The following is a 72,089-nucleotide window of genomic DNA, read 5'->3' on the forward strand; positions in this document are numbered from 1 at the left end:
GACAGGCTTACAAGATAGCTTTCACTTACTCTTATTTTAATCTACTTTACTACTTTGTCCATTTCTCAATTCTGAGTGGCATAAAATGAAAAATAATGGGAGAAATTCAGAAAAGTGTGATTTTCAAAAATGGGACTTTTCCAGTGATTAAGCTTAGTAATGAATTGTCTTTACATATATATATATATGTGTGTGTGTATATATATATATATATACATACATACATATATTTGTCAACCAGAAAACTTGGCAGAATAAGGTGTTGACAGGCACAGTAGCCTTTCCCTTCTCCAGCGGATCTTCCCAACCCAGGAATCAAACCAGGGTCTCCTGGATTGCAGGCAGATTCTTTACCAACTGAGCTATCAAGGAAGCCCACACACACACACACACACACACACACACACACACACACACACACACACATATTTGTCAACCAAAAAACTTGGCAGAATAAGGTGTTGACTGACACAGTAACCAACCAGTGAGACATTTAGGAAATAGTTGCAGCTATACCTCAAGGTTTTCTTTGTTTGTTTTAAATATTTACTTATTTATTAGGCTGCGCTGGGTCTTAGTTGTGGCACACAGGATCTCCAATCAATCTTTGTTGTGGTATGAGGGCTCTAGTTCCCTGATCAGACATGGAACCTAGGCCCCGAGCATAGGGAGCACGGAGTCTTAACCACTGGGCCACCAGGGAAGTCCTTCAAGGTGTAACTATCATCTTAAAGCTGATGATTCCAAAAATTATTCAAGTAGCTCCCTGATTCCTTATAGAAACGAATCCTGAAAATATATGCAAGAATCTAACATATAAGTCAAACAGTAGACTCTCATGTTATCCGCAACATGAGAGGGAGTTGATTCCCAGAGAGCTAAAACATAACATAAAAATCTTCAAGTATCCTTTACGTTCTAGAAACATTTTTCAGAAAGAGATGTTCATAGTTTTATTTATGTTCCAGAATTGTAAATTGAGGACATAATTGCCCTAAGTCCAATGAGAATCCAATTAAAGCTAAATATTTACCATGTTACAGTATATCCAATGATTTCCATCTTGTCTCAAATAAGTTTGAGATATTTCTTGTCATTAGTATTATTCCTTCTGCTTTTCTAAATTTCCATTTATTCTTATAATGAAAAATGTAATACAGTGTCCTAAAATGTCCCTAGTAGACAGTGCTGAACATAGAGGCCAAGCTCTTTGAAACCATTGTCCAGGTTAGCTCATAGTAAGCTTTCAACAAAATGTCTGATAAATTGAAGAGACTGAAAAATTATGAAGAATGCCAAAATACCTTTCAAGATCAACCAACAGTTCTTTATGTTAAGTAGACAAATCAACTAGGTGACAATTTTCACCGGCTCACATTTGTACTACCATATGGAAATTCATCATTAGTTGCCTTAATCAAAGCACATCAAATAGTTAAATGAAGCCACTCAAGGAAGGGGAGTAAGAAGTAATAGCAACTTGCCAATATCGCAGAAAAATGACCATACCTTATTCAGAGATAGATTGTCAGGTCAAGTAGACAAGCATTAATGGCATCAAACTCTCAGCACTGTGCTAGACTTGGATGGGGGGACAGAGAGCATGCTAAGTGCTAAGTCACTTCAGTTGTGTCTGACCCTTCAGACTGCAACCCGCCAGGCTCCTCTGTCCGTGGGACTCTTCAGGCAAGAATACTGGAGTGGGTTGCCTTTTCCTTCTCCAGGGGATCTTCCCAACCCAGGGATCAAACCTGCGTCTCTTTTGTCTCCTTCATTGGCAGGCAGGTTCTTTACCTCTAGCACCACCTGGGAAGCCAGAGAATATGGTGTGGTGGTGGTTTAGTCGCTAAGTCCTGTCAACTCTTGCGACCCGATGGACTGCAGCCTGCCAGGCTCCTCTGTCCATGGGATTCTCTAGGCAAGACTACTGGAGTGGATTGCCATAAATTACTTTATCTGCAAGTAATTGAACCATATTACCGAACAGACAAATCTCATACATATTAAACAATTAAACACTGATAGGATTAGGTTGCTATACCAGAGAGAAGAGAGATCAATGCCAAATTAGTCTCCACACATCAAATTTAGTGTTATAGCTCCCCAAAGTATGGTAGCCTACACTGTAGCCACTGTATTCCACTGTTCTATGGAATAACATTCCTGCAGTATGCCTAGGATATGTAGCTATGCGTTGAAACCCATCACAGCAAAGAAAAGTAAAGTGGCATTATCATTCTATAACTAAAAAGACTTTCAATCAAAAGGGATCTATTTTTTTCCTGCCAATTTCCAGCCATATTCATTTCAGAATTCTATTATGGCAATGTAAAACTAACCCAATGAGGCATCTTTGTTTTGGTTCTACTGGGATTTGCTTCCAAAATCAGTATCTGCAAGCCCAGCCTAGCCCTAGTAAAGTGTCTAACGCTGAAAGGTGACCAGGGGTCAGATATCTTGATGGATTTTAGTGCACTTGGATCACCTTGAAGCTGGCTGAGTGCCTTCTCTCATTTCCTTCTGAAAGTGACGTGAGAGGCTGCCTTTTCCTTTCTGTGCATAAATCGTGATCGTGCAACTATACTTGTCCTGACTGTCAGCAGATAATTTTGATTTTAGGGTTTGACAACCCTGGCAGGGTCTCATAGGACTACAGGATTGGATGGGGACAGGGCTGCATGTAAAAGATGAGGACAATCTGAGTTTTTCCCTGCCCTAGAGGCAGAGCAAACCAAACGGGCCAGTTCAAATCAGGGGCTAACTGGAAGCTGCCATCCCTGGTATGCAGCTCAAGCTAGACTTGTGTTGTTCAATACAGCGGCCCGTAGCCATGTGTAATGTGGCTAGTTGAATTGAGATGTGCTGTTTAAGGGTAAAACATACCCCCAATTTTGAAGAGTTGGTATAAAAAATGTAAATAATAATTTTATATGGATTTTATGTTGAACTTATACTTTTTTGGATATATATTACTTTTGGATATATTTTACGTTTATTTTTTACAAATAAAATATAGTATTAAAATTAATTTCAGCTGTTTCTTTTCACTTTTTAAAATGGGGCTACTGGGAAAATTAAAATTATGCATATGTCTTGCCTCATATTACCATGGGCAGTGGCAGATCTAGAATTTTGCAAGGCAGAGGCATAAAGTGAACCTCAGGACTCAAGTTACCTTTCTACTGTGAAATAGCTCAACCTTCATTTCCTATTCCATTTGTTTCTGGTAAGAGGGACCTGCATGAATGGCTGTTGTCATCGGATTTGTGATCCATGAGAAGCCATAGGGTCCACTCTTGTTCCAGGCACTGAGGCTTGGGTGACTGGGAGATATATTATCCACTCGCTGTTGCTGGTGGAAAACGCTATGTTGCCAAATAGTGCTCTCAGGAGGTGAAAAAAAAAAACCTTTGCATTCATCTTCAGATGCCCAAATAAATCTAGTCCCCCCTCCTCCCACTGCAACAAAAATATTACAATAATAAAGCATTTGTGTCAACCAAAAAGTATCCCAAAGTCTTTAGCGCCTGTAGGGAGACCTGCTGTCAATAAGGTATTAAATCTGAGGGAAACATTTCTGCAATTACTGATCAAATACAATACAGCTAAATTTCACCTCCAGCATATCATTTTGATAATAGGTATGGAAATTATCCATTCAATAGCTATTCAAAAATAACTCAGGAAGATTGGTTACTAGGTACTTCACAGACCTTCGGAATAATCCTTTCTAATCAGGCTGGTGAGAATTCAATAGGCAACATTGGCCTTGGACAAAATAACCTTTTGGGGATTTGGGGGCTCCGGGATTGCTCCTTCTCTCATTTGCTGTCCAGGAGGTGAAATCATAAACAGGCAAAAAGGCAGGGACTGTTTCTCTGTGGGCCGAGCTGCTGTCCAGTACCCACCAAAACTCCGGGCAGACAGCTGTGCCTGCAAGCTAAGTGAGGCGCCTCAGTACTTATCAATCAGGAATCAGCAGGGCTTCTAGAGTTGTCCTCATTAAATTTAAAGTATATTCTTTCCCCAGCAGCAAACGTCTCCATTGCCATCCATTTCTGCACAGCCAATTTTAGGCAATCAAAGAGTGTTGGCTTCATCACTGTCTCCGAACGGATTTCCAGCTTGACACAGCTCTTCCTAGCTTCCCTGATCTCTGACAACCAGTAGCTATCTCTCTCTGGTTGCCACCAACACATCTCTGTCTCTGAGGCTTTTCTGATTCTTTTATCTTCACACTGTCTTTCTCAGGTCAGGATGTTTTTGTCCATAAAATATACCACTCCTACCTGTTCTGGCAGAAATGCTTCTTCATTCTTATTCATTTCTGGGTCCCCCATATCTCAGTTCTCTGCACACAGTAGATGCTTAATGTTTGATATCCACTTGCTTACTTCCTCAAGAAAGCTATGTGGTGAAGTTGAAAAGAACAGTTACTTACTGAGATCAGGGAATATTGCTCTATACCTGATTAGCTGTGTGACAGCGGGGCAAGTCACTTAACCAATCTATGCCTCAGTTTCCTTTATGGTAACTTGGGAATAATTATCACTCCCTCCTTATAAGATTATTTTGAGACTCAAATAAAAGACTTAGAAAGTGTAAAGTGCTATAGACGTTTGTTGCTTCATCTGTCGAGTGTTTAATGAACCCCTATTTTGTTCAAGGCCAAAGGTGAGGAACCAGGCTTTTAGTGAGTGGTAAATAAGGTCCATTTTTCATCTTCAAGGAGCTCACAGCCTAGATTATTTACCACTGTGCCACCTAAGGTTCCTAGGTGGCGCAGTGGTGAAGAATCTGCCGGCCAATGCAGGAGACACAAGAGACCTGGGTTCGATTCCTGGGTTGGGAAGATCCCCTGGAGTAGGAAATGGCAACCCACTCTCCAGTATTCTTGCCTGGAAAATTCTATGGACAGAGGAGCCTGGCAGGCTACAGTCCATGGGATCACAGAATCGGACTCGACTGAGCGCGCGCGCACACACACACACACACACACATATTTTGTCCAAGGCCAAAGATGAGGAACCAGGCTTATCATGGCAAACAAGGTCCATCTCTCATCCTCAAGGAGCTCCAGCCTAGAATGGGGCACAAACATGCTGCTGCCTAATAGGTGGCAAAAAGAAAAGCTGTGGATGGTACTTAAACAGACACTGTGATGCTGAGAAGCAGAGGGATTCATGCTGACCTCAGGCTTGCAGAGCCTAAGAGAGGAGGGAAGAAGACTTCAAAAAGGAGATGGCATTTCTATCCGACCAGGAGGACGATCTGGGTTTCGGTAAGACCAAGGAGGAAGAAGTAAAACACAGAGAGAGTGTTGAAAGGCAAGAGACGGGTTGGGGAAATATTAGAGCACTTAGTGTGGCTGGAGATGAGATTTTTTTTTTTTTTTTTTCAGATTGTGTGCTCTTAGCACCATTTTTTTTTTTATACATTTATTTATTTTAGTTGGGGGCTAATTACTTTACAATATTGTAATAGTTTTTGCCATACATTGACATGAATCAGCCATGGGTTTACATGTGTTCCCCTTCCTGGACCCCCCACCCACCTCCCTCCCCATCCCATCCCTCTGGGTCATCCCATTGCCCCGGCCCTGAGCCCTTGTCTCATGCATCAAACATGGAATGGTGTTCTGTTTCACATATGATCATATACATGTTTCAATGCTATTCTCCCAGAACGTCCCACCCTCACCTTCTCCCTCAGAGTCCATAAGACTGTTCTATGCATCTGTGTCTCTTATTCTGTCTCGCATATAGGGTTATCGTTACCATCTTTCAAATTCCATATATATGCATTAGTATACTGTATTGTTGTTTTTCTTTCTGGCTTACTTCACTCTGTATAATGGGCTCCAGTTTCATCCATCTCAGTAGAACCGATTCAAATGTATTTTTTTTTAATGGCTGAGTAATATTCCATTGTGTATATGTACCACAGCTTCCTTATCCATTCGTCTGATGATGGACATCTAGGTTGCTTCCATGTCCTGGCTATTGTAAACAGTGCTGCGATGAACATTGGGGTACACGCGTCTCTTTCAATTCTGGTTTCCTCGGTGTATATGCCCAGCAGTGGGATTGCTGGGTCATATGGCAGTTCTATTCCCAGTTTTTTAAGGAATCTCCACACTGTTCTCCATAGTGGCTGTACTAGTTTGCATTCCCACCAACAGTGTAAGAGGGTTCCCTTTTCTCCACACCCTCTCCAGCATTTATTGCTTGTAGACTTTTGGATAGCAGCCATTCTGACTGGTGTGAAATGATACCTCATTGTGGTTTTGATTTGCATTTCTCTAATAATGAGTGATGTTGAGCATCTTTTCATGTGTTTGTTAGCCATCTGTATGTCTTCTTTGGAGAAATGTCTGTTTAGTTCTTTGGCCCATTTTTTGATTGGGTCGTTTATTTTTCGGGAATTCAGCTGCAGAAGTTGCTTGTATATTTTTGAGATTAATTGTTTGTCTGTTGCTTCGCTTGCTATTATTTTCTCCCATTCTGAAGGCTGTCTTTTCACCTTGCTTATAGTTTCCTTTGTTGTGCAAAAGCTTTTAATTAGGTCCCATTTGTTTATTTTTGCTTTTATTTCCAATATTCTGGGAGGTGGGTCATGGAGGATCCTGCTGTGATTTATGTCGGAGAGTGTTTTGCCTATGTTTTCCTCTAGGAGTTTTATAGTTTCTGGTCTTACGTTTAGATCTTTAATCCATTTTGAATTTATTTTTGTGTACGGTGTTAGGAAGTGTTCTAGTTTCATTCTTTTACAAGTGGTTGACCAGTTTTCCCAGCACCACTTGTTAAAGAGATTGTCTTTTCTCCATTGTATATTCTTGCCTCCTTTGTCGAAGATAAGGTGTCCATATGTGCGTGGGTTTATCTCTGGGCTTTCTATTTTGTTCCATTGATCTATATTTCTATCTTTGTGCCAGTACCATACTGTCTTGATGACTGTGGCTTTGTAGTAGAGCCTGAAGTCAGGCAGGTTGATTCCTCCAGTTCCATTCTTCTTCCTCAAGATTGCTTTGGCTATTCGAGGTTTCTTATATTTCCATACAAATTGTGAGATGATTTGTTCTAGTTCTGTGAAAAATACCATTGGTAGCTTGATAGGGATTGCATTGAATCTATAGATTGCTTTGGGTAGTATACTCATTTTCACTATATTAATTCTTCCAATCCATGAACACGAATCCATCTCCATCTGTTTGTGTCCTCTTTGATTTCTTTCATCAGTGTTTTATAGTTTTCTATATATAAGTCTTTTGTTTCTTTAGGTAGATATATTCCTAAGTATTTTATTCTTTTTGTTGCAATGGTGAATGGTATTGTTTCCTTAATTTCTCTTTCTGTTTTCTCATTATTGGAGTATAGAGAGGACCGCAGGGGAAGAAATGGCTATGGTTGAGAAGGTGAGCTGAAATGAGGTTGTGGTGGGCTTGGACTGCATGCTGAAGACTGTGAGTTCCAGTTCTGTAGTTCATCGCAGACTGAAGAAAGGTTTTGGAACATTTTTTAAAAAAATTATATTTAGGCTGCTCTGAGTCTTCATTGCAATGCAGAGGCTTCTCTAGTTGTTGCAGGTGGGATCTAGTTCCTTGACAGGGGATCGAACCCAGGCCCCCTACACTGCGAGCATGGAGTCTTAGCCACTGGACCACTAGGGAAGTCCTGGAGCAGTTTTGCAGTATGCAAAGTTCACTCTAGGAATTAACCGGAGAATGGAAGGAAGCTGTGCAGGACTAGAAGTAGGAAGAACAGGTAGGAGAGTCATGGAACACAAATCGTCTCAGCCAGACTCTCCCTAGCCTGGAGATCCCTAGCCTGGAGAGAGGCGCTGTTAGTAGTGGCCTCGCCTCTGTGGCCAAATGTTTGGGAAACGCTGCTTATTGCAGGCTCCTCTTGAATATTCATAAAACATATTAGCATATGTTTCTAGTGTCCGAGAAGTCTATTTTATTTAGCATTTTGTAAACTGTTTTTTTTTAGATTTATTTACTTATTTTTTTTTTTGCTACGGCGGGTCTTTGTTGCTGCATGTGGGCTTTCTCGAGTTGTGGTGCGGTGGCTTCTCTTGTTGTGGAGCACAGGCTCTATGTGCACAGGCTTCGGCAGTTGTAGTACACAGGGTCGGTGGTTGTGGCACATGGGCTCTGTTATTCCACAGCAGGTGGGATCTTCCTGGACTAGGGATCAAACCAGTGTTCCTTGCATTGCCAGGCAGATTCTTAACCACTGGACCACCAGGGAAGCCCTAGCATTTTGTAAACGTAATTGAGTATGAATTGTTTTCCCCACAGAAAATCCAGTTAAATGAGTGTTCATCTCTGTCAAGGTGGCAAGACATAATGAAAGACCTCGAAACTGTTACAGGTTGGAGAAGACCCAGGAACTTGATGAATCAAGGCAGTGTGGTATTCCGGACTGGAGCCTGAAACAGAAAAAGGTCATTTAGTGGAAAAACTGGGGAAATCTAAGTAAACTCTGGAGTTTCATTAATAGTATTATACTAATATTTATGTCTTCATTTTGACACATTGACCATGGTTATGTAAGATGCTCACCTCAGGGGAAGCTGAGGGAACAATATACGGAAGCTCTTTATACTCTTTGCAATTCTTCTGTAAGTCTAAAATTAATTCAAACTAAAAAGGCTTGCAAATACTCATGTTCATCAAAACAGACTCTGGGAAACTATGGGGTAAACTGACTTTAAGCACAATTTAGATTTAATAATATATTTCATTTTCTTAGCATTTAGAAGTAAACATTACCTTTTATTTTCACTAGACAAAGGAAACTTTCACTCAAAATTTTGCCACTCATATACGTAAAACATGTAGCTTATGATTGGAGTTCAAGTAATCCTAGTCCCCTTTTCCATGTCTTTCTTTAATTTCAAAAACATTGCCAAGTAGTTACTTAGAAACGCTATTTTATGGAACCAAAAAGTTAGGTTTAAAATTTGGAGAGCTATGTGACAGCTTGTTCTTTTTCTGCAGCAGACAGAGGAGATGGAAAAAGGCATTTAACACTAAGTTATCGAGTCTCCCTGGAGCACACAGGCACGGATACTGTGCAACTTCCCAAGTTCTGGTTTTCACTGTGTTAAATAATAGATGGGAAAGCCTAAGATAGTGTTATATTTCTAAGCACTTAAAATGACCTTAAAAACTGGCAGAATGTGGGACTTCCTTGGTGGCTCAGTGGATAGGAATCTGCCTACCAATGCAGGAGACTTGGGTTCGATCCCTGGTCCAAGAGGATCGCACAGGCCATGGGGCAACTAAGCCCATGTGCCATGACTGCTAAGCTCGAGCTCTAGAGCCCACACACTGCAACTACTAAAGCCTGCATGTCCTAGAGCCCGTGATCCACAAGAAGAGAAGCCACCACAGTGAGAAGCCTGTGCACCACAACTAGAGAGTAGCCCCCACTCGCTGCAAATAGAGAAAAGTCTGAGCAGCAACGAAGACCCAGTACAGCCAATACATAGATAAAATTTAAACAATACTAGTACAAAAATTGGCAGAATGTGAATTAAGTGATGTAACTAAGACAGTGATCAAGATAAATTAAGTTTTAAAGGAAATTTATAACATAAAATGTACAAGTGGTACATTCGTGGATCGGACACCCTCTACCCCCAACACACAGACAATACGTTGATGCTGGTTCTCCTCTCCTTCCTAGCCGTCTATGGACTTAAGGACTAGCTCGCGGTGATGGTAGACCATCACTGATGGGCTAAAGGCAAATCGAGCGCACTTAGGCCCCCTGAGGCGAAGAACCGACTCATTGGAAAAGACCCTGATGCTGGGAAAGATTGAAGGTGGGAGGAGAAGGGGACGACAGAGGATGAGGTAGTTGGATGGCATCACTGACACAATGGACATGAGTTTGAGCAAGCTCTGGGTGTTGGTGATGGACAGGGAGGCCTGGTGTGTTACAGTCCCTGGGGTCGCAAAGAGTTGGACACGACTGAGTGACTGAATTGAACTGAACTGAAATGAACTCAGCAGAGGTGTGAATCTGCCTGGGGAACATGGCACCTTGCTCAGTTGCCCTCCTTAGCACACCATTCCCTAGATGTGCACTTCAGAAGGTGTCTGCAGTCCCTCTAGTAGCATCTCTGACCATATCTTTGACTGACTGACTCTCTGTTTTAATCTGTGTTGAGGGAAATCAATGTCCTGACCTCTGATGGTTCATGAAGCTTAAATGATTCTGTCCAAACCTTGTGGGTGGAGGGAGGGGGAAGAGAGTGATACTGCTGTTCCTCACAACGTCTGGGCTTCCAGGCTCTCAACTGTCAGTATTTATAACCCCAAGCTGAATGAGGGTGGCCTATACTCCTGTGCTGTGCTGTGCTTAGTCGCTCAGTCATGTCCGACTCTTTGCGACCCCATGAACTGTAGCCCACCAGGCTCCTCTGTCCATGGGGATTCTCCAGGCAAGAATATTGGAGTGGGTTGCCAAGCCCTCCTCCAGGGGATCTTCCCAATCCAGGGATCGAACCTGGGTCTCCTGCATGGCAGACGGAGTCTTTACCATCTGAGCCACCAGGGAAGCCCTATTTAACTGAGTTCCCCTATACTCCCGAGGTTCCTTGATGGCTCAAACTGTAAAGAATCTGCCTGCCAAACAGGAAACCAGGGTTCGATCCCTGGGTTGGGAAGATCACCTGCAGGAGGGCATGGCAACCCATTCCAATATTCTTGCCTGGAGAATCCCATAGACAGAGGAGCCTGGCGGGCTACATACAGCCCATGGGGTCACAAAGAGTCGGACACAACTGAGCGACTTCACTTCCTTTCTTTTATACTGCTGCTGCTGCTGCTGCTAAGTCGCTTCAGTCGTGTCCAACTCTGTGTGACCCCACAGACGGCAGCCCGCCAGGCTCCACCGTCCCTGGGATTCTCCAGGCAAGAATACTGGAGTGGGTTGCCATTTCCTTCTCCAGTGCATGAAAGGGAAAAGTGAAAGTGAAGTCGCTCAGTTGTGTCCGACTCTTAGCGACCTCATGGACTGTAGCCTACCAGGCTCCTCCATCCATGGGATTTTCCAGGCAAGAGTACTGGAGTGGGGTGCCATCGCCTTCTCCGTTATACTCCTGAGAGGACCTCAATTATAGCCCAGTGTCAGGTCAAGTGAGGTGGATATTATGTACCCAAGTTGGACCTAGAGCCGTCAGGGAAAAGATTGGTGGAAAACTGCTCCTGGAGATGGGAGACAGCCAGGGGAGATGCCCTGGACAGTGGGCGTTCAGGTCCAAAATAAACTCAGGCCAAAGCCCAAGATCTCAGTCATCTCAAACAAGTGTCAGTGGAGATGTAGAGATATTGCACCCCTCCCTTTGGAAGGAACAGGACTTTTCTTAATGATGTTCAGGATATAAATGGCTTTATTTTGCTCTTTGCTGTTAGGTCCCCGGAGGAGGCAGAAGTAGGATCTAGATGAAGCTAGAAGGATAGAGATTTCAGACTGAAATAAGAAAGAAATTGTAAATAGAAGGAGTTTGCTAAAGATAAGTATAGTGGCCTTAGGGCACAGTGAGCTTTCTCTGGGAGTGTTCAAAGCAGAAGCTGCAATGCTATTTGGCAGGAAAGGTGTGGAGAGGAATCAAACATAGTCAAGAATGGGGAAGCTCAAAGTACTCTCCTTACAGCAAAGATCCACCTACTTGACCTTGGCAAAGACTCCAGTGAACACACACACACACAAAACACATAGCCCACCAAGCACACACAGACATGCTCACCTGGTGTGACACTTAAACTAACAATTCCAACTTAGCTTTCTATGAGGACCCTGAGCTGAGGGGAGAAGGGTGTGTGTGTGTATGTTTGTACGTGTATATGTGTGTGTGTGTGTGTGTGTGTGTTGGGTAGCAGGAGTCATCTAATGGAAGGGAGCAGAGGAGACTCTATTATGGAAAATCAACAATTGTTTAGAGAAGACAATCCTAGATCCTTAGGGTTTACTTTAAAAGTCTAAACTTTTCTAGTAATGATCACTTAATTCTTCCTTAATGCAGTTCCAAACTCTTATTTGACTGAAAAATAAGGGAGATGAATGTTTCCAGTTGATAATAACTGTGAAAATAGCTAGTATTTCAGTGTTCACTATGTTCCAGGCTAAGAACTTTGCCGGTATTTAATTATTCAATCCTTATCACAGCCCTTTGAGGGAGGCAGTATGTTCACTCCCATTTTACAGATGAATAAATTGAGGCTCAATGAAGTCTAAGGATTTGTCAAGGCCCCACAACTACAGATGCAGTCTTCCTGCAAAACCTGCACTATTAAAACTACTGGGCAATACCACCAAATTTCTTCTCCAACCAGGATTATTTGGGCCTACCTATTTGAGGGTCCCCAGTTTCAGGGGAGAAGAAAAAGAGTTGTGGCCCTGAAGCTCACTTGGCATGGCTCCTCCCCTGTCAAGCCCTTGGGTCCAGCATATAGTGACAGTCTCATTGGGAACAATCTGGATGTCCTCTGACCTAGAGTAGCCAAGGGACGGGAGTGGAGGAGATGGTTTGATTTTCCTCCTTCTTATTTTTCATCTGGAAAATGAAGATGAAAACCAGATCTTTTCAGGTAGTGGTCTTGTGCTTCTTTATGTCCCCTGTCTTGAAAACATTTCTGTCAAGGTCACGATCAAATCAAGGTGTTCATGGATCTTCCTGGAGCCTCCATTCCTGAAATTTCTATGAACTAAAGACCAATGATAGCTTCAGACACTCCCAGTTGACAGAGAATAGAATTCAACAGTGTAGAACAGATGTTTTGTGTCTGAATACCTCCGAACCTAAGCACATAAACTGAAAATGTAGGCAGTCATATGTAAAAGCTGTCTTGCAGTTTCCCTGGGCTGCTCTCTAAAAGCAGAGTGCTCGCAGAGCCTGCATGTATCATAGTATCCACTGTTCATTATTTGGCTGATTCTGCCCTAAAGGAAAGATTAATTAATGACCTCTATAGTTCAATGTATAACTATCCTTCAAATGTATTCACTCATCCTTTACTACATTTTCTTTGTTGCTTTCCAATAGAAGCAACAACAGGGTATATATTCCTGTAGAACAATAGATTATTATCCTAATTATAGTTGCCTGGTGTTTTCTACACTTTTACCATTTTATTAAAAACAATTATCTAAGAAGAACCAATCTTTTGTAATACCTACCCTATTGTTCTCATTTCTCTCGGATTCTGATGAGGTCTTTTCAAAGGGTATTTTATTCATAATTATAGACTATAGGGCAATTGCTCAGAAACTGAGTCCAGGAGATACTTTGTTGAGATTAATTTTTTCTTTCACTTCTTGATCCAATTATATCTTTAGGCTGTTTTTTTCTTTTATACTGGCCACTTTATGAACCTATGTCTTTTCTGTAAGCCAAATATTGTGTCTATTAGGAATAATCAACATTAAAGTCTGTTTTTAAAGAAAGAATATTTTAGGAAAGTAAAATATATCATAAGTATGATGCCGAAAGCTCAGTTTTCTGTACACTGGGTGGAATCGAATCTCGGAGACAGAGTAGGAAAGGATAGCTTTATTACTTTGCCAGGCAAAGGGGAAACACAGTGGGCTCCTGCCTCAGAAAACTATGTGTCCCCACCTGGAGAGGATAGTGAGAAGTTTTATAGTAATGAATCAAAGAGGGCAAAATCAGCTCGTGGACATTCTTCTTATGGGTTGGTGGTGATGTAAGTAGTACCAGCATCATCAACCTTCAGGTTTCAACTGGTCTGGGGTCTACATGCTTGTGGGCAGCATACCATTGTTAATTGTTAACTTTTCCCATCTGGAGGTGTTGCAGGGAGGAAGCCAATTTTGACTCCATGTTGGAAACTGTTTCTTTGACTTGCTTTTTGTTGCTTTTGTTACTATAATCATACAGAACGGTTTGCCTCTGAGAATCCTGTCCCTTGGCCTGACTGTTAAACCAAAGTGCCTTTGTTCAGAACCCTGTCCACCTGTGGATGGCAGGAAGGAAGAAATAACACATCCTCAGCCTGAGGCTTGCCATTCTAGATGTTTGCAAGAGTAATGGCCTTTTTACTTTGCTTCCTCACCTCCCCTCATCTCTGATCTATAAAAGAACCTGGCATCCAGACCCCAGTAAGATGTTTATTTTGAGGCACTAGCCTGCGATCTCTTTGGTCTGCTGGCCCCTCGATTAAAGTTTCTTCCTTGTCTCAACACCTCATCTCTCGGATTCATTGGCCTGTCCTGCGGCGAGCAGAGCAAGCTTGGACTTGGTAACAGGGGATTTCAGTATCTGTGAAACAGCTCAAAGATATTGTGTGTGTGTTTGATGGGGAAATAGGGCCTTGCCCTAAAGCCTGCCCTATTGTTTCTCTTGACCGTTTCTCCCTATAATTGCTTGAACCTGCCCATTGGGGAATGCAGGGAAGGACATGGAGGCTGAATGAAGCCTGTTTCCTGCAATCAACGAAATGGGGGACACAGAAAGGCTTTGCAGCCAGGAGTCCCATGGGGCCCTACTGGGTATCACCTGGGACTGAAATTGTCCAGGGACGTGCTGCCCACAGTGACAGGTGACAGGGTCCTTTGACTCCTTCTGGTCCTGGTTTGCTTGCAGTGGACACCTGGCATTCAGTCTAGATGGAACAGTCTCTGTTCTGAGGGCTTCCCTGGTGGCTCAGACAGTAAAGCATCTGCCTGAAATATGGGAGAACCAGGTTTGATCCCTGGGTCGGGAAGATCCCCTGGAGAAGGGAATGGCAACCCACTCCAGTACGCTTGCCTGGAAAATTCCATGGACAGAGGAGCCTGGTAGGCTATAGTCCATGGAGTTGCAAAGAGTCGGACACGACTGAGTGACTTCACTTTCATTTTCTGTTCTAAGAACACCGAGATCCTGGAGGAAAAGGCTTTTTCCTTTTGGAGACAGATGGAAATTGCCAAAAAGAGAATGGGCGAGTACTTGACCTAGGATTCTCTGGGGGGGCATTGTGCTATAAGGAAAGGACAGCGTTGAGTCCTGATTGGTGAGGCCTAGGGTTTATATTTTCCATGAGCCTCTCTTTTGATAGCTAGGTCTCAAATCAGGATTGACGTCTACCTGCTTAGTAGGCTTCTAGGAACTGGCAGGGAACTCAGTTACTATCTGTGGTGTTGTCTCTATTAGCAAGAAGCTTTTCAAGTCTGAGTCAATTTTCCTGGAAACTTTCAAATCCAGCCTTATTACAGTCCAGATTCCCAGCCCTAGAATTTTTGAATCAGAATCTCTAGGGTAGGACCCCTGTGTTTGCAACTGTAAGGATTGCCTCAGGTGATTTGAAGCACTTTTAAATTTGAGTAAGAGCTCTCTTAAACCTCTTCTTAATCTTTCACATAGTGCATGAGTCACCTTGGAATCAAGTTAAAATGCAGATTCTGATTCTGTAGGTCTGGGGTGGGGCCAGTGATTCTTCAATTTGGAACAAACTGTCTGCCTGTCTGAGGACCACACTTTTTGAGTAGCAAGGTCCTGAGTCATACTCTACTGCTAACTAGTTAAGAGTGCTTTTATCTTGGAGTGTGGGGTACACAAGGGACCAGAGAATGCACCACATTAGGCTTGAGGTTGAGCAGAGTGGGGGCTTCCCTGCTGGCTCAGCGATAAAGAATCTGCCTGCAATGCAGGAGACGTGGGTTCCATCCGTGAGTCGGGAAGATCCCCTGGAGAAGGGCATGGCAACCCACTCCAGTATTCTTGCCTGGAGAATCCCATGGACAGAAGAGCCTGGCGGGCTACAGTCCATGGGGTCGCAAAGAGTTGGACACGACTGAGCGACTAAACAGCAGCTGAGTAGAGTGGAGGAGAGATGGGAAATGATGTTTCTGAGAGGCTACCTGTTTTTATCAAATTGGTAACTTCCTCCTCCTTAGATGGAGAAGGAAATGGCAAACCACTCCAGTGTTCTTGCCTGGAGAATCCCATGGACGGAGGAGCCTGGCAGGCTACAGTCCACGGGGTCGCAAAGAGTCGGACACGACTGAGTGACTTTCCTTTCCTTTCCTTTCCTCCTTAGAGCCAATGTTTTCTATAGTTCTAAACTCCTGGAATGGAGAAGGCAATGGCACCCCACTCCAGTACTCTTGCCTGGAAAATCCCATGGACGGAGGTGCATGGTGGGCTGCAGTCCATGGGGTCGCTAAGAGTTGGATGCAACTGAGTGACTTCACTTTCACTTTTCCCTTTCATGCATTGGAGAAGGAAATGGCAACCCACTCCAGTGTTCTTGCCTGGAGAATCCCAGGGCCGGGGAGCCTGGTGAGCTGCCGTCTATGGGGTCGCACAGAGTCGGACATGACTGAAGCGACTTAGCAGTAGCAGCAAACTCCTGGAACTGAACCTTTAAATCATCTGGGCTGAACATTTTTTTTTAAATATCTAATTATTTGGCTGCACCAGGTCTCAGTTGCAGCATGAGGAATCTTCGATCCGCGTTGTGGCACCTGGGATCTTTAGTTACACCTCGTGAACTCTTGGTTGTGTCAGTAACCAGCTGTGTGGCCTTGGGCTTATTACCTAACCTCTCTGGAGCCGAAGAATGAGAAAAACAATAGCATCTACCTTCTGGTGATATTGCGGGGATGAAAGGAGATGATACATATAAAATAGGGGGCAGCAGGCCTGGCACAGTGTAAGTGCTCACTAACTGGCCTCTACACTCTTATTAAAGGTATTCCCCAGGTTACCTTTGGGGGTGCTGAGGCTTCTGAGATGTAAGACTGTGTGCTAAGGAGGCTGATGCTTGAATCCTTTCTCTGCTGGGTCTGTAATGATTCTTTCTGCTTTGGCACCTGTTCTCTTTGGGGCCTTGGACTGTGGCTGCTGGTGCAGAGAGATTCTCTTTCTGTCTGCTGGCCTGCTGGCCTGCCTGGCTCGAGATTCCCAGCTGTTTCCCAGAGAGCCCCGCGAGTGAAAGTTAGGCTTCAAGAATATCTTTCTCTGCTCTCCTTTGTCAAGTTCACTGTAGGAGTCCCATCCCTGGGGGGCCCAGAGCCCAGACAAAGGGCAGTGGAGCTGTCCCAAAAGCTCCCTGCAGCTGCTCAATCAGGAAACTCCTGGGACTTCCTGTGGGGTTTCTCATTTACCTAACCCAGCTTTTCATTATTTCTTCCTAAGAAAAATCTGGAGTCCTTTTTCCACCTGAATGTAAGTGACCGCTCAGGGACAGAGGCCCTGTTAGAGGTATTGAGAATTCTCCTTCCCTGCCACTTAAGTGATGAGCATCAGACAGGCACAAAATGCATTCTTAATCACTATGACTGAATTGCATTCTATCCTTCTTAACAGACAGAAAAGACCGCTCTGAGAGGTAGTGAGTTCCCCGTTCTTAGAGGTGTTTAAGCTAGACTACTACTGGTTGTGGTGGTGGTGGGTGTATGTGGGGGGTAATTTATAGGTAATTGTTTTATGGGTTGTTAGACTAAATGATTCTCTAAACCCATCTAGCTCTAAGAATCTGCGTTGTACTTATTTTTTTTTAATTTTTTTATTTTTTAATTTTTTTATCTATTTTTTTTTTACTTTACAATATTGTATTGGTTTTGCCATACGTTGACATGAGCTTCTTTACTCACCCAAACCAACCAGCCAATCTTTGCATTGTTCAGCCAACAACACTATCTTATATCACGTTTCCTATAGAGCCTGAACCCCTCTGGTTTATGAAGCTGTACTACATTACTCAAATCTTAATGATCCTTACAGAAAAATTGATGAGGCAAGTCCAAATCTGCTCTCCACTCATGAACTCTGCCATGTGCCCATCAGAGGGCCGCTGGTGGAGACAAGGGCCTTCTGCATATGGTGTGTGTCCAGAGGGCATGCCACAGAGCTGCTAAAGGGGCCTCTCCTACTGATGTCCATTCCCTGACTGAGCTCTGGACTGCTCTCAATACCAGCAGGAAAGGCTCAAGGAGGGAATAAGAAAGGACAGAGAAAGAGGCAGTAAGGCTTCAGCTCTGGGGCTACATTTCTCATGTTTAAAGCCTGACTCTACACCTTACTAGCTTCCCAGGTGGCGCAGTGGTAAAGAATCTGCCTGCCAGTGCAGGAGACACAAGAGACCGGGGTTCGATCCCTGGGTCGGGAAGATTCCCTGGAGTAGAGTAGGAAATGGCAACCCCCTCCAGTATTCTTGCCTGGAAAATTCCATGGACAGAGGAGCCCAGTGGGCTACAGTCCATGGGGCCACAGAGTCTGACTCAGCTGAACACACACACACATTCCTTACTGGCTGTATGACCTTGGGCAAATTATTTAATTTCTCTCAGCCTCAGTTTTCACATCTGGAAAAGGGATTAACAATTTACCTGTCTCATAGGGTTGATGTGAGGCAAACATTGTTTATGATGTATATTAGCTGTTTATATTGTTTATATATATTATGTATATTAACTGTTATTATTAGTGAGGTTTAATATTTATTTTATTAATTCACAAACTCAAAATAAATCCAAAGCACTTAGTTTCTTTAGGCTTTCTGGCCTCCTGCTCCTTTACCCTCTCTTCCATAGTCATTGTCAGAGAAACAGCTGAAGAACACTGTGTGGCTGCTCCTGCTGCTAAGTCACTTTAGTCGTCCGACTCTGTGCGACCCCATAGACAGCAGCCCACCAGGCTCCCCCGTCCCTGGGATTCTCCAGGCAAGAACGCTGGAATGGGTTGCATTTCCTTCTCCAATGCATGAAAGTGAAAAGTGAAAGTGAAGTCGTTCAGTCCGACTCTTAGCGACCTCATGGACTGTAGCCTACCAGGCTCCTCTGTCCATGGGATTTTCCAGGCAAGAGTACTGGAGTGGAGTGCCATTGCCTTCTCCACACTGTGTGGAGTTGTCATTAAAAAATCTAGGACTTATCTTTCCTTGAAGAAACTTCAGTTTAACAGGGAATAACGTTGTCAAGGCTTCCCTGGTGGCTCAGCAGTTAAGAATCTGCTTGTGATGCAGGAGGCGCAGGCTGGATCCCTGGGTCCGGAAGATCCTCTGGAGAAGGAAATGGAAACCCACTCCAGAATTCTTGCCTAGGGAATTCCATGGACAGAGGAGACTGGCAGGCTACAGTCCATGGGATCACAAGAGACGGACATGACTGAGTGACTAAACCACCACCAACATTACGTCAAAGGAGTGAATTGGCAATGACAGAAATCTCGGCCTGGACCAGAAGATAATGGAGAAGCTTGGGGAGATGAAGCGCTCGTCAGTCAGAAGAAATAAAGTTATAGGACAGCTCCAACAGCCCCCACTGTGTTTCCTCAACTCTAAGCTTCTCAAGCGTTGGGAAGAGTTCTGCCTGAAGCAAGGCCTTGGAAAGCAGGGCTTCATTTCCACACAAAGGGGCTTGGCAGGGTGGATATTGGTGCTAGGGAGGGGGAACAATGGGAGGGAGTTGGGTTAGGGGTCAAACTCTACTGGAGGTCTTAGAGGCTTCACTGGGGTCAAGTACAAAATTCCTTCACGGTGAGCCCTTCCAAGGGGGCATGACCAAGTCCAGAGGCAGTAGCTAAATATCCAACAAAAGAATGCAGCGGCAGCACTTGGCCTCTTGGTGAATGTCACTGAATAGCATGCCTGTTGCCTTGTTGACCATACTGAGAGGTGTGTGTGGTGCCTGAGAGTTAGTGGTCACAGAGGGGGACGGGAGAAAGAGAACTCTCAAGTTAGACTTAGGCTCTCTGATGAAATGAGTACAATGTAAACTTACCTATTGCCCTGAAATAGAAGGTGGGTAAATGACAAGATCTCTGCTCCTTTTTCTCCCCCTTAGCTCAATAATGTTCACCCTCATTATCACCAACCTATATGAGGAGTGTGAGGGCATGATTATCTGATTTGCAATGACACAAAGACGGTGGCTTCCCTGGTGGTGCTAGTGGTAAAGCATCTGCCTGCAATGCAGGAGACCTGGGTTCGATCCCTGGGTCAGGAAGATCCCCTGGAGAACAGAATGGCTACCCACTCCAGTATTCTTGCCTGGAGAATTCCATGGACAGAAGAGCCTGGCGGGTTATAGTCCATGGGGTTGCAAAGAGTCGGACACAACTGAAGTGACTTGGCATGCAAAGATGGTGGTGGTGGTGGTTTAGTCGCTAAGCCGTGTCCTACTCTTGGATTCTTTCGACCCCATTGACTGTAGCCTGCCAGGCTCCCCTGTCCATGGGATTCTCTAGATAAGACTACTGAAGTGGGTTGCCATTTCCTTCTCCAAGGGATCTTCCTGACCCAGGGATTGAACCTGGGTCTTCTGCATTGCAGGCAGATTCTTTACCAACTGAGTTATGAAGGAAGATGGTGGAGGAGAGTCTATATTCTGGATGATAGAATGAAGATTTCCAAAGCCTTCTTCAAATAATACCTTTTTTTAAAAAAAAAAAAGTATTTATTTATTTATTTATTTTGGTTCTGCTGGGTCTTTGTTGCTTCATGCAAGGCTTTCTGTAATTGCGATGAGTGGAGGTTACTCGCGAGTTGCGGTGCACTGGCCTCTCACTGCGGGGCCTTCTCTTGTTGTGGAGCACAGGCCTTAGGTGCACTGGCTTCAGCAGCTGCAGCATGCAGGCTCAGAAGTTTTGACACCTGGGCCTTATTGCTCTGCAGCATGTGGAATCCTCCCGGATCAGGGATCAAACCCATGTCTCCTGCACTGGCAGGCAGATTCTTCACCACTGAGCCACAAGGGAAGCCCTCATGTATATAGTATCTTAAATAAATGTAAAGTGATCACCTAGGGTCAAAAAAGCAACTGCATAATTTCAAGACTTGGAGAATGTGGATAAACAGCAAGCACAGAGCATAGCAAGTTGTTAAGTTTTAGTTGAATAAGCTCTATATTTGTCAACAGTATGATGTTGCTGCTAAAATAGATAATTTGATCTTAGGTTATATTAATGAAATAAAGTAGATTGACCAGTTGAAATTTGCTGACATCTGACTATTTTTGACCTACAAAATGGCAATTGTGTATGGTTAAACATAACACACAGCACAAGATAATGATCCTGGAGGACATTGCTGTTGTTTAGTGGCTCAGTCATGTCTGACTCTTTGTGACCCTGTGAACTGCAGCACACCAGGCTTTCTTGTCCTCCACTATCTCCCGGAGTTTGCCCAAACTCATGTCCACTGAATCGATGAGCCATCCAACCATCTCATCCTCTGTCGCCCCCTTCTCCTCCTGCCCTGGATCTTTCACAGCATCAGGATCTTTTCCAATGAGTCAGCTCTTTGTGTCAGGTGGCCAAAGTATTGGAGCTTCAGCTTCAGCATCAGTCCTTCCAATGAATATTCAGGCTTAATTTCCTTTAGGATTGACTGGTTTGATCTCCTTGCTGTCTAAGGGACTCTCAAGAGTCTTCTCCAGCACCACAACTCAAAAGCATTAATTCTTTGGCTCTCAGCCTTATTTATGGTCCAACTCTCACATCCGTACATAGCTACTGGGAAAACCATAACTTTGACTATAGACCTGTATAGACCTTTGTCGGCAATAATAATGCATCAGAATGGTAACTCCACTGGATTCTTCCAAGTGTTTAGCATGTTTTGTTTGACCAAATTTAACAGTGATCTTCCCAAGATGCCTTTTTAATCTACACTGGAGAATATGGTTGAGAAATCCCATTGCTTAAAACTCATACTGTGTTGGATTTTTTAACCTGCTTGACAACTAGTAGCTTAGAAGTACTGAACAGAACTCAAATTTGTTTGGGTCAGATATTATTTAATGTGTGTGCTTAGTCTCAGTTGTGCCGACTCTCTGCATCCCCATGGACTGTAGACCACCAGACTCCCCTGTCTATGGGATTCTCCAGGCAAGAATACTGGAGTGGGTTGCCATTCCCTCCTCCAGGGGGTTTTCCTGACCCAGAGATAGAATCCATGTCTCGAGTGTTCTGCATTGGCAGGTGGATTCTTGACCATTAGCATCACCTGGGAAGCCCCACTCTATTGCTCTAAGAAAAGTAAATAATAGAGAAGAACCAGAGGCTTCTTAAATATTGAATACTTTTTATGAGATAACATTTTGATAACTAAGATGAAACAACATATTTCACTTCTCACAAAGTGCAGAAGAGTTTAAAAACTAAGGCACTTTACACTTTAAATGGATGTATTTTATAGTATACACTTTATAGTACCTAAATCATACCTCAATAAAATTGTTTAAAATAGGCAGAGATATTTTATTTGGCAAAAATGTACTTTAGATTTTCAAGGTTAAAGCACTTGAAAGCATGCTCAAGAGCATAGTATTTGGCCAATATAAGAGTATTTGCCTTCAAGTCCAACTGTCTGCATTTGTTACCTGGCTCCTCCAACTTACTATGTAAACTTGGCCAGGTCATTTAACTTCCCCAAGTGTCAGTTTCTTCATGTCCCAAAGCAGCTTACCTAGAGGATTGACGGATAAGAAGTTTCATCAGGATAAAAGAGAGGAAAGCTATTCCAGACAGAGAAGCAGCACGATTAAAAGACTGAATTTTTATGTCCAAGGGACAGAGAGAACTGACCGGAGAGCAGTTGGAGCCAGAATTCCTGATGTATTCACACCTGGTGGATTCCTAAAAACACAAGTGGAACTTTGAGACTGTGGAAAACTCTCTTACATGATACGGGATAGGCTGGGGTGTCCCATTCCCAGAAAATGAAAAATAGTATTGAAAAACCCACATCAACCTGAAGAATACATTCACAGAAACGTACACATTCTCTGATTGTGTTCTTTTCCTTCACAATTGGGCCTCTAGTGTCCTAAGTGAAAAAACTGAATCCAAAGACCAAGAGTAATGAGTCTCCAACTTTGGACCATGTGATGATTTCCATATTTATCTCAATCATAATTTGTTTAAGAGACCCAAACTTCTTCTCATTAGTATCAAGACTTGTTATTCCTGTTTCCATTCATATCTGTATATCACTTTCTTATTATTTCAATTGAAATATAGTTGATGTACAATATTATGTTAGTCTCTGTTTTACAGCATAGGCATCCAACAATCAAACACATGATGAAGTGATCACCATGACAATTCTATCAATCATCTGTCCTCATACAAAATTATTACAGTATTATTGACTATATTTCTTATGCTGTACATTACATTCCTGTGGCTTATTTTATAACTGGAAGATTATATCCCTTAATCCCCTTCACCTGTTTCATCCCACCCCTCTACACCCCCAGCCTGCCCTGGCAACCACCAGTTTGCTCTCTGTATCCATTCACTTTTATATAGACTGGATGCAAAATGAGAAATTGCCTGAACCACTGTATCCAAACAATTAACACCACTGAAATAAATGGAATCTTCATGAGAGACCTCAAAATGCCTGGTTCAGTGACTGCTCAGCAGTCCACGGTGGGTATAGAGGTGGCAGTTTTAGGAGACCAAAGAAGAATGGCTGAAGTGCTGAATGTGTGAAGGTATGGAAGGATGACGCTCATGCGTGGAAAGACATGGGCTTTGAGGGTGAAGTGTATTCTGGAACGTAGGACCGCAGGACAACAGAGCCAGCCATTTTCAAGAAAGCCTTACTAAGGTCTGTGAATAAAACTTTCCCAAGCAGGTCTACCATTTCATTTCGATTGTGAATGGAGTCACTAAGCTTTGGAGAGCTGATACTCCTTAACAACTCAGTAGCAACCACTTGAGGTCATGATCTTAATTACAAACTGCCTTAGTTCCACGGGCAGCCCAGCACTTTCCGAAGACTATTTTAAACAAGATTTTGGAATAAAGATTTATACTTATCTAATTACCTTTTGCCAAAGAAAATGGTATCCAGGCATATTTTTCCAGAAAGAACTGGTGATGAAAGAGCCCATTTCCGCTCCCTCCTATCCATGCTGTTGTCCATTCCTCCCCTTTGCCTAAGCTGATCTGGGAGCTCCCTTGGTCATTTTTTTCCCCACCTTGGAAGCACGGAACTATACCAAAGCTTCAAGAGTGACCAACCTGGGAACAACGTGAGAACTTGTGTAAAGGACTAACATTACTAAAACTTTGGTTAAATTCATTGCAAAACTAACTTTCAGTACAGAACTACAAAAATGTAGAAATTAGCTAGTTCAACCCTTTACCTGTAGCATAAATACTATCAAGATCTCAAAGGAAGAGACGGCCGTCACAATTACTTTCCATGACAATGTGCATTTAATTGTTTTTCAAAGCACTCTCACATCCTTGATCTCATTTTATCCTCATAAGAACCCTATGCGGTGAAATAGAACAAGAAGTATTATCTCCATTTTATAGCTAAGGAAACTTAACTATCGCGCGCGCGCGCGCGCACACACACACACACACACACACACACACATACGATCCATGCCTGTGAAAAGGCAAAGATGATGAACTTCTTTAGAATCTGAGAGGGTATGGGAGGAGGCAGAGACAAAGGCTAGAGAATAAAAACCAGCGCTTTGTTTAGGGTCAGGGGACTGATTGGTGTCTACTTCTTTATTCCCTCATCTTAAAAAAAATCACAAAATAGAATCACTGCTTGTTCAACAACTAAGAGGATCACACTATATGAACCTCCAACGGTGGCTAACAGAGGAAAAGCAAGACCTAGTCACATGTCTTTAAATAGATCTCATGCTCACAAATACAGTCAAAGCACTTAGCCTCCTTAGAGCTCTAGGTTTCTTGTAGCACCAGAATTCTTTCTATTCCCCAGGGGGCAATGGGGGAGGGAAGAGAGGGAGATGCAAAGAAAAGGGATGTGCTGTTTAATTAAACTGGTAAATCTTTTTCCTTTGAGAAAAATATAGCTTCTTAATATTTGATTTTGCAACCTTAATATCAGCACAGATGCCAGAGAGCCAGTCTGTGTGTCGGCAAGGGCACAGCTTTTAAGGCTGAGGCAGCATATTAACCACTTCACAGGGGGTGGCTGTTTTACATACATCGTTTCACAGAAACAGGGTATAGGCAGCCACCATTTTGCTGTCATGCCTTTGCAGCAATAAAATGGTGGCAGAAATGAAAACTTTCAGATCAAACACATTTCGGCTCTCTGTCATCATCTTTGGCTCCTTCCCAACTTGCATGTTGATACTGGATGTCGTGATACCTAAAATAATTTTATGGAATTCTCCCCCTGGATTTGGTCCTGTATTATTTAAAATGCTACAACAGACATGTGATGCTCTTTTCTCCAAAACACATGGTATCTCCACTTCTCAATTATAATTGCATTTGTAAGAAATACTGAGAAAAAAATCAGCAACAATGAAGGCTGACTTTAACATGGGCAAAAGATTTTAAAACACCTTTGAAGATGTCCTAGAGTGAACATTTAGGACTAAGTCTTAAGGCAATGATTTTACTTATTTTCCAAGACCCTCCCCCCTTTAATGGCAGGGGTCATGCTGCAAATACGATCCCAAACCAATGCTTTCTAATTTTCATTAATGATTAATTTAAGACCCAGAATCCAAAAGGTATGCTGTAAATGCACAGAAATCAACTCTAAAGGTTTTGGTACACTGTTTTCTACTGGGTGATGGTGAATTCTGCAAATGCTGATTTTTTTTTCTTTAATGGTGACATCATCACTTGAAAAGAGGTTTGCTAAAGAACGCTGCTGGCTGTGGGAAGTTGTCTTTCCCTGTAGGAGTCTGGACACAACTTGGTCATTATGGCTTCCAATTGTTGATCCAAAGCTGCAAGGCATTCAGAAGGGATCTTGTTCCAAATGAATTTCGACTTTCTATTAGGCGTACAGACTAGATTTAGATGTTCCCGGATCTTTCTGATTTCTTACTGGTATTTCTCTCTGATGTTTCTTAATCTATGAATATCTCTCAATAAAAGACTGTTTTAAATAGCAGCCCCTCCTTTGCAGTCAGTTTTTTTTTCTCTCCTCTCCATCCCTCCTCCCTCCCTCCCTTCTTTCTTTCCTTCCTTCCTTCCTCCCTGTGTGTTACACATTTAACCATACACAAGGCGGAAAAGGAATTCAGTGAACTTACAGTTCTGTTTATGTCACTCTTGATAAATTTCTGACCCTTTTCAAAATACTAGGTATAGTTTTTTGCAAAGTTTTAATCACTGGGCACCTGATGTTTTGTATTCTGCTTTTTCTAATTATCATTATTTCATGCAGACATTGCCACACATTGAAACTAACCACCTGCTCAGTGCTCTAATGGCTGCGTGGTGAACCACTGAGTTGATATGCTATTCTTGGCTTAGCCAGTGCCCTTACTGTTGGGCATTTGGGTTCCTTCCAATTTTCCTCTATTATAAGTTGCTTTGCTATAAATATCTTTATAAAATTAGGTTTTGCCTTTTGGCTCATTTCTATGGGCTATACTCTCATATGTGAGATTACCAGGTCAAAGGGTATATGGAGAGGCATAGTTCCAGAGGTCTCCTATAAACCTTTGCACCATTCAGTAGCTCCTGCCTGAATCCTTCATCCACAAGGCCATCCACTAGCTCTAGTTGAGTCGATCTGTCTTCCTGCTTTTCCTAAACAAAATGTTGTTATTTATGGTTTTAGAGATTTTTTTTTTTTTTTTTTGGTCGCACCGGGTGGCATGTGAGATCTTAGTTCCCTGACCAGGGCTCTAACCTGTGCCCCCAGCAGTGGAAGTCCCTAGAGAATTTTTTAACAAAGATTTTTACTTTTTTGTTATCTTATCCAGAATTCTAAATATGAATTTGTGAGTGCTAGGGAGACGACCAGATCTTTCGAGAAAATGCGCATTAAAAACATTTGAAATGAATCAACCAATATGCTTTGCTCATTGTACAAAAGATTGAGCTCAGTTAGAGACCCCGGAGCGGCCAGCCTCCAGCCTGCTCATCTGGGGGTGACCTCATTTAGTTTTGCTTTTTCTATTTTTGGTGAGAAATAAACATTTGTTGTGCTAAGGTTGATTTCTTTTTGTCCCCATTCACTCATTCATTTATTCATTCTACAGACTTCTGTTGACTAATCCCCATTTGCCAAGCATGGTGCTGAGTGCCAGTTGACTTACACAGTAGCTCCAGGTTACACATGGCTGCTTAAAGGCTCTGGGGCCAAACAGTGGCTGAGCTGCACCTTTGGCCACAGCTGGCCAAGTGCTGGCAAGCCCAGCCTCCATCTCAAACAGTGCACCGTTTATAGGAAATTTTTAAATTGCAGACACAATTATTTACACGCTGAGTTCCATACCTTCGTGAGGGCTCAAGCTGTCAGCATAATATATCTCATTACAACCATCGCTGGGCATGGAAAGGATTATTTTTCAAGGCTGTGAGTGCAAAACATCAATTAGTCATAGGAGAGAACAGTTAGCTGGCATGTGTTCGAGATTTTGCACCTTTGGGAGGGAGGGGGAATTCATTTACTTAATCTTTTATAGTTGAATCAAATGAAAAAGGAGACAACAAAACCACTCAATTTGGGTTAGTTGATTCTTTAATCAGCCTCTCAATTAACTGCAGATGCACACAGTGAACAGAGAACAGAGACAGCTAGGAAGGTGGCCTTTTCAATATGCCTGCAATATTCACTCGGAGAATTACTGCACTTGGGGAGAAGGCTACAGAAATCAATAGCAGCTTTCTCGGGCTTCAATTCCGGGAGCTGCAGCTGCCCTGGAAAAACTACCTTTCCTTGTGTCACTTTTGATTTCTTTCCTCAAACAGGAGAAAGGCCAGATTCAACAAACACTCACTGAGCCCCCACCAAGTGTGGAGCCCTGGGGTGTAGACTAGAAGGGTTGTTCAGTATAGAAAACTTGGTAAGGAGCTCTAACCCAGTGCTCTTCCTTGCTTCCATAGAGGAATGATTACATGGAGTGGTTTGGATTTGGAGGCAATCTGAGAAATGTGAGTATGAATTGGGTATTACACGATGACAAAAGATTGTCATTAATTATATTGGCTATATTTTCAAAATGGCGTTCTGGTTATCTATTTTTAAAAGGTATCCCAAAGTCACAGAGGTGAAATGACACACTTCTGGAATTTGCTTTAACATTATGCAGCCCAAACACAGTCGGAGGTAAGGACATGAAGCAAGTGTGGCAAAAATCAGTTTCTGCTCAGCGTGGGTCAACGGGGCCTCCCTATGCTATTTTCTTTACTTGTATAGTTTGGAAATTTTCCTATTAGAAAGAGTTTGAAATGAGTGGCTTAATTTGAACCCAGGTATATTTTTCTTATTGCATCGATAGGATTTTGGAGGCAGAGTCTTTGGGATGGCTAGTTTTTAAAAACTAAGAGTGGCATTGTTAGATGTTATATGACTTATTAAAATATTTATTTATTTGTCTGCACCAAGTCTCAGTTGTGGCATGTAGGATCTTTAGTTGTGGCATGTGAGATCTAGTTCCCTGACCAGCTATCGAACCCGGGCCCCCTGCATTGAGAGCTCAGAGTCTTAGTCACTGGACCACTAAGGAAGACCCTATCTTATGTGACTTTATGTTACTGTTTTAAGCAAATTCATAGTTCTAGGAACTCATTCCTGCAGCCAGCCACTTAAGAAATGCAGCCTTACTAGAGATATACAGGTGCAATAAATGCATGAATCACAGTATACCATTGCAAAATTGGTGGGGGTGGAATGGAAATAGGAAATGACAAGTTTCCTTTTGACAAAAAGCTTCCTTTTTGACATTTTTGCTAAATAAAGGGTAACACTGAGCCCAATCAGTAGTAGGGGCAAAGATGAGCTGTGACTACACCTTTGCATACAGTGGCAGTGCCATAGCAATGGTTAGATCACAGGGTAATTAATCTAAAAGATCTCCTGGTTTAACAAGCGTGTTTGTAAACATAACATGGTAGTTCTTCGCTTAGGCAAGAAATTGGCATAAGAGTGAAAAAGTGAAAAATGCCTGTAGGTGACATGGAAGACGTTCCTCAGGGTCCTTTATAGTGCTGTTTCCCCTTGGATTTGAAAGAGTGTTTATTGTTGTTTAAGGAAATGACAGAGCAGCTTCGTTTATCCAGCTGCAGCCTTCGGGAGTCTACAGCCGGATTATGAGGTGAGCTTTCTGGCACCTGAGTAACTAACACTGTGTCCTACAGGACCCTTTTTATCTCTGAGATGATCTCTCCCCAATACAATGTCTTCCTCAACTGGGAAAGGTCTCTCCTGCGTGAAGATAGTGCCCCCGATCGGCCAGATGAACCCTGACCAATGGGCATCTGTAAAGTAGGCATGCGTCCTTAAAAATGAAATTCACCACCGCTAGGACCTGGAGTTGGGTTGTAAACTACTTTTTGCCTGGGCCAATCTGGCAGGATATGCAAATGAAGTTTTTCTTTCACAAACTCCTGACTGTGCTGGTGGAGGGGGAAAGTGGGTCCCGGTGAGCGCCCATGATATTAAGGATCATTTGTAAAACTACAAGCTGAGAAGCCTCCAAGTTTGATACGGAACTTAGGAGCAGTAAACATTTTTCTTAGGTTCGTTAAAGAAAGCTTGCATCTACATCTACATTTGAATATGATATTTAAGTTTTGAGAAATCATTGTCAAGCTTGCCAACTGATAAAAATGATAGATCTGGCATTGACTGCGTTGAACAGAGAGGTGGCCCCGGTAGGTGGCTGTGGCGAGCTGGGACCTAGCCTGTTAGGCACAGATGTGCTTGTGTTTACTGAGCTGATGTCTTCCAGAAACATGGACTCCGATGTCTGGTTTTGTAAATTATACCATGTTGCCCTCATCAACCTCTGTCATAAAGTTAGAGCTGTTTTCATGAAGGTTCTCTGGCCATTAAGAAGTTACACAAATCATATTTTAGAATGGGAAAAGGTGCTTGCTTGTTTTGTTTTGTTTTTTGTTTTTTTAGCCACAATAAAAAGTGTGGCGAGGCTTTCAAAATTCCCATAATTTAAGATAAATTGTCCTTTTATAGCAAACGATTAGAAACGCTGCTCTGATTACATCTGAACAAGGAAGCATGTCCTGTGTGTTACCTTAGTGTTAGATGTATTCCATTGCTCACCTCTCCCTAGATAAATATTTTCTTTGAAAACTCAAAGTATTTAGCTGCCCCTTCTGTAGAAGGGTTTGTCTTATAGGAAATCCCTTCACTGTTTGTTTATTTAATCATCCTGTTCAAGGCTGCCAGGAGTTGCAATGTTTGCTCAATACCCTTTAAAGTTCAGTAGGGAGAAGACACCATATCTTTTTGAATAGTGAGACATCAGATGCTGGCTGAAGGATTATTACTACATTTTGTTACTTCTGTAAGTATATTCCTAAGGAGTCATGTTTAAATAAGATCCACCTATATTCGGAAGATATCCAAGACCATTCTGACAATGAAAATGCTATTTTTTTAATAAAAAAATATTTTTATTTTTGCCTATTTTTTGGCCACACCGAGCAGCTTGTGGGATCTTAATTCCCTGACCAGGGATTGATCCCATGCCCCCTGCATTGGAAACATGGAGTCTTAACCACTGGACCACTGGGGAAGTTCTGAAAATTTTCTTACTATTATTTTTTCTCCTTAACTTGTCCCCTCATTTGTGGAGTTAAAGGCACCCCACTCCAGTACTCTTTTGCCTGGAAAATCCCATGGATGGAGGAGCCTGGAGGGGTGCAGTCCATGGGGTCGCTAAGAGTCGGACACGACTGAGCGACTTCACTTTACCTTTTCACTTGCGTGCATTGGAGAAGGAAATGGCAGCCCACTCCAGTGTTCTTGCTTGGAGAATCCCAGGGATGGGGGAGCCTGGTGGGCTGCCGTCTATGGGGTCATACAGAGTCAGACACGACTGAAGCGACTTAGCAGCAGCAGCAGCATCTTACTACTAGTAGGCACCTTTTTCTTACAGCTATTTCTGAAAACTAATGGAATTTAAGTCTTTAGACACTTCTCCTTAGGATAAAATAATGTTTAAGTTGTATGTCATGGAAAGAACCATGTAAAATTCTTCAGGGTTAGTTCTCTTTATTAGTGTTAACCCTCATCCTCTCAGCCTCAGGAGATGCAGGAGATACCAGTTCAGTCCTTGGGTCTGGAAGATCCCCTGGAGGAAGAAACGGCAAACCACTCCAGTATTCTTGCCTGGAGAATCCCATAGACAGAGGAGCCTTGTGGGCTACAGTCCATGGGATCGCAAAGAGTTGGACACGACTGAAGCAACTGAGTACTCCAAGTGAAGTCGCTCAGCTGTGTCCGACTCTTTGTGACCCCATGGACTATACAGTCTGTGGGATTCTCCAGGCTAGAATACTAGAGTGGGTAGCCTTTCCCTTCTTCAGGGGATCTTCCAACCCAGGGATCAAACCCAGGTCTCCCACATTGCAGGTGGATTCTTTAGCAGCTGAATCACCAGGGAAGCCCAAGAATACTGGAGTGGGTAGCCTATCCCTTCTCCAGCAGATCTTCCTGACCCAGGAATCGAACCAGGGTCTCCTGCGTTGCAGGTGGATTCTTTACCAACTTAACTACCAGGGAAGCCAACCCCTGCCCCAAAGTTGTATTTTCCTGGAAGTTTCCAACCTACCTGAAAATAGCGTTAATAGCTGGTTTCTTTTTTTAATTTGCAACTATATTTCAGCTAAAAAAATACTAACAAAATGGAAATGAAGGTACCACTGTAATAGTATCCATTCTCCAAAGGGTGTATTGTCCTGAGTGTCATATGGAGACTAGTCAACAATTCTCTGAATTCAGCTTCTTGTATTTTTCTTGAAAGTTTGAACTCTGGAAAAAATCACATAAAATGAGTCAATGAAAAATAATAATCACAGTCTAAGAAAAATTCTCAAAGAAAAATTTAACAATGCAAATAGGACTCATTCATAGGAAACTTCTCTTTATTCCTAAAAGGTGACATTTTTCAAATCCTGATGTTTGAAAAACCTAACATGAGTCTTTATCTGTGTCTACATCACATTATGCATCCTGACTTAAATGGAAAAATACGTATTTCTTAGCTACACAAGGACAAACATTTGCAAATATCCATAGCATTGACAGTTCCAGTCAATTGAGGTTATGTAGAAAGAGCCAGTGTCACGTGCACCAATATGCCAGCTATTCAATAACAACCCAGATTTAATTTCCTTCTGAATTAACATGATATTCATTAATTTGACAGTGTATCTATTGCTGCTTCCAATGAAAACACATATACAAAAGACTCCTGGCTGCATTTTAAATGAAAACCTGCAGCATGTTAGAATCAATCATTTCCCTAATGTTGGTAAATTCATTGTTTTTCTTTTATTTCAAAAATTTTACCCCACTTATAGCATGGCCTTTCCCTGCGAGTCTGCAGGCACATTGTTAATAAATGCTTTTGCAAATATGATTATGCAAAGAACAAATGAATATTGATTAAACTGAATAATGCATTATTTTCTAGGATAAGTATATTAAATTAACTCTCAGTGAACAAACAGCATGAATTAAACTAGTTAATTTTTTGAAGCTGTAACTAGCTTCTTTTGCACTGCAATGAACATTCAGATTGAAGTTTAAGACAGCATTTGCACTGCTTTTTCTCCTCTTTTTCCTTATAATTTAAAAGATGTGCATAAGTAATATAAGTTCCTTAAAGGAAAAAGAAGATACAGATTTGTTGAAAAAAGAAGAGAATACCTACAGCTTCATCACTGAGACACAACCATTGTTAGTGTTTGTGCTTTCTGGTTTCCTTGTGAATGGCACTGGGTTTTTCTTTTTAAATGTTTACACCTTTTTGGCATTATGATCCAAACTTTAAAATTTGGTCTTCTTTTTTTTTTTCTCTACGTTTTCGTGTTTCCTTAGATTGTAGGATACTTAATACTGAGCAGAATCAATCACAGAAAACAAATCACTTCTTTCGTAGCTTCAAACGTTGTGTTTTAGGCTAATCTTGTTTGAGACTCTTTATTCCAGAGAATTTAAGGAAATCTCTAAAAGGGTTTGTTTGTTGCATAAGAAGTAAGATAATAGATATTGGGGCTGGGGGTGGGGAAGGAGTTTGAATTTGCCAAATGGTTTGGTGACAGATAATAGTAAGTATTCAATACCTATTATTAACGTGATGTCAGATACTTGGCATGTGCCATCCTATTTCACCCTCACAACAATCTTTTGAGGTTGGTAATATTAGCTTCCTGATTTTCCAGCGGGTAAACAGAGGCTGACAGAAGTTGTTTTAACCCATGTCGCCCAGCTAAGTAGCAGTCTCATGTTTTGCATTTAGGCAGTCTGACTCTTGAGCCTGTGTTCAAAACTTATACCATGCATAGGGTAGAAGGATGTGATCCCATAAAGTATTTCCAAGGCCCTGAGCACGTTCGGGACAGGGCCTCCAATCTTTGGACATGAAGAAGGCTTAAAGCACAGGCAACTGCAGAAGGATATATATATTTTTTTAATTTAAAAAGTGTATTTTATTTAATTCAATATATCCAAAATACAATTTCAGTACAAAATCAGCATTTAAAAGATTTTAAAGAAATAATTTACTTTTCGTTTTTCATACTGAGGTTTTTTTTTTTTTTAATTTATTTGTTTTAGTTGGGGGCTAATTACTTTACAATATTGTAGTGGTTTTTGCCATACACTGACATGAATCAGCCATGGGTTTACATGTGTTCCCCATCCTGAACCCCCCTCCCACCTCCCTGCCCATCCCATCCCTCTGGGTCATCCCATTGCCCCAGCCCTGAGCATCTGTCTCATGCATTGAACCTGGAATGGTGTTCTGTTTCACATATGATAATATACATGTTTCAATGCTATTGTCCCAGAACGTCCCACCCTCACCTTCTCCCTCAGAGTCCATAAGACTGTTCTATGCCTCTGTGTCTCTTATTCTGTCTCACATATAGGGTTATCGTTACCATCTTTCAAATTCCATATATGTGCATTAGTGTACTGTATTGTTGTTTTTCTTTCTGGCTTACTTCTCTCTGTATAATGGGCTCCAGTTTCATCCATCTCAATAGAACAGATTCAAATGTATTTTTTTTAATGGCTGAGTAATATTCCATTGTGTATATGTACCACAGCTTCCTTATCCATTCGTCTGATGATGGATATTGAAAGCATTGTTGTCTCCAAAATCTACCCCTATAACTACTCCACCAGTTAATTATAAACCAGTATCAAATGCTACATTCTTCCTATACCTCCCAGTCTTGAGACAAATCCCTTGTGTCCACTTGAGATGATCCAAGCTCTCTCTCTCTCTCTGTGGCCCGCTCAACATTCCCCCTACCCCAGAAACATCACATTTGTCTTCCTCCTGCCAGGCTGATGAAAATGTGGCCTGAGAATGCCCTATTGGGACTTGCCAGTCCTACCACTCATCACTCGAAGCAGTAAGTGCTGCCAAGCTATTTGGAATGTCAGGCTTAGGGGGTTCTGAAGAGAGGTGTGGTCTAAACACATCTTCTTTTCTGCCAAGCACAGACATATTTCTATCAGATGCCCAAAGGGCTATGGGCAAGAATCTTGGCCTCCTGGCAGAGGAATGATAATCTAGTTTCTATTGGTAGAAATGATTGTGGTTTCAACATGGGCTTAAGGTGGAAAAGGGAGAAAGGAAGAGACAGGTTGCTTCTCCTGCATGCCCATCTATCCCTGGGGTGGTTACAGCAGGAACAGGGCCGCCTGCTCTCCTCTGGACCCCTACCCCATCCATGCTGCACTCCACAGTCAGTGCTCGTTCCCCAGCACCAATCTGATCACGTCCTGTCCCACTCAAAACCTCTCACTGTCTTCCCCACGAAGCTTCACTTGACACACGAGGCCCTCTTCCCAGTATTTCCCCTTATGCTCCACATCCTCTCACCCTAGGCCTTTAGACTAGCTGTCTCCTTGCCAGACACACTCTTTTCTTCCCTGTCCTCCTGCCTGCCTGCCCCAAGCCTTTTCTACTTTCAGTTCTTATTGTCAGGATTACTGCTTCCAGGAGCTCTCCTGTGATGGACTCCACCATCAGAACCCATGACTAGATTTCTCTGTCCCCCAGCACCCTGCGCTTCTCCTTCACGGCACTCGCCCCACTTTATAGTCGTTTCTTATTTGGTGTCTGTATTCCCTGGTGCTAGATCATCAGTTCAAGGAGGGCCTGGACTGGGTGTGTATTTCTCATTCATGGAAAAAAGCACAGAGATAAGAATGATCTGAAGTTAGTTAAGACTTTAGCTTTATGATCAGAAGTTAGTTAAGCCCCAGGGCATGAGATGAAAAGAAGTCCTTCTGGCTGGCTGGGACTTGATGAACAAAGGCATGGAGGTGAGAAATCGCTGGATGGAGGCAGGGCTCTGCATAGAGTTCAATAGCCTCATGATATAAGCCTTACAGTAGGGAGGATAAGCTCTACTGTGTAAGTGTGTGTGTCTCCTTTTTTCCTGAAGAAATCCATAATTTTGATCACAATCCCAAAAGGAATCAGGTGGAGGGACATTTAGGGACAGAATTTCAGGAGGTGCACAGACTCCCCTCAAACATATCCATGGACCCCAGTTAAGACCCTCCTTTTGGAGACTTGTGTTGCTACTAGCAGCTATAGACCACAGCTGAAATGAGGGCAAGGGCTGTGTGTACCCTTCTCCCTCAATGAACCTCCAGTGCCTAGAATAGATATCTTAAATTTAACGTGGCCTACTCCAACTCATGGGTCCCACAGCACACCCCTACCTGCCCCACCAACCTATTTCTTCATCAGATTTCTCCTCCCCCGCCCCCAGTTCTTCCAAACTTTGATTCCTCACTTTTCACTACTCCCTCCTCAATACATCAGTGAATCCTGAATCTACCCACCTTGCTCCACCTCCAGGGTTGTCAGCTCCAATCAGGGCACAGTCTCCTCCTGTGAGAGGTACTTCTTTCTCCTAACTGAAAGAAAAGTTATTTATTTTTTTATGAACTTTCTGTTTTGAAAACATTTTACTGGCAAATGTATAAATGGATGGGCAATATTTTATTTTTATCCTTGAGTTAAACTTGGTGCCTCTAGGTGAAAGAATATTAGACAGCAATCTCAGAAGAGTACTTTTCTGCCCATACCACACCATCTTGGTACTGTCGCCTTTTTTAAAACAAATTTTTTTACATGCTTTTTCATATTCATTTCCATGATGGTTTGTCACAGGACATTGAATATAGTTCCCTGTGCTACATAGTAGGACCTTGTTGTTTATCCATCCTGTATCTTGTAACTTGCATCTGCTAATCCCAAACTCCCAATCCGCCCATCTGCCAACCTACCCTCCCACTTGGCAACCACAAGTCAATTCTCTTTGTCTGTAGAAACTGTTTCTCTTCTCCCTCTGCCTGGAAACTCTTCTCATCTATCTGGTGGTTTCAGCTCAACAACCTTCTCCTCCACCTCCACCTGCTTCTCCTCAAAAAGATCTTCCCTCTTTTATAGTCTTTCTAACATCTACTTCTATGGGAAATTAGCTTGCCTAATACATTTCTTTGTAAGTTAATTTGTTTTCTCCCCTCTTTAGGATATACATATTCTCTAAGGGCAGGAATCTTGGTGGCTTTTGTTGTTGTTATTCATCTATGCATCCCCTTCCCCCAGAATAAGTCTAGCTATTTGTAGGTGTTCCATAAATATGTGTTGAGTGAATAAATACATTTTGAAAACATCGTTGGGATACTGGAGTAAAGACCATTGACTGACTTTTAGCATGTCCTCAAACCTCTCTAGGCTCTACTTCATCTGTAAAATGGGGTTAATCATAATTGCTCTTCCCTACAGGACTTCCTGGTGGCTCAGATGGTAAAGAATCGCCTGCAGTGTGGGAGATCTGGGTTCGATCCCTGGGTTGGGAAGATCCCCTGGAGGAGGGCATGGCAACCCACTCCAGCATTCTTGCCTGGAGAATCCCCATGGACAGAGAAGCCTGGTGGGCTACAGTCCATGGGGCTTCAAAGTGTCGACACGACTAACCGACTAAGCACAGCACAGGAATGGCATGAGTTGAAAGTTGATACCAATCTTGACTGTATGTTGCATTCTTGGAGAAAAGCAATCCTGAGTACTGAGCACAGTGGGGTGATTCCAGGTACTAGATCCCATGCACACCTGCACACTCTCAGAGGGCAGCCTGGGAGAATCAGGCTACCCTCATAAGGTCACCAGGAGACTGTGGTTCTGAAGTTAGCTTGGCCAACTGCCAGTTCTGCCAGGCAAGCCTGTTCTCTGCCCAGACCCCTGGCATCCTGTCTCTCTCTCCAGCCATTCCTGCTGCCAATCTGCCTGCGTAGGTAACCAGTTGGGTCTCTCAGGTCTTTCCTTTGGGCAGAGAGAAAAATGAAAACAGAAATACATATATTTCCCAATTTCCAGAGGGCTTTTACATCAATCTTGTTTAACATTTCCCAAAGCCTTCAAAATTGGCTTCATCTCATTTTACTAGAGAGAAAGCTGAGGTCGGCGAGCTCGAGTGACACACCCAAGGTCGCAAAGGTGGAAAGCAATGAAGCCAAGATCTATCAGGTCTGCCGATGGACTTGAGGTCACACAGTGCTGGATTTCCTATGCGCTGCAGGGTTGGGCTCTTAAGGTGATCCCACCTCCCTCTGCAGACCCCTCCTTCCATAGCTCCCAGGGTGACAGGGCCACAGAGTGCCGGAGCCCTCAGGACAGTCACCGGGAAAGACAGACCGAGGCTGGCCACAGCAAGCTTGTGGACCCAGAGGCTGAAGTTAGGTCACAGCAGGCTTGAAGGACTATTTCCTCAGAGGCCTCTTAATATCTTTTAAATGAAATAAACTGAGTCAGTATTTCTAGTAGACTGCCCTAAGCCATGAATTTTGTGGTTTCTACTTTGGGGCTGACTGCCAAGGCCATGAAAAAGGTGGTCACCAGTCAGAGGCCTGGCCAGTAGCTGCCCCTGGAAAGTTGCACAGGTCTGTGCAAACAATGGGAAGAGAGATAAGTAAGGTGAGCAAAAAGTGTGTGTGTGCACGCATGCGCATGTGTGTGCATGTGTTCACAATCTCCCCTTTAGGACTCCACTGAGCTGGAACAGGAGCTGTTACATTTTTTCCAGTTGTGTAAGGGGAATCTGGTGAAAACTTGAAGTAATTAGAACCACATTTTGATTCCTCACAGGTTACTCAATGCCCCTTTGAGGTGGTTAGCTGGCCAGGAAACCTAGGGTCTAGATTGGCCCTCGGCAATGACAGTTTGGGGTCCTCTCCCTTTTCCTTGCTTTTCCAGATGTGTCCTCAAGAGTCTCCCTTCCTTGAGTGGCAGCACAGTCTCCATCAGCTGGGCTGCACCTGTGTGCTCTGGGGCCCCATCTTCCCTGAGCCCCACAGCTCCAGCCCTCATCTTGCCTGCTGTCTTGCTCTCCAGACCTCCTGAGTCTCATGAAAACCCAATTCCCCTTTGATCTGGTGGCTGGTGGACTTCCCCTCACAACTTCCAAGCCACTTCTGGGAAGTCTTCAGAGCCTCCTTTACCCTCCCGAAGTCTCATCCAGACTAGGTGGGGGTTCCTGCTCTCTGCTTCCTGAAGGCTATGGACCTCCCACCAGGGACTGTCATTGTCCCATCACTTGACCATTTCCTGGGCAAGACAGAGAGTTCTCGAAGGGCTGCGGTCCTTCTCCCTGCTTCTGGGGCCTAGCACAGAGCGGATTGTCAGTAAATAGTCCTTCACCAAATCCAGGAATGCATGCAGGAACACATATCGCTGTGGGACATTTGGGAAGTGTAGTGTTTTGAGACTAGCTGTCGAACAAGGGGTGGTATTTGTATTCCCTTGAGTGCATGCTAAGTTGCTTCAGTCATGTCCAGCTCTTAGTGATCCCATGGACTGTAGCCTGCCAGGCTCCTCTGTCCATGGGATTCTCCAGGTAAGAATATTGGAGTGGGTTGTCATGCCCTCCTCCAGGGCATCTTCCTGACCCAGGCATCGAACCTGCATCTCTTAAGTGTCCTGCGTTGGCAGGTGGGTTCTTTACCACTAGAGCCACCTGGGAAGCGCTTGTATTTCCTTAGCACTGATCATCCTTCTGTAATCCCACTTGCTTGTCTCGCTCCTCCAAGAGATGACTCTGAATTCTGTGATGGAGGATTTTCTTCACCTTGTACTACACCACCAGAACAATGATGCTTAATAAATATTTGATGAATGAATGAATGAACAGGAGTAGGAATTGAACAAAGAGGGCCCCACACAGCAGTGCCACAATCACACTCAGTGAAGGCTTGCTGTGTGTTCACCTCAATGCCTCAGACTTTTAGCATTAATTGCAAACTGTCCAATCTCTGGGGCTTAACCCCGAGCAGCTTGAAGTCTCAAAGCTCAGCAAAGGCACTGGTAGGGAAGGGAATATCACCACACAGCCCACCTCATTGCCCATGCCCCACTCTGACTGGAACATTTGCTGGGAAATTTAAATCTAAGCGCCAAAATCTTAGGTCTTAAAGCTAACATTGGAAGTGAGAGAGGGGATTGGATTTTTTTGTTCATTTTATTTATATTTGTTTATTTATATTTATTTATCATTTATTTTTATTTCATCATCAAATTCCGTGTCTCTGAAGCCTGCTGACTTTTCACACCTGGAATTTGACAATCTCTGTTTTTATCTAGCAAACTGGCTTAATTTCAGTCCCCATGGAGGATTTAAGAAAGTCATACTCCAAGGACAGATTGCCGAAGAGGCTGGGAGTTTGGCACAGAGAACAAATAAAAATGAGGAGCAAATGGAAAGTTATAACTCAGGCAGGTCTCAGGGACTTCTGTGTTTGCAGAAGGTAAATTGGGGACAGGAGAGCAAAGTGGTTAGTGGCAAAGCTTTAGGATTTATACACATCGAGGTCCTTTGACATGTACAGTCTGTGTGTCTTTGGGCAAGTAAAAAAACTTCTCAGATTCCTTTATATGTAAATTGTAGATGATGATAAAACCTGCTTCACAGAGTTGTATTATTGGTGAATTCAAATAGTGCATGTAAACCACTTAGCACATGGTCTAAGTGCATAATAAAGCTAGCTATCATTATCTTATAATGAAAATCCTTATGTTACAGTGAGGTCAGCCTTGTGCAATCAGGCTCTGTGGCTTGGAGAGGCTGACAAGGTCTCTTAGAACCGCCTTAATTTTTCAGTTGCTGTCTATTCCACATTCTGCCAAAGGGAGAAGTGTAAGATTACATAATAGATTTGAGAATAGCCAGGGAAGAAAGATTTGTAAAATCCTACTAAAACATAGAAACCTATAGGTCCATCTTTAAATAAATAAGTAAACAAGGAGAAGGAAAAGCTTCTCATTGCATAAAAAATCAGCTAATAAATGTTTAAGGGATGACTGAATTAGAAAAAAAAATCACCGTTTGGCAACCGTCATAGTAATAATTAATTTAGCAAGAAACATCAATGGACGCTAAAATTAGTGGGTGAAAGTTGATGAGGAGTGGGATATAGACATAGTCTCAGAGTACCTCCCCTCCCTACAGAATACTTATTAATTACAAAGGGAATAATTTTACTGTGCAGAAGGCTGGCAAATCCTGCTACCTTAATGAAGTGATCAAAGTGAACAGCCTTAGTAATGGGACAAATTGAAATCATGGGCCACCTGATAGGAGGCAATGAGAACATAGCATCGCTTCTGTGCTATGCCTGCCAAAGACGCAGAACTGGAATCTAATCGTGAGGAAACCTCAGATAAACTGAAACTAGGGGACACTCTATAAAAGAAAAGGTGTGTAGTCTTCAAAATGTCAAGATCATGAAAAACAAGGAAGGACTGAGGAACCATTCCAGACTGAAGGAGACTAAAAAGACAAGAAAATTAAATGCTACTCATGATCCCGGATTGGATCCCTTTGCTATAAAGGACATTCATTGTTGGTGACTATGGAGAAACTTGGGGTTTGGGGATTAGATGGTAGTGATGCATCAGCGTTAACCTCTTGAGTTGAATGGTTGTATTGTGATTATATATGAGAATGTCCCTCTTTGTAGGAAAATACACCAAAGCATTCAGGGATGATAAACATCAGGTTGACAGCTGACTATCAAATTAATGATAAGTATGTGTATGTTTATTTGCTCATAAGATTAGTATGTTTTGATACATTTAGAGTTGAGAGTTGTTGGAATAAAATAGAAAAATTCAGAACAAAACCACAAAAGCAGGAATTTTGCTCCTTTTTGTTTGCAGGGCTGAAAGAGTGCTTTGTGCAAAGTGGGCACTCCCTGAAGAGTTGTTGAATGAATGAATGTGGTTCTAAATTTTTAGGGCAAAAAAGTAAACACTCAGGGAAATTATTTCCTTTTTTCTCCCCTCAAAGCCTCAGTTTGTTTTTCTCCCTACAGGAGACCATGCTTATAACCCTAGGCCAACCTGATCATGGAGACGGCTCTGTGGGAAGCTGCAAAATGCCTTGCAACCATGACAGATGGTTCTGCCCAGAGGCCTATGTTACAGGAGATTCTCGAGCTTTCCTTCTAATAGTTGCCTTAGCTTTTTGCATGGATCTGGCTTTGCCACACAGGTAGTATCCTGGGGTGGTGAAGTGTGTGGTAACTGGAGCCAAACTGCCCATGTTGGTTTGAACCATGGCTCTACCACTCACCAGATGTGTGACCTTGGACAAGTTACTTAACCTCTGACTCTTGGTTTCCTCATTTATAAAATAGAAATAAGAAAAATACATATATCACAAGGTTGTTGTGAGGATTAAGTCAGTATATATACAGACAGAGAGAGCGCACGCTCTAGAAATGTTTGCAATTACTCCACTTCACTGGGAGCTTGTTAAAGCTCAGCCTTGGGCATAATTTAGGACTTCCCTGGTGGCTCAGATGGTAAAGCATCTGCCTGCAATGTGGGAGATCCGGGCTCGATCCCTGGGTGAGGAAGATCCTCTGGAGAAGGAAATGGCAACCACTCCAGTACTCTTGCCTGGAAAAACCCATGGACAGAGGAGCATGGTAGGCTACAGTCCAGGGGTCGCAAAGAGTCGGATACGACTGAGCGATTTCACTTTCATTTTGGGCATAATTTACCTCAGAGTGTTCTCTCAGACTGCCTCGGCTCTTCCATCATCAATGTGTTCTGCTTGCCTGGATTTCAAGGGCTATGTCCAAAGGAAGGGACATTTGAACTACATCTTGAAGGACAAGTAAAAATTCACTAGATGGAAAAAGAAGGCATTGGAACACCCTTCAGAGTTCCCAAGGATCCCAAGTCTCACAGGCAAACTATCCTGGGCCCCTGGAGGCCCAACCTTCGGCTGAAAGTCATTTGCCAAGAATGGACTATGTTGTCATCATTTCTACTTACTCAGTGCTCTGGCACAGTGTTTGGTTGGCAGTTTGATGTGACTTAAAATAGCCCTTTGAAAGCCTTCAGAAGCCAAACTAATAAAGTGACTCATAGAGGCTGCAGAGTGAGGTAGGCATGAACAGGGACTGCCTGCGACAGATCTCGGACCCACCATTTCCGGCTGTGGAACTGCTCGCAAATTCCTCACCTCTCTGTGCTCTGGTGTCTTCGTCTCTGAAATAGGGATAAGATGGGATTAGTATCTGCCTCATGGGGTTGTTGTGTGGTCACGCCAGGGAGGTTGGTAGGTGGCAGGGGGAGAGGAAGAAGAAACACTTCCCTGACCAGGAATCAGACCTGGACCATGGTGGTGAGAGCGCCGAATCCTAACCACTAGACCAAGAGGTTGTTAGGAAGAGGAAATGTGTCCATATTTGTAAAGTGCTTAGAACAGTGACTGGTACAGAGCATGTGCTATGTAAGTGTCTGTTAAGTAGTACATAAATAAATGATGACAACACTCAGTATGGAAACAGAAGATGAGAGACACTATCCATGTAAACAAACATAATAGTGATAAATTAGTAATACCCTGTAGACGAAACCCCAGATGTCTTCACTGTCTTCCCCCTGCTTGGTGCATAGTCTGGGGGTGGGGATGGGAGATAAAACCTCTCTCATTACCAAGAAGACACAACTATTTTTAAGGAAATTATTAGTTACATATTACAGTTCTAAGAAAGCTAAATCAGAGGGAGAAACATGTCTTTATTGCCACTATTATTGCTTGCAAAATGACAATGCATCTGTGCGAATAGGTTTTGGTGACTAATCCACTCGTTTTTGCCTCTTTGTAAGCAGCAGTTTGGAAACCCTAGCACGGCAAAGAGAAAAATTACTTTTTTTTTTTTTTTTAAAAACGAAAAGATCAAAATGAAAGGAATGAAAAAATAAATAAAAGCACTAAGTGTATTTTTACCACCACCATTACATTTTACGAGGAGGAAAAATGTTCTCCAGTAATCGTTAGGGCATGAATAAGCACCCAATTCATTTGTTCACCTACTCCAGAGTCAAGATGCTGTGAATTCCAGCACGTGCATGAGTGTGGTGTTGGCCTTCTTAAGCCACTCGACGAGACCCTGCATTTTGGTTTGGGCCCTGCCAAGTCGAAGCAGACTGGGAGTCACCGTAGGAAGCACAGCAGGGTGGGCTGGGACAGATGAGCTGACTGGCAGCTTTGGCACCGCTTTCCTGGAACACTGGGTTGCCTGAGGAGTTCCATGCGGAGTAACTGGGGCAAACAGGAAGACTCTGAAAGTCAAGCTTCGTGGGCACATGCCAAAGCGCACCCACGAACGGGTGATCTCTGCTTGTAGCCTTTTGCAGATGACACCGAAAAGCAGAACTCTTGGGAGAGCTTTCTTTCCAAAGCTGGCAGAGATATGGCTGGTATCAAGTGTTCTGCCCATAAAAATGATAAAGTGTCAGTTACTGTCAGTCCTTTGCTAAGAGCAACAGCTGGGGCCTCTGTGCTGGCAGAGGGGGGTGAATTGTATAATCAAGCTGAGCCTAACTCTCAGGAGCATGACGATAAGCAGCTCTCAATACTCTGGTTTGTAAGGATGTGTTCCCGCCACCCTGGGACATCCCTCCCCGCCCACCCCCCCATTAGGACTCCACACCCCACATGGATACCTTTGGCATCCACAACGCTTGTGGAACCAACTTTGTACTTTATGGACACATCCGTCTAGCTCAGTTTTTATTGTGCCAACAGTGAGTACTGTGTCACAAGAACCAAGTTCACCCAGTTACAAGTAAGCGAGTGGCTCTCGCTTCGGTAGTTTCTGCTTCACAGGCAGTGAACATTCACAGCTCTCACATGAGAAGGCTGTGACCAAGAGTACATTGAAAGCCAAGTATGAAGGGTGATGGTCGTTATTACTTAGTAGGTCCGCAGTAAGAACTAACCAGTAAAGACTCATGAATCTCAGCATGTTGAAGTAATGTCCCCTCAAATAGTCCTGAGGCTATGCTAAGTCCGTGTCATCTTAGCAGTCCCAAATAATATTTAATTGATTCTATCCATTTGACAGTCAGCTTGTAGTAACTATCACTTTCTTCCTTCCCTTCACCATCGCCCCTTTAAGAAGACTTGTCTGTATCTCCTTCCTGCATTTCTTAACCCTGCTCCTTAATCCCTTGTGATTTGGCTCCTGCCCTCAGCACTCTACTGAAAGTGCAGTGTGGTAGTTCTCAATCACTGCATCACAAATTAGCAGTAAGTTTAATGACTTAAGACAACATGCATTTATTCTCTCACAGTTTCTGTGGGTTGGGAAATTAGCATGGTATAACCGGAGCCTCTGGCTCAGGGTCTCCGGAGCTGCACTCTTCTGGGAGCTTGACTGGGGAAGGATTCAATTTCAAGTTCAGTCATGTGATCGTTGGCAGGATGCAATTCTTCATGGACTCGGAATTAAAGAGGGCCTCAGATTTTGCTGGCTGTTGGCTGGAGGCCACCCCCAGTTCCCTGCCCCGTGGGCCACTCCACAGAGCTGCTCGTAACATGGCAGTTGGATACATCAGCCTGAGCAAGTGAGAGAGCAAGAGAGAGAAAGAATGTCAGTAAGATGAAAGTCAGTCTTTTTAAACTTAATCTTAGAAGTCATATCCCATTGTGTGTGCATGCTAAGTCACTTTACTCTTTGCAGCCCAATGGACTGTAGCCCTCCAGGCTCCTCTCTCCATGGGATTATCCAGGCAAGAATACTGGAGTGGGTTGCCCTGCCCTTCTCCAGGGAATCTTCCTGACCCAGGCATCAAACCCCCATCTCTTAAGTCTCCTGCATTGGCAGGTGGGTTCTTTACCACTAGCACCACCTGGGAAGCTGCATATCCCATCACTTTCACTGTATTTTGTTCATTCAAAGGTATTCTCTTTGCTAGAAGCAAGTCACTAGGTCCAACCCATAGAAAAAGGGAAGGGCTTACACAAGGGCATGAAATCCTGCAGGCAGAGATCACTGGGGTCATCTTAGAAGTCTGTCTACTATATGGAGATCACTTGAGACCTCATTGGCAAACCCAGTGAATTCTTTGTAGGCTTCATCCTCTCCAGCCTTTCTGGAGCCACTCATTCTTGCAATAACCCCAGCTTGAAATGCTCTCTTCACCGCAACTGCATGGCACTTTATTTTCCCACCTCTCTATCACTCCTTTCTTGTCTCCGTCTCTCTTCCTCTCCCTCCTGCCCACTAAATACGGGGCCTAACTCAAAGTAAGGACACTAACAAAACTTTGCAGACTGACATGCTAAGTACGGAGTCTCTCAAGGGTCACTCCTTGACTCATACCTACCTCTTCCCTTTCTTGCCACGACAGTCCTCTCTCATCTCCCACCTCGGTTATCATCTTTATAGACATACTTCTGAAATCTTGATCTATCGGGTTGGTGAAAAAGTTCATTCAGGTTTTTCTGTTACATTATTGTATGGAAAAAGTTGAACGAATTTATTGGCCAACCCAATACAACTTTGGTGATTTTTCTGAGCCTCACTTCTGACTGACTGCCGTGAGACAACCCAAAGGATGGTGGGCTGGGACCTCAAAATCGGCTTACCTTTTCCAACCAAAGCCTGCTAGCACCGCCACAATTTCTGGTGCTGCCATTTACCCAATCACCCAGACCTAAAAGGTCAGCATTATATATGATTCCTCTTTTCCCTCCACCTGTCACATCCAATGAATTACTAGATTTTGTCTATTCTTAACCTTGCACCATCTGTCCTCTCTGCTTTGTCCCTGGAGATTGTAATTGGTCTCCCTGCCACCGGACTCTATCCTTTTTCATCTCTCCTATGCATTCCCTTCAAATGAATCTTCCTGGAGTACATCTCTGATCATTCCACTCCTTGCTCACCCACCATCAATGGTTGCCCATTGTTTGCAGAATAAACTTCAACTTCCTTAGCTTGTCTGTCATTGAAGGCCTGATGTGATCTGGTCCTATCCTTGGTCCCTACTCATTTCATGTGCTGTATCCTCAATCACGTGGAGCCCCTATCTTCTCCTCCTAGAGCTCTCATGCTTTCCTGCCTCAGTGGCTTTGTTACTACTCTTTGTTCCCTCAGCCTGAAATTCTCTTTTCCCACTCTTTACCCCGATTCTTCACAGACAGCTCCTACTCCTCCTCCATGGCCTGCCTCACAGGACACTGTCTGCCTGGAAGTTTCCCTGAGTGTTCCACACTCTCCAAAGTCTAGCCTGAAGTTTATACTTTTGTTCTGAGACCTCCCAGCCTCCTTCACTTCTCTGTCTTATGGCACTTTCCCTGGATATTTCTGTTCAAATGTACCTTTTCCTACTACACTGGGAGCTTCTTGATGCTTGATTGTTTTTTGTCCTTTGCATCCCATAGCCTTATATATCTGTATCACCAACAGATTTTAAATATTTTTGTAAAAATCGCCATTGTATATGTATGCCCATTTGCCACATGGTCACAGAAAAAGAGGGCAGATTCAGTTAATGCACTGCTATTGCTTAAAGTGTAATTTTAGATTTGGATGACATCTTATAGCTCATTATTTCATGTTCTTGATTATATCTGAATTTGTCTCAAAAGGGTAAACAATACATACTTCAACCCTAAGAAATGATGTCCAGGTTTTCCTGTTGGAAATAATAAATTAATAAGTGTATTAGTCAAACTTTTTCATTGGAAGACAATTGTGGTATTAAGTTCAATACAAATAGTCATCGGGCATCTTCAATAGATGATAGAGAGGTAAGCCCTAACTCTTTAGAAAAACCTTTCAGTGGGGGAATGGGAATATAATACAAGACAACAAGTAATATAAATGCTGAGCCTTTTCCTTGCAGTGTCCAAAGAGTGTCACCATCAATTAAGTGCATAAACTCATTTGCTACAGTGTGGGAGAATCTCTAGGCAAGACTCGGTCATTTATAGAGGTAAGGGCATGGACTCCTAAGTTTCAGGTGGTTTACCTTAGAGCAGTGGTTCTCAGTGTGGTGCCTGGACTAGTGGCAGCATCACCAGGAACTTATGAGTGATGCAAATTCTCGTGCCCCAACCTAGACCTACTGAGTTGGAAACTCCACTGGCGAGTCTCAACAATCTGTGTCTCAATAAGCCTTCCCACCCAGGTGATTCTGATGCACATTACAGGTTATGAAGCACTGACTTAAAACATTACTCAGTCTCTCCAAGTTCTTCCAGTTACACTTATTCCTACTTTAAAGAGATTCCATTGGTCTTCCACTTGGGACTTGTATTTTTCTGGGAGTACATGAAGATTCTACATGAAGTGATTTTTTTTTTTTAATATTTCTTTATTTGGCTGTCTCAGGTCTTAGTTGCCACACATGGGATTTTTGTTCCATCATGTGAGATCTTTTCATGCACTGCATGGACTCTCTAGTTGAGGCAAGTAGGCTCAGTAGTTGCAGTGCTCAGTATGGTCCCTCTGCATGTGTGATCTTAGTTTCCCAACCAGGGACTGAACCCATGTCCCCTGCATTGCAAGGCAGATTCTTTAACCACTGGACCACCAGGGAAGGTCCTTCCATGAAATTTTAAGGAAACCAAGTTCCAGATCCTCAATTTCACTCTGTACTTTTCCTGAAAACTTAGCTGCTTGAGGAAGTGTCCGTGGTGGGGGCAGCAAACCAGTTTTACTTTCTACCTCTCTTTTTACCATAAACCTTCTCTCCGTTCACCAAAGAAAAGCTAACTTTTACCCATCATAACTCTCACTATGGTGCATTCACCCAGGAATGTAAACACCTCGGGGGAAAACAGTCAATTTGAAATACTGTGCCAGTGTTAAAAAAGCTGATGACTCTAATCAATACCAGGTAACAAGTCTCTTTTCAAGTAGGTGGTATCCAGTTCTTTGCTTTCAACAAAATTGCAGAAGGGCCTACTTGTATTGTCACCTGACTGATTCTTAAACAAATTTTTCAATGGCACTCTTGTATATTTCTGGTGGGAATGTAAAATGTACAGCCACTGTGGAAGACAGTAAGACATTTCCTCGAAAAATTAAAAATAGAACTACCATATGATCCAACAATTCCTATTCTGGGTTTAAACTAAAAAGAACTAGAAGCAGGACTCAGATATGTGTACACTCATTATTCACCATAGCCAAAAGATTTCCCTGGTGGCTCAGATGTTAAAAAATCTGCCTGCAATGCAGGAGACCCGGATTCCATCCCTAGGTTGGGAAGATCCCCTGGTGAAGGGAATGGCAACCCACTCCAGTATTATTGCCTGGGAAATAACATAGACAGAGGAGCCTGGCAGGCTACAGTCTATAAGGTTGCAAAGAGTCAGACACGACTGAGCGACTAACACTTTTCAAAGATAGGAGCACCTCAGATGTTCACTGATGAAAAATGGATAAACAAATGTGGTCTCTTTATACAATGGAATATCATTCAGCCTTAAAAAGGAAAGAAGTTCTGACACATGCAATAACATGGATGAAACTTGAAGACATTATGCTAAGTGAAATAAGCCAGATACAAAATGAAAAATGTCATGTGGTTCCACTTACCTGAGGTGCCTATGGTATTCAAATTCATAGAGACAGAAACTAGAATGGTGGTTGCCAGGGGCAGGGGGGAGCTGGAGATGTAGTGCTTAGTGTGTACAGAGTTTCAGCTGGGGAAGATGGAAAAGTTCTGGAAATGGATGGTGGTGATGGTCACTCAACAGTGTAAATAAACTTAATGTCACTTAACTGTACACCTTAAGTGGTTGCAATGGTAAATTTTGTGATGTATATTTTGCCACAATTTTTAAAGTTTTTAATGATAATCATTATGTAATTTGGGGGCATGTAACATGAAAAGAGTTTTAAAAAATCAGGTGACATTGCTTGAACAAAACTTCACTCCTCCTTCTAATCTAATATACTTATAGGAATAAGGTTTCTTCGAACTTACATCTATAAAAATAAGAAATAGAAATAAAATCAATGTTGATTCTTGTCTCATTTTAGCATTAAGTAATAATCTCAGGTACACGAACTAATTTCACAGAAAAAACCTCATCAATAATTGATGACAAGACTGTGGAGAGAAGGGAACCCTTGTGCACTACTGATAGGAATGTAAATTGATGCAGTCACTATGGAAAATAGTATGAAGGTTCCTCAAAAATTTTAAAATACAATTACCACATGATTAGCAAGCCCACTTCTGAGTATATATCTGAAGTAAATAAAAACAGTATCTTGGAACAGTCATATGGATCAGTGAGACAGAAGAGAGAGCCTGGAAATAAGCCCATACACCTACGTCAATGAACAAGACTATATACAATGGAGAAAAGACAGTCTCTTCAGCAAGTGCTGCTGGGAAAGCTGGACAACTGCATGTAAATCAATGAAGTTAGAACACACCCTCACATCATACACAAAAATAAACTCAAAATGGCTTAAAGACTTAAATATATGACAGGACACCATAAGACTCTTAGAAGAAAACATAGGCAAAACATTCTCTGACATAAATCAGAGCCAGTTTTCTTAGGTCATTCTCCCAAGGTAATGGAAATAAAAGCAAAAATAAACCAACGGGACCTAATCAAACTTATAAGCTTTTGCACAGCAAAGGAAACCACAAACAAAACAAAAGGACAACTTATGGACTGGGAGAAAATGCAAATGATGCGACCAGCAAGGAGTTCATATCTAAAATATACAAGCAGCTCATACAGCTCAAACAAAAAAACCAAACAACCCAATCAAAAAATGGCCAAAATACCTAAACTGACATTTTTCTAAATAAGACATGGCCAATAGGCAGATGAAAAGATGCTCAACATCACTAATTATTAGAGAAGTGTAAATCAAAACTACAATGAGGTATCACCTCACACTGGTCAGAATGGCCATCATCAAGAAGTCTACAAATAATAAATACTGAAGAGGGTGTGGAGAGAAGGGAACCCTCCTACACTGTCAGTGGAAGGTGAATTGGTGCAGCCACTATGGAGAACAGTTATGGCAGGTGCTCAAAAAACTAAAATAGAGTTACCATATGATCCAGCAATCCCACTCCTGGGCTATATCTGGAAAAAACTCTAATTCAAAAAGACACATGCAAACCACTGTTGATACCAGCACTGCTTACAATAGCCAAGACAGGGAAACAACCTAAATGTCCATCAGCAGCACAATGAATAAAAAAAAATGTGATATATATCACACACACAAATATATATATTCATGCTTCCCTGGTAGCTCAACTGTTAAAGTAAAGAATCTGCCTGCAATGCAGGAGACTGCAGTTCGATTCCTGGTTTGGGAAGATCGCCTGGAGGAGGGCATGGGAACACACTCCAGTATTCTTGCCTGGAGAATCCCTATGGACAGAGGAGCCTGGTGGGCTACAGTCCATGAAGTTGCTGGTGGGCTACAGTCCATGAAGTTGCAAAGAGTCGGACATGACTGAGTGACTAAGCATATATGTATATATAATGGACTACTGCTGCTGCTGCTGCTGCTGCTAAGTCGCTTCAGTCGTGTCTGACTCTGTGCGACCCCATAGACAGCAGCCCACCAGGGTCTGCCGTCCCTGGGATTCTCCAGGCAAGAACACTGGAGTGGATTGCCATTTCCTTCTCCAATGCATGAAAGTGAAAAGTGAAAGTGAAGTAACTCAGTCGTGTCCGACTCTTCGCGACCCCATGGACTGCAGCCTACCAGGCTCCGCCGTCCATGGGATTTTCCAGGCAAGAGTACTGGAGTGGGGTGCCATTGCCTTCTCCAAATGGAATACTACTCAGCTATAAAAAAGAATGAAATAATACTATTTTTAGCAACATGGATTGACCTAGAGATTATCATACCAAGTGAAGTAAGTCAGAAAGAAAAAAACAAATTTATCATATGATATCATGTATCAATAATTCTGTAAGGGGATGGAGATATTAACTAACATTACTATGGTAATCATTTTCCAGCATCCATTCCAAATTGTCACATTGTACATGTTTTAAAAAATGTTTCTTTCTTTATTTTTGGCTGCGTCAGGTGTTAGCTGCAGCATGTGGGATCTTTCATTGCATCGTGAGTGTTTGTTGCAGAGTGCCAGTTTCTCTCTGGTTGTGGCCTGCAGGCTCCATAGTGCCTGTGCTCCACAGTGGCTGCCTGTGGGCCCTCCAGTTCAGGTAAGCATGCTCAGTTGTGGCATTTGGGCTTAGTTGCCTGAAATATATGGGATCTTAGTTCCCTGATGAGGGATCAAACCCACATCTCCTGCACTGAAAGGTGGATTCTTAACCACTGGATCACCAGGGAAGTCTCACATTGTACACTTAAAACTTATATAGGTTATATGTCAATAATAGCACAATAAAACTGGGAAAAAATTTTGAAAGGCTTGTTTTTTATTGAATGAGTGATCTTTGTAATTGCCATTGTTGTTCACTCTTTGTGATCCTATGGACTACAGCATGGCAGGCTTCCCTGTCCCTCACTATCTCCCAGAGTTTGCTCAAACTCATGTCCATTGAGTTGATGCCATCCAACCATCTCATCCTCTTCTCCTCCTGCCCTCAATCTTTCCCAGCATCAGGGTCTTTCCCAATGAGTCAGCTCTTCGCATCACATGGCCAATATATTGGAGCTTCAACTTCAGCATCAGTTGTTTCAGTGAATATTTAGGGTTGATTTCCTTTAGGATTGTTTTGATCTCCTTGCAGCCCAAGGAACTCTCAAGAATCTTCTCTAGCACCACAATTCAAAAGCATCAGTTCTTCAGCACTTAGCCTTCTTTATGGTCCATCACTCACATCCGTACTGGGAAAACCATAGCTTTGACTATATGGATCTTATTGGCAAAGTGATGTCTCTGCTTTTTAGTATGCTGTCTATGTTTGTCCTCTTGCCTTTGGAATACCCTAAAAGCCCTCAACTTTTTATTTGCTTGGGTTAGGGGTTTCCAAGTCTTGTTTTGAGTCACCTTTCTTTGGATATTCACCTGAAAGCTCTCATCACTGTAAAACTTTTGCTTTCTTTTAATTAAAATACAGTTGTACAATATTATATTAGTTTCAGGGGTTCTACATAGTGATTTGACATTTGCATGCATTATGAAATGGTCACCACTATAGTCTAGTAACCATCTGTCCCCATACAAAGTTATTACCATATTATTGATCACATTCTTTATGCTGATTATTACATCTCTGTGGTTATCTATTATATAACTGGAGGTTTGTACTTCTTAATCCCCTTCATCTATTTTGCTTCCCCCATTCCCTCTCCCCACTGACAGCTACTCATTTATTCTCTGTAGCAATAAGTCTGTTTTCATTTTGTTTTGTTTTTATAGATTCCACATGTAAGTGAAATCATATAGTATTTGCCTTTCTCTCTCTGACATTCATTAGCACAATACCTTTTAGATGCATCCATTTGTTGCAAATGGCAAGATTTCATTTTCTATGGCTGAGCAATATTCTACTGCATATATATACATATTTCACACCATATCTATCTATCTATCTATATATATATCTCACATCTTCTTTTTCCATTTGTCTATTGATGGACACTTTGGTTGCTTCCATATCTTGGCTCTTATAAATAGTGTTTCAATGAACACAGGGCTGCATATATCTTTTCAAATTAGTGTTTCTGTTTCCTTTGGGTAAATATCCAAAAGTGAAATTTCTGGGTCATATGGCAATTCTATTTTTAATTTTTAAAGGAACCTCCATGATGTTTTTCATAGCAACTGCACCAATTTAAAATTCCACCAACAGTGCACGATGGTTCCCTCTTCTCCACATCCTTGCCAACACTTTTTATGTGTTGTCTTTTTGATAATAGCAATTCTGACAGGTGTGGGATTATATCTCATTGTGATTTTTAACTTGCATTTCCTTAATAATTAGTGACATCGAGCATCTTTTGATGTGTTTGTTGGCCAGCCATACGTCTTCTTTGGAAAACTGTCTATTCAGTTTGCCCATTTTTTAATTGGGTTGTTTGATGTTCAGTTGTATGGATTCTTTGTATATTTTGGATATTAACCTGTTATTGGATATGTTGTTCGCAAATATCTTCTTCCATTCAATAGGCTCCCTTTTTATTTAGTCAATGGTTTCCTCTGTTGTTCAAAAGCTTTTTAGTTTGATTAAGTCCCATTTGTTTATTTTTACCCTTGTATCCTTTGCCTGAGAAGACAGATCCAAACAATATAACTAAGATCAATGTCAAAGAGCATCTTGCCTGTTTTCTTCTAGGAGTTTAATGGTTTCAGGTCTTAGATTTTATGTTTTTAATCTATTTTGTGCTTACTTTTGTATATGGCGTAAGAAAGTAGTTCAAACTGATTCTTTTTTTTGCATGTAGCGGTCCAGTTTTCCCAACACCATTTATTGTAACACTTCCTTTCCTTTAAAACATCCCATGACTCAATAGCATGACTCCCGACTGAGCTGCTGCATTCCCACCTCTCTGGTTTCAGTCAGCTAGCTGACAGCTGAGATCACTGCAATCATCCCAGGGAAGGGCTGCTGCTGCTGCTAAGTTGCTTCAGTCGTGTCCGACTCTGTGCGACCCCACAGACGGCAGCCCACCAGGCTCTCCTGTCCCTGGGATTCTCCAGGCAAGAACACTGGAATGGGTTGCCATTTCCTTCTCCAATGCATGAAAGTGAAAAGTGAAAGTGAAGTTGCTCAGTCATGTCCGACTCTTAGCGACCCAATGGACTGCAGCCCACCAGGCTCCTTCCGTCCATGGGATTTTCCAGGCAAGAGTACTGGAGTGGGGTGCCATGAAGGGCTCTTTGCCCCAAATATCTCTTAAGAAGTAACATGTACCATAAACAGCTTCATTTACAGACTTGATCCCTGTATTTTTCACCTATGCTTAACTAGTGGCATCTGAGAATGTCCTTTATTCTAAATAGTTGGTAGAGAAGTTTAAACAATACCTACCAGCAGTCACTTTGCAAAGGACCCTAAGAGGCTGATGTTTGCTTTCAGTCTTGTTGCATCCTGAGTTCTTAGGGCCTGACGATTCTGTGGGAAGATCTTCACATGTGGGAGCCTACAGACCCAAATCTTTAGTAATGCAGCCTTTTGGCAACATCTACAAATAACAATGGGCTTCCCTCATAGCTCAGTTGGTAAAGAATCTGCCTGGAATGCAAGAGACCCGGGTTCGATTCCTGGGTCAGGAAGATCCCTTGGAGTACTCCAGTATTCTTGCCTAGAGAATCCCATGGACAGAGTAGCCTGGCAGTGATGCCATCCAACCATCTCATCCTCTGTCATTCCCTTCTCCTCCTGCCTTCAATCTTTCCCAGTATCAGGGTCTTTTCTAATGAGTTTGCTCTTCGCATCAGGTGGCCAAAGTATTGGAGCTTCAGCCTCAGTGACATCAGTCCTTCTAATCAATATTCAGGATTGATTTTGTTTAGGATTGACTGGTTTGATTTTGCAGTCCAAGGGACTCTCAAGAGTCTTTTCAATACCACAGTTCAAAAGCATCAATTCTTTGGTGCTCAGCTTTCTTTATGGCCCAGCTCTCACATCCATACATGGCTGCTGGAAAAACCACAGATTTGACTAGATTTACATTTGTAGACAAAGTAATGTCTCTGCTTTTTAATATGCTGTCTAGGTTGGTCATAGCTTTTCTTCCAAGCAGCAAGAGTCTTTTAATTTCGTGGTTGCATTCACCATCTGTGGTGATTTGGGGGCCCAAGAAGATAAAGTCTGTCACTGTTTCCATTGTTTCCCCATCTATTTGCCATGAAGTGATACTGAATGCCATGATCTTAGTTCTTTGAATGTTGAGTTTTAAGCCAGCTTTTTCACTCTCCTCTTTCACTTTCATCAAGAGGCTCTTTAGTTCCACTTCACTTTCTGCCATAAGGGTGGAAAGGGCAGTAGCAGCCCAAAGAAAGCTCTTCTCATGGCCATGGCAGAGGGGCAAGAGAGCAAGTCCAACTGCTCAAGCACATTCAAGCCCTCGCTTACATCACAGCTCTATTGGTCAAGGTAAGTCACATAACTGAGTCCAAAGCTGAAGGGTGGAGAAGTATATTCTGCCTCTAGTGGAACTTCAAAGCTACATGGCATAGTGTGTAGCTACATGGAAGATGAACAATTTGGAACAACCACAGAAATTCCAGGCAGAGAAAGTGCAAAAAGATGATCAAAACCAAGGAAGTATGAATGTATGTGGATCGTTTAGAGGGAGGTATGAAGAATAAAGAATGAAGTTAAATTTTAAAAAGTTTCTAGCAAAATTATGTAGAGCCTTGAATGTTATGCTAAAGAATGTGGGCTTTCTTCTGCAGGTTCCAGGGAGCCACTGGGGTTCACATGATTATATCTGGGTTTCAGACAAATTGAAAGCAAGGAGACAATTTAGGAGGCCAGTATAATGGTCTGTTGCTGCTGCTAAGTCACTTCAGTTGTGTCCAACTCTGTGCGACCCCATAGACGGCAGCCCACCAGGCTCCCCTGTCCCTGGGATTCTCCAGGCAAGAACACTGGAGTGGGTATAATGGTCTAAGAATGCATAAAAGTTGGGTAGATATGAGATGTTTAGGAGATCTTAAGATATGTCCATAAATTATCTGATACACCTCCTTTCAAAAGGACTTTAATTGTCCTCTTTTAGTATATATTTAGTAACTTGTCTCTACTGAATAGAATATGATAGAAGTGAGGGTGTAAAGCTTCTGAGACTAGGTTGTAAAAGACACATGGTCTCCTCCTCACTCTCTCTTGGATTACTCACTCTGGGGAAGCTAGCTGCCATGTTATGAGGTCAGTCAAGCAACCCAGTGGAGAGGCCTGTCTACAGAGGAATTAGTACTTTTTTGCCAATAGCCAGTGAAGAAGTGAGGCCTCCTGCCAATGGCCACTAAGTGAGAAATTTTTAATATCAATCCTGAAGCTCTAATCAAACCTTAAGATGACTACATCCTCAGCCAACATTTGACTGCAACCTCATGAGGGACTCTGAGCCAGAACCATCCACTTAAGCTGTTCATAGTTTATCACCCACAGAAACTGAGTGAGATAACAAGTGTTGGCTGTCTTCCCAGGTGGCACGAGTGGTAAAGAACCCATCTGCCAGTGCAGGAGACACAAGAGACTCAGGTTTGATGCCTGGGTTGAGAAGATCCCCTAGAGTAGGAAATGGCAACCCACTCCAGTATTCTTGCCTGAAAAATCCCATGGACAGAGGAGCCCGGCAGGCTATAGTCCATGGGATCTCAAAGAGTCGGATGTGACTGAGCACAAGGTACCTATTGTAGTAAGATGCTAAATTTAGGGATAATTTGTTACATAGAAATACATAAATGCTGCAGCTTAGATGTAGAAGGTGAGGCAAAAGAATAAGGCAACGATGATTCTTAAGTTTTTGGCTCAAGCCACTGGGTGGTATAATTTACTGAGAAGCAAAGAGAGGGGTAAGGGTAAGTTTGAGGAATAGTGATAGAAGAAATAGGATAAAGAGTTTAGGGAAATGAATTGTGCCCCCCAAAACAAAATTTATATGTTGAAGCCCTAACCCGCAATGTGAAAATATTAGGAGATAAGGCCTTTAGGGAGGTAACTAAGGTTAAATGAGGTCATATGGTTGGGACCCTACTCGAATACAACTGGCATCCTTATTAGAAGAGGAAGAGATACTGGAGATCTCTCTCTCTCTCTCTTCATGTGTGCACAGAAAAGAGGTCATGTGAGGACACAGCAAGAAGGTGGGAATTTTCAACTTGAGGAGAGAGAGCTCTCATCAGACACCAACCCTACTGGCACCTTGATCTTATACTTCCGGTCTCCAGAGCTGTGAGGAAAGAATTTTCTGTTGCTTAAGCCACCCAGCCTGTGGTATTCTGTCATGGCAGCCCAAGCTGACTAAAACACACAGGTTGAATTTGTCTCAGCAGGGCACTTATATTGTGGATATGTAGTGGTCAGTTGGAAATACACCTGGAGCTCAGAAAAGAGTTGTCGCTGTGGGAGTCATCCAATCACTGGCATTTGGAATTGGATGAGACAGATCATCCAGAGAGGAAAAGAACACGGAAAAGAAAGAGGAGAGCTAGGATGGAACAAGGAGGTGGGGACAGCATCTATGATTGAATGGTTCACTGAGGAACACAGAGGAATGACTTGGAAGGAGTTTCAGAAAAGTAAAAGTGAACTACAGCAGAACTGAAGGGAGGTTTCGAAGTCAGACAAGTTGATTAACAATGCCAAGTGCTCGGAAAATTCGTGTAAGAAGAGGATCAAGACAAGGCTGTCGCACTTTCCGCTGAGGGGTTCGTTGCTAACCTTGGCAAGAGCTATTTAGTTGGCTTCTGAAAAGCCAGCCTGCTGTGGGTTGCAGTAGCCACTGTGATGCACCACTCAGATCTCCCTTCAATAAAAGCTCTGTTGCTCAGCTGCTGGGAGGACTATCTGCACAGAGTCCCCAGCAGCCCCTTCAGAGATGGCTTCAGCTTCAGAAAGACCCCCCACCCAGAGGTCACACTTCTTTTCATGGAAGCATACATCTAATAACTGATCAGTGTGGGAGCATAAAGTTTCCCAGTCATCTCAGTTTAACTCGGGGCAGCTCTGAAGGATGACCTCCATCCGGAGAGCCCTGTGAGGTTGGCTGAGCAATCATTGGACCTGCATTATGGCCCTTCTTCTCCAGAGAGAGAAGTGCTTCCTCTTCCTGCTTTCCAAGCCTGCTTCCTCTCCCTGCCTCCCACAGATGTTAATCCCAAGTGAGACTGAAAGAATCCAAAGTGAAAGTGAAAGAAACTGAAGTCACTCAGTCATGTCTGCCTCTTTGCGACCCCATGGACTGTAGCCCACCAGGCTCCTCCGTCCATTGGATTTTCCAGGCAAGAGTACTGGAGTGGGGTGCCATTTCTTCTCCAGGAGATCTTCCCGACCCAGGGTTTGAACCTGAGTCTCCCGCATTATAGGCAGACGCTTTACCGTCTGAGCCACCAGGGAATCCCAAGGGAACTCACTCATAAATACCCCACATTATACCTCTGTCTCAGACTCTGCTTCCCAGAGAACCCAACCTGAGACACAGGTTAAAGGAAAGACACAGAGGCTTCAAGCATAGACTGCTCTTTCAAGGCCTCAAAGAGCTGAAGAAAGATGGGCAGTGACCTGAGGGCAAGGACCTTGTCCTCCAAGCCTCCCTCTATACCAGGAACAGAGCTGGACACAGAGTAGGTGTTTTCCGCTTGGCTAGATCTCCGATTGGCAACTGGATGACTCACTCCTCACATTTTTTTCCTTTCAAATATTGAAATAAAAGTATGGAGCCATAAAAATCTTTGATTGATTTGCATTGTCCCCTCCCTGCCCTCCAACCCACCGTGCACACACACACACACACACACACACAGAGGTCTTCTCATCTCCTAGAAATAACTGATCCCCGTTTACCCTTTCCCTGGTTTAGGTCGGAGAGTAAAGTTTATTACGCTATCTATTTCCCCTAGCTGAGACGGTTATAGGGAAAGGAAAAGAGCAGGAGACAGATGACTGGTTAGAAGCACTTTCAGACTTGAACTACTTAAACCTTTTTCCTCAGATGACAGGAATGCAGTCAGCTGGGAACAAACACATAGCTGGGTTGAAATGTCTAAGAGAATCATGGAGCAGGTCCAGACGGAAGCTATACCATTCTCAGTAGCCCTCCAACATGACAGACCCCAAGTCTCCTCTCTTTAGAAAATGGGGCAGAAAAGAATGCTTAATGAGGTGCGTTGTGATCACTGAAGAAGGCGCTTCCCCACTAGGCTCCAACCCTGAACTCAAAGGGCTCCTTTTTCATAGAATGCTCTGACTGGAAGCCAGTCACACAAGCTCTGACTGGAAGGAAGCTTCTGTGTGAGAGACATGCAGGGAGACACGTGGGGACCATGGGTGTCATGATTACCCAGCACCAGAGCAATCAAAAGGCAGGCGCTGGGGCATTTTAGGAGGTGCAGATGCTGACTGCAATCTGCCTAAGCCCAAAGTTAAGGGCTGTGTAAAGATATAGAATTAAAAGGATACATGCAGGAAAGAAAACAGAAGTATTTCACAGGACACTTGACTTCACCCACGTGAAATCATCAGTCTTTGGAAGCTTGTTAAGTGAAAGATTACAAGAAAAGAGCTGAGATATGAAAGGTGGCAAGATGAGGGTGGGTTTAGGTTTAAACAGTTCCCCAGGAAATGTTGTGGGGGGTGGGGGGGAAGGACATGCTTCAAACACTGTCCCAGTATAAGAGACTTCAAAATTTCTTTGATGGTGTTTTGTATTTGAGGTTAAGAGGACGTTATTCTAGAAAATACAGAGGACTTCCCTGGCAGTCCAGTGCTTAAGACTCCATGCTTCCAATGCAGGGAGCACGGGTTCGATCCCCGGTCAGGGAACTAAGATTCCACGTGCCACTCGGTGTAGCCAATAAATAAAGAAAATACAGAGGTGCAATGGGCAGAGAAAGAGATGGGAAAGAAGTCAGAAAAGCTATAGAAAAAGGAATTGGAACACACAGGAATCTAAATGGCTGGATACTATAAGTCAGTACAACTGGAAATGTAATGCTCATTTCTCCAACAATTGCCTTTAAGTAAAAAAGCTTCACACTATTTAAAAAAAAAAAAAACCCAAACCAAAAAAAGAAGAAGAAATAATTCAAATCCAGGAATATAACTATACGTTTTGCAGCCACTCACTCCCACCTCCCACATGCTAACCTCATACTGGTTTAGTTTCCCCACAGTATTTTTTTTCAAGTTCAAAAGCATTTTTAAATCTAAAGAGCAAAAAAAAAAAAAAAATAATGAAGATAGAAAGATAGCTAGAGATATTGATCTGGATATGGATTATAGACTTAGAATCTATATATGTAGCAGGAAGGGTGAAAGAAATAGACTCCAAGGATATTCTTAAACTTCTGCTTCAAATTAACATTTCCTCCAAAATCTAGTGGTTTTCCACTGAACTACCTTGTTATACTTCATGTCACTCTAAAATGGAATACTCAGATGACTGCAATGAGAGCAGATTCCAACATGGAACTTCCATCACCCTAGAGCCAAGATGCTCTTTCTTTTGTCTTCTAGCAACCCACTCACTACTTTGTATTCAACCTCAACTACAAATTGTTCTGACTCCAATATCCTTAGTTCTCATTGGTCAAACCGTGTATAGAACTGCCAATTTTTCATCTACTAACTCAGCACACTTTGATTGTGTGCTACTTCTGTAACAGCAGCCATGTCATGCCCTGGGAGCGCATCAATGATGGGACCCAAGTTTCCACCTGTGAGCAGCAGAGAGTCCAGATTGGGAGACCTTTAAGTGGGCAGGCAACTAAAACATGGAGCAACAGGGTCTGTGGCAAGGGACACACTAATTACAAAAGAGGGACAAAGGAAGAGGATAAGGAGCCATGGAGGCTTCCTCCAAGAAGTGATGTCTGGGTTCCACTAAAGTCCGGCCTTTGCTATTGTCAATTATGAGCCCTGTGACAGCAGGGACTGTTTGTCATGTCACCAGTGCATCCTTAGTACCAAGGAGAGTGGCTGAGACTCAACAAATGATACTCAGGATATATGCCTTTCTTTGTAAAGGTTACAAGGGAAAGAATCTGCTTAAACAATTTTCTCCTTCCATTTTCATAGCAGAAAACATATTCATCACGGATGTGTGCTAAATAAATAAATGAATGGGGAAAACAAATATTTAGGGAAGGAGACAGTTCAGTTCCATAACTGTCCAGAAGGACAGTTCCATTCACTAAGCTTTGAGTGCCAGACTTGGGTGCTGGGGCTACGGGATGGCTTAGACACAGGCCCTGTCTTCAGGCTGCTTGTTGTCTGCTGGGGTGACAATGCAAGATGACAGAAGAGTGATGACTTTGTGTCTTAAGGTCATTTGGGTGTGAAGACATCTTATCCCTCAGCAGATAGAAAGATGCATGAGCGAGGCAGATGTGGCCTTGGCAAAATGTTCTTTGAGATACTTCCAGCTCCATATCAGCCTGGACACTTTCAGAGTAACTCCTCTCATTAGAAGAAATGGCAAGTTAGCAAGAACTTCAGCTCTTGTTCATCAGTACTAGGATTTTAAGGTTTTGGAGAAATCTGCTGAAAATGTATAATCATATTTCAAAGAATGCGAATCTTACACAGTCTGTTTGCTTCAGTTTAAATTTTAACATAACTAATGCTCAAGCCACCCTTGAAAGCAATGGAAGATTCCAGGGTGCAGATGAATGCATTTCTAGGAAAAGAGAGTAGTGGAAGGAAGGGAAAGTTTGCATATGCTCATTGGAAATTAGAGTTTAAATATAGACTACGAGTTCTAAAGTTATTTGTCTTGGTATGTCATCTACCATCCTAAGAAATCTAGACAGAATCTAGCCAAACTCTAGATGATAGATAAGCTAGGAAGGATGGCAAACTTTGAAGTGTTGGGTTAGCCAAAAAGTTCATTCGGGTTTTTCTGTACTAGCTTACGGAAACATCCGAACAAATTTTTTGGCCAACCTGATACATTGGCTATGAGCCCGATTCAGGCTAGAGTTGTGTTTTGCTTGGTCACCACAGCATTTAAAAAATCAAAAGGAAGAAGACTTTGAAAGCCTTTAGCTACAACCAGCTCGCTCTGGTTTGCCACGACTCTCACCATTTCTGATTGTCTCACCCTCACCCACTCTGCCTGGCTCTTGAGAAGGCATTTGGCTCTTTGATATAGTGGCTTTTTGTTCCTGTTCAACAGCTAAATGAGCAAATGCTTCAAACTGACACTACAGAACTCTTAACTTTAGGGAAAACTGTAAGAGTGCCAGGAGGTGAGCAAGCGCCAGCGAGAGGAGCTGAGACTGTGACCATGCTCATGCTCAGTGGGTAAGTCTTTGTGACCCTATGGACTATAGCCCGCCAGGCTCCTCTGTCCATGGGATTTCCCAGGCAAGAACACTGGAGGGCTGGAATCTTGTCCTAGCTCCTCATTGCTCTATACCTTGGGCCCCTCATTTGCCAGCACTGTTCCTTACCACTGCCAGAGTCCAAGAAATAAAGGTGGACCAAGAGGACCACTCCCTCCAAAACCTGCTGTGTTTCCACTTCTGGGATGGGAAACCACTTCCGGGATGGGTCCTTCCTCACTTTCCATCCCCAGCGACTGGAGAAGCAGAACAACACAAAAAACAGGAGAAAGACAGTTCTGGCATTGCTTGGGGGGACAGAGCGGGAGAGACAGAATCAAGAGCACAGAGTGTAATGGAAAAAGGTGAAGAGGAAACGAGGAAAAATAAAGCAAGGAAGAAGTGCAAAGAGAACTTGAGACAGGCCCAGTGATTATGAGTGGGCAAAGGCTTCTCTACCCCTCCCCATTCAAAGAGTCACAACACTGGAAGGTGCTGAGAGTATTTACTTGGCACAACCTTCTTCCTATGCCGAGGAAGGAAAGGAGGTTAGGAGACAAGTGACTTGCTTGAGGTCACACAGTGAGTGAGTGACTTGCTGAGCTGCACCTTGAAATAAGGTGGCCTGTAATTTTCCAAGCTCTTCACTCACAGCCATGCAATAGCAGGTGGAGTTGCTTGGGGGTAAGCATTTCTTCCTAGCCGTCTCTTCCAAAGTCAATGTTTCCTCACTTTGGAGTATTGGAGGGCGCATTCATCCAAGTGTAAGCCCCTAGGATCTGTCAGGCACTGTACTTGACTCTGGAGATGCATCAGCAAGGAAACAGGGTCTATTCTACTACTGGACACAGACTAGGTGTTTAGGAGCTCCTGCCCAACTGTCTAGGGAGTGCTACCCAACAGAGCCAGAATCTGAGGCACAATTGTGAACCATGTGTGTAATTTTTATTTTCTGGTAGCCCTACTTGAAAAGTTAAAAAAGAAAGCACAGCTGCAATTATTTTAGTAGTGTATTTAACCCAGAATTATTTCCACATTTAAAATATGAAAATTATTACTGAGATATTTAGTATTCTTTTTTTTTTGTAACCAAGTTTTTAAAATCTAGTGTGCGTTCCCCACTTACAGTTCAGTTCAGTCGTTCAGTTGTGTCCGACTCTTTGTGACCCCAAGAATCGCAGCATGTCAGGCCTCCCTGTCCATCACCAACTCCTGGTGTTTACCCAAACTCATGTCCATCGAGTTGGTGATGCCATCCAGCCATCTCATCCTTTGTCAAACCCTTCTCCTCCTGTCTGCACAGCATACCTCAGTTTTGGCTAGCCACATTTCAAGGGCCCATGTGGCTAGTGACCACAGTGCTGGACTGGGCAGGCCTAGAGTGAGTGTCAGAACCTGCTTCCAAACACCTAATTCTGATGAATACCAGTCTGTCTGCAGCTTCAGAGTCTATGGAGTTTATGCATCCACAGCTTGGCCACATAAAGATGGTAAGTGAAGTGGAGGGGACAGAGGAAGGCAGGTTCCAGAACAGAGTCGACCTTAGACCTTTAAGTGTGTCATGATTTTGCCTATTCACAACACATTCTAAGCTACTCAGCAAGTGAACAAGTGTACATCCACAGCTTCAATGACTCTGTCTTCAGTTTTAGAAACTTCATGCCAGTTGAGTGAAATAACAAAATTAGCGGTGGCCCTGCTCTTTGTGTTAACCAATCTACTATCTGCTCTAGACAGAAACAAGAAAATACAATTCAAGCAACTGCTTCAGGTGTTCACACCAGTATATAAATTACTCACTAGAGGAAAACCAAAATTTCACTGTGGGTTGAAAAGGCCTGAGGAACACAAATCTGTCAACAGACATGATGGTGACCTTCTTGAATCTGAGGGTTCCCCAAGGTCACTAGACTGAGCACGGGAGAATGGTTAAGGGTCCACTCAAACTTAAGCATTCTGGCCTGGCCCCGGGACCTCAGCCTTCCCATAGTGGACAGTGCCCTAGTCTCAAGGCTTTTTTCCCCTCAACAATTTCTACTTACAAGTCAGTTGCTGTCTGGGTCTATCAGCCCAAGAACACCTTTGTTTCTACTGTTTCCACCATGCAAGCTGAAGTGTTGTTCTCAAAACAGCTCTCAAGCTGGATAAGGCAAACAGCATCACAGGGTGGTCAGCATTGCTTGCTACCTTCATCCCTGCCTGCATATTACCATCTTTTTGAAAAACCAGGGTTTGAGGGTCCTAGAATATGAAGATTAAATTCTAAGTGGGTTCAGATTTTATTTTGTTTCCAGGATCCTATCCTGTTAGAGCAAGAAGGGACTTTAGAGGTGATCTAGTTCCATTTCTACTCCTTTGTATGACAGATGGAGAAACTGAAAGGCAGAGACAGGAAGTGACTGGACTAAGAACTCACTGGAAGGTACTAAGACCAAGGGCTTTCTGTGTCATATTCAGTGATCTTTACAGCATTTACAGCTGCTTCCTGATTTTGAGAAGGCACAAGTGTTTCAAGGTATCATGGACATACAGCAAACGTCAGCTCTTTATTCAGTGGATACTCTGACCTCAACCTCATACCTGAGGAATCAAGATTTTCAAGGTCGTTTTTCCAGTCCTGAGATACTTTTACTTTTTGGACTACACATGGCTATAAAGTATACCAACACGTCCTCTCTTGCTCTCTTTGTTTTTACTTTCAAGAAATAGACATTTTTTCGCATTTTCTAGATCTCCGCTGGAGCCCCATTCCAATGAGATTATATCCACCATTCTTGCCCCTACCTACCATTTGGTAAGTGTTAAGTTGCTTCAGTCCTGTCCGACTCTTTCCAACCCCTCAGACTGCAGCCCGCCAGGCTCCTCTCTCCATGGGATTCTCCAGGCAAGAATACCGGAGTGGGTTGCCATTTCCTTCTCCAGGGATCTTCCCAGCCCAGGGATCGAACCCGCATCTCTTTTGTCTCCTGCATTGACAGGCGGGTTCTTTACCACTGGCGCCATCTGGGAAGCCCTTAGGTACCATTGTCACCTCCAAATCTGGCAATAGGGTTTCACAGTGACGAGTGCGCCCTCTGCTGACTGGATGTCTGTCCTGCACTCATGTCTGCATAATGCACACTTGCACATTTGGAGCCTCAGCTATATGAGAGATACAGAAACACAAACAAGACATGAATGAGGGTTTCCTCATTTCTTATCAAGAATCTACACATTTTTTGGTCAAATCAATGTTTTGTTACTCCTAATCAGCTCTTATCATGAGAAAACTATTATTGAAGAGGTTGCCAAGTTTTGATTTTCTACAGATCCTGCCAGAAAAGTACATTTCTAGCATTTGCTGTCCTTCCACCCTATACAAAAAGTTCACATGTATAAACAGTGCTTTCAACATGTGGACTGTAACTCAGCACAATAACAAGCTTTTAAAATAGAACTTAAAAGGGGCCCCTTTCCTGGGAGCATGAAAAGTAATTAGAAATACATTTTGAGTCCTTCCTAGATCCCCAGCTCTCCTGGGGTGTGCTTTAGGACGTGTCACTTTTCTCACACGCCTCCTCCTGCCCTCCCCCCACCAAAGCTGCCTTGGGAGCCTCTCATGCTCAAGCCTTTTCAGCTGGAGGCCTCCCAGAACTCTCCCAGAATTGTTTTCCATAGGAGCCTCTCCTTTCCCACTCTCCCTTCCTTCTTCCCTTTCTTCTTTTTTCCCTTCCTTTCTTTTTTCCCCTTTCCTTTCCTTCTCGCCCTGCTTCCTTTCTTCCTCCCTTCCATCCTGCCTGAGAGTAAGAGAGGCACCTTCAAGGCAACCGCTCAGGGTTGACACTGGAACGCATTTGCTACCTGCAGCGAAGTGTAGATTCCACTGAAGAACAAACACCAACCCATATGGGAGTCGCCCCGACTCCACTGAGGAAGCTTAGATCTAGTTGGAGGGTAGGGGTCTGTATCTCTTGATTGTCTGCACATTCTCTCAAATCACCTGGGGGATTGCACATCCTGAGTTCTGCTTGGGATTCTGACTTCACTGTAGTTAGATTCTCCGTGAAGAGTCAGGGATGAGAGGACAGGAAAGCTGTTTCAGAGTTTTAGAAGGAGAGGGAGAGAGAGGTCAAGGGATGGCTCAGGATAAACCTCAGATTGAGGCAGGAAAAGAAGCAAAAGGAAACCACTAGATCGAGAGGGTGAAATAAATCCAAGAGGATCCAGGAGGAAGAAGAATGCTGAATAAAACCCTACTTCCTATTCAACCCCTGGAAGGCCTTGTGCAGAGACAGAATAATTAGGGCCTTCCACAGATGCCAGCCCAGTTCACACCTTTGCTACAAGTGGCCAATGTCAGCTATCTTTAATTCCTAGCTAAGCAGCCCATGGCCACTGCTTCTGAATCTAAGTGAGGGAGACCTGGAAACCTGCTTAGAAAGGACAATTGCTAGAATTCAGTTCAGTTGAGTCGCTCAGTCATGTCCGACTCTTTGAGACCCCATGGACTGCAGCACGCCAGGCTTCCCTGTCCATCACGAACTCCCTGAGCCTACTCAAACTCATGTCCATCACGTCCTCTGTTGTCCCCTTCTCCTCCTGCCTTCAATCTTTCCCAGCATCAGGGTCTTTTCCAGTGAGTCAGTTCTTTGCATCAGGTGGCCAAAGTATTGGAGTTTCAGCTTCAGCATCAGCTAGAATTCATGTTGACAATAATTCAAGGTATGGGCTCAGTGTCTGTGTAGGGGTGAATCAAGGTACCTTAGGAGATGATAGGCAAATTGTTGAATACAATGGCTAACACAAATTATCTCTCCAATTTAATTAGAAGCTGGAAAAGATCATCAAGAAAAAGTTTAGCAGCACCGGTTATTGTTGAGAAAAACTTAGCCCTAAACTGAAGAAAAGAGCACGTTTGGAATGGGATGGGGAATGCCGGGTTCGTTGGCTGGTAGGGTGTGTGAGGTGAAGCTGATAGTTGGTGGCGGCTGCCCCGTTTCCAGAGGCGGTGGAAGCTTATCCCAGCCGCCGTCCCCAGGCGATCCAGGACAGTTAGAGAGGGGGGCAGTCCACCCCCACCCCCCAGGACGCGGCACGCCCAAACTGTCTACTTTTGTTCCTTTGATGAGAGGTTTCCTGGATCTGACGACAGGTGGCGACCCGGGGTGGGGTTGGGGCGTGTATCTGTGGGCCCTGGGAATATGTGTGAGAGCAAATATCCCAGGCTACTAAGAGATGAGAGTGTGTCTTCACAATTTGTGGAGATCGGCTTGAATTGTGTGCGGCGAAGCGGGTCCAAGCGGATCAGTTTTTAACAGCTTTGCGGGGGTGTCACTGGGAACTTCGGGTCCAGTTTCTTCGCAAGAAACCATGAAGTGTGCCAGGTGCTGTACCAAGAGGTGGAGATCTCTGGTCACTGCGCTTGGCTTTGGGCTCGGGTCAGGTTTTTCCGTGCCACGCTCCCCACTCCGCAGACCCGCTGCCCCTCACCGCATTCTCTGGGCCTGGAGGGCGCCGGTGTGGTCCTAGATCTCAACCCCAGCACGGTCTCCCCCGCCCGGTCTACCTGTAGCTCTGGGTCCCCGGAACCCGGGGCTGGGCCGCTTAATAAGTGGGTTGTGCAGCTCTCTCTGTTGATCTAATACGAGTGCACCGTGAATGCTGAAAAATAAATAGAAGGACTGAACATACGACTCTCCGTAGTGAAAAGTCTTTTCGAATAAATAAAAAAAGGCAGAGTTTTCACTGTTGAATGTAAATTCCTTTGCAGTGGAACGAATCATTTCAAGGATAGTTCACGTTGTCCTAACAACGCGGGTGAATAGCCAGGGTCCTTCTTTTTGTTAAAGATATGTTTTCTTTCTTTCAGTCAGAACTGATGATGATACCTCTTTCACGCTCTGTCCTCCGGGATCGTAAATCTCCAACCCCAGCTACCCAAATCGCACTTTCAGATGCCAAGCCCCCGCGGGTGACCGCTTCTCAGGCGGGACCCGCGAGCACCCGGCTTCCCGCCCCCTAGCCGGACCCACCCCCCGCCCCGGGGGCTCCCCGGAGGCTCCCCAGGGCCCGCCGGCTCCCACTTCCGGGCCTTAGGGGGCGCTGCAGTCGGGGGGGAGGGGAGCGGGCCTCCTGGACTGGGGGTGCGGCTCGTCCTGGGGCGCACAGGCTGCAACGTCCAACTAAGCGGAATGCCGCGACTCCCGTACCTTCAAGGCCCCTGTCAATCTTGTCCTGGCCCCAGGAATGTGAAAAATGTGCACAAAGACTGCACGCCCCTCGTGCGCGATTGTCAGCTGCTGGTGCCCACTTACTGGGGAGAAAAGGTCATTCCGAAACAATCCTGGCCAGCCAAACCTCTCAAATCTAACTTTTCTACCCCCACCAACCGGCGCCTCCCTCCACAATCCCGAAACCCTTGCGGCCCAGGCCCTCCGACTTCCCAGCCCCATTCTCAACACTCCAGTCTCCGGGCCGGCATTTGTGCCGAAGCCGATGGGGGCAGAGGGGCAGGCAGAGGATTCGCGGCCCCAAAAAGTGTGCTTGTGACCTTGGGCTGAAGAAAGTTGCTCCCAGTTCACCCACCCATGGGAGAGGGGGCTTCAGACGTCCGGACAGTTCCTCTAGGGTCCAAGAAATGATGAGCCTGCGGCAGGGGCGGCTAGCTGGGGTTCCCCGTACCGGGGCGAGGGCGGCTGCCCCCCCCCCCGCCATCCTTCTGCGTCCCGGAAGAAAAATAAAATAACGAGGAAAGGGCTCCACCGAGACAAAAGGAGAGGTACTTCGGTCGGGGCCGGCCGAGAGCCCCTGAAAGGGTGGGCCTGCTTGCGGCGGACCCAGACAGAAGCATGGGGAGCGAGCTTCCCCAGAAGGAGCAGGCTGGGCACTTGGGGCCCAGTTCCACCCGGGGACAAGGTGGCGCTTCTGGCGGCCCGGCCCAAGGCGGGTCCCGCTTGCTGCTCGGGCGCTCGGGGCCGGACGTTGGGACGCTAACCCAGTCGGAAATGTCCAAGGGGAAAGCGAGGGACGGGTTCCTCCGCGGGGTTTCGCGCCAGATCTGGCCCCTCGGGAAGAGAATGTAGCCGCGATCGGACCCCAGCGGTGACCATTTGCGTTCGTCCGGGTTTTCAACTCGCCGCCACCTCCGAGGAGAACCTGCCTGCGCCCCGCGGGCGGTCCAGTCCCCGCGCAGCTGCCCCGACGTGGGTGGAGGGGCTGGGAGGGCCACTCCTCGTCCCTACAGCCGGGCTCGCGGGTCCGGGCAGCGAACGCCCGCGGGGCAGAGCCGGCACCACCCCCGCCCCCCGCCCAGCTTCACCCGGGCCTCCGAGCGCCCCGGGACCCGGGTGAGCGGCTCCCGGACGCGGGAGGAAGCAACTCGGGGAAAGTTCATCAGTCGGGCTACTCCGAGGAACTTGGAGCCAGCCGCTAGCTCAGCTCAGGCCTTGATTATTCAGACGAGTTCCACTTTCTCGAAAACAAAACGAAACAAAAATTGCAAACTCCAGCCGCCGACTGTGCGCAGCCAACTCGGAGGCACTCGCCGGGCCCAGCGGCCGGTTCTGCCCTGGCCATCACGCCGTCCAGCCTAAGTTACCGAGCAGAAAGTTTTTGGGGGACTCTGAGGGCAAACTGGGCAAGATTTTTCTCGAACTTGCCTTCTTCCCGTAGAGCCGGGCTGGGCAGATGGCAAGGAGTAGCCAGGACAAGTGTTGGCAAGTCGCTGCCAAGAGTCCTTCCGGCCTCAGTGTCTGCATCTGTTAAGGGGGAGCAATGATACCCTCTGCTGGGACAGAAGGAACTAACTGTGGCTCAGCAGGTGTTCAGAAAATTCTGATTCCTTTTCCGCACCCCGCCAGCTCCAGCCCCTTAACTTGCCAATTTGGTTAGAAAGGCTTGAAAAGGAAAGCCGGAGTGAGCGCCCAAAGAGGCTTCGTTGTCCAGATTCTCGGCTGTGGGGTGGGCCCGGGCCCCCCGCACCCCTGAACCCACCACCCCTCCTCCGCCACGGGCCGCAGGAGGTGGCGTGTACCCGCTACCGCAGCTCTCTCCTGGGCTGCTGCCCGGGGGCCGGGGCCGAGCGGGAAGCCGCCTGCCCCGCCGCCCCTCTTCTCGCTCAGCCTCCTGGCCTCTGGCCTTTGGGCTGGGAAAGTGGCTTAGAGGCCGGCGTCGAGACTTCGGGAAGAGGGGGAACAGAATCGAGCAGCAATAGCCTGTGCGGTCTCGGCAACTCCGAGGACGCTGGCGGCCGTGCTTGACACTGAACGACGCGCCCCGGGCTCCCGGGGCCGGTCGAGGCGCGGCCGCCTGCGCTTCGCTTGGCCGGACTCGGGGCACGGCGGGCGGGGCGGGCGGGAGGCGCGATCCCGGAGGCTCCTTCCCGCCACAGCGTCGACTGCGGAGGTAACATCTGTGCCCACCCCCTCTTCATCACCCTCTCCACCCGCCATGCCACTTACATATATATGTGTGTTGTTTTTTTTTTTTTTTTAAGAAAGAAAGAAAACGAAAAACCAACCTTCCTTTCCTACACAATAGACGCACCAGGGGGCCTTTCACTTGGCCAATCTCAGGAGTTTCATATGAACTTCATTAAATCAATTACTCGGTGAACACATCACAATTTATTTGCAATTAGTATCAAAATGTCTTACTTTTCTTAATAGGTCGGAGCAGATGTAGCTACAGAAGGGACAACGCGTTTTCGTGAAATCTATCTCTTGCAACACATTAAATCTTCTGGTCAGAAGAGAAGGAAAAATTCAAAGGCAGTTTAGAGGAGGAGAGAGAAATCAAGCTGGAGACAAATGCGATCCGTGCAGGTGTTGGAGCAGCTTGCGTTATAATTATATCTAGCGAAAAGGTTGCCTTTATTATCCGTAATGATCGAACAAAAGTCACCATAATTAAACGTCTGGTTTTCTCCGATGACTGAGAGGTGCGTGTCTGAAAGGCGCCGGGTACAGCGAGGGACTTCAGAAATGGTTAACAAGACGCCCCGTTCTTTGAATAGTGGCTTTGTCTTATGGGGGTGGGGGGAGGAGAAGAGACGGAGAGAAAGAGAGAACAGTTATCTAATTTTCATTGCCCCAAACCAGAGATTTATTGATTGCGACAACAGTTTTATTGTACTCTGGGAGGGGGTTGCGGTAGGTTTATAGAAACTGATTTACTTTCGTTTGGAAGTAAAATCATATGCAACAGTCTCCCCGTTAGAAGGTTGGACCTCAGCTCCTGTTAATACCATTAGTGACACAGGATCGAATTTCAAATGAAGCCTGGTGACAATTACAGACGGAAACAGATGCCCTTGGAAATTTAGGTCAAGTGTTCAAGATTCTGGTTTCATGGTCAAGGTTGTCTTGGGGGTAACCTTGAGGAGACACTCATAAATCTATCCTCCTCTCCGAACTGGGGATGCGCCTTCCAGCGGGAGTGATATGGAGAAGGGGAGGGGGCAGAAAATTTATTTAGAGGGTCCTTAGGTCACCGAAAACAGAAGAGAGGCTGAAGTGTGGTAAAACCGGGCAAGTGTGCTGGGCGGGTAGCCTGAGTGTGTGTGGTGGTGAGGGGGGGTACAAGCCTGGGGTTACCGCGGGGAAGAACAGCTACTCCGGGGACTCCTGCGTCCACTTACTAGTCCCCAGCAGGCAGACCTGGAGGCTGGCCCTTAGCCTCCGAGCCTTTTCTTTTTTTTTTTTTTAACCCATCTGCAAAATGGGAATCAGGGTCCCGCCTGATCTTTCTGGAAGGGTGGTGGCGAGGATTGAGGCTGATAACGAATTTGCAAGCGACTAGGCTTTCAAATGGAAGGTATTATTCTGAAAGTGCAGCCTCCTTCCTTTGCATTTTAATCACTTGCCCCTCAGCTCAGTGAAAAAGGCGTCGTGTCTCTTCCCTCCGGCCCGC

The sequence above is a fragment of the Giraffa tippelskirchi genome, chromosome X (genome assembly GCF_054371585.1).
Source record: "Giraffa tippelskirchi isolate mGirTip1 chromosome X, T2T-mGirTip1v1.2.pri, whole genome shotgun sequence".
In the NCBI taxonomy this organism is placed as follows: Eukaryota; Metazoa; Chordata; class Mammalia; order Artiodactyla; family Giraffidae; genus Giraffa; species Giraffa tippelskirchi.